Source organism: Echiichthys vipera (genome assembly GCF_963691815.1).
Source record: "Echiichthys vipera genome assembly, chromosome: 6".
Lineage (NCBI taxonomy): Eukaryota > Metazoa > Chordata > Actinopteri > Perciformes > Trachinidae > Echiichthys > Echiichthys vipera.
The window spans coordinates 14,009,530-14,081,618 of record NC_139831.1 but is presented as its reverse complement, the minus strand read 5'-3'; the positions used below and the strand labels follow the sequence as shown (position 1 = coordinate 14,081,618).

Below are 72,089 nucleotides of genomic sequence, written 5' to 3'. Positions count from 1 at the left end.
CAACTTGCATATCATATCGACCAAACATAAATAAAACACTCTGAAGGAGTTTTGAAGTAGTTTTTTTTTTCAGATCGGTGCGTGGACTCACATTGATACCAGCGTTTTAGGCAGTATTGAAAGCATTTCCGATACTGGTACTCTACCAGGAGAGACAATCGCAAAGCAAATTAAGTTGTTTGACTGTTCAACTAACCTGTCAACTTTACAAACAAATGATAAAATTGATTAAACTGACAAAGGACCAGATGAACCTTAGCGAAAAACAGAAATTATTTATTTTTTCTTAATTTTTTTCTTTTTTTCTTTTTGGATCTTTTTTGTCACATTTTCAATATTATGATTAAGCTAATGTATAAATGCACAGTATCTCAATTACTAGAAATATAAAGTGACCAAAAATGGCAACCAAATTTTCAGTTAAGGCCACCACAATCTTATTTTAAAGTTAGTTATTGAGCCCTGATAATCAATGAAAAGCAGCCCCCCCCCCCTTTTTGTTGGGCCTGCGAGGCCTACAAGTTTAACCAGCGTAAGGGACTTCACTGTGATTATCTTTCTAAAAACTCAAAATGATTAATTCTCTGGTGAGAGATTATAATCAAAGTAAACCGCAAATAATTTTGTCAAGTGAACCGTGTTGACACTTTGATCCACGCATATCTGATCCGTGCACCAAAACAGACATCTCCATCTAAGTGATCCCCCGTATTATCATTAATATCAAGCTGTCTCTCTTGTCTGTCCTCGCCTTTGATAGTAATCAAGCTATCTTTCATGCTGATGGAAGCCCATTAGCTGCAGACGGTATCACGTTGACATGTTGACTTACTTGGACACAGCTCATGATATAAATAACTGTCCTTGACCCATGTGCGTGCGCCTTGTCTTAGTTAGAGATGTTCACTAATAGGGAAGTGCTGTGAGGGCAAAGGGATAATAATACAGTGCTACAGGCATACAGTGATACTACCTGAATACATTTTTTCTTACAGCAGATCCTCATGTTTTTATCACATGGCATTTGCCTTGGAAATGTCCTTTTCTTAGATCTAGAATCCAGAATTTGAAACATTTGACACCAACTCACTATGCAATATAAGAGTGGTTAAGCTCTTATAACACGCATGGGAAATAAAAACAGGAGTTATTTTAAAAGCTGCTCTGATGAATATTTTTTCATTAATGGATTAAACGACTGTTATGTCAAAGGTACTGCTCATAGTGAAAAACCATCAGAGAAGTTCTGCCAAACTCTTTCATTTTATTGTTTTCATAACTTTACTGTTTTGGTTCACTCACATGGCTGTCATCAGTGTGGTTCCCAGACGCAGGCAGCTGTTTTCAGGGGATAAAAACAGTCTGCTGTTTGATGCTTGACAGGTAACAATGGGTTGGGGCATCATATAAATTTAGCAACTAGCTACTGAATACATTGACAGTAGGATTGCTCGGAGAGGAGACAATGTTGTTATCCTGAGACCCCACACAGCTTTACATCAATAACTGCCATCATCATTGCCGTCTCCACCCTCACCCATCTACCTTTGATGTGCCAAAATTGCGAAGCCTCTCATTTTGATCATAATGAACCTTGTCTTGAAGATTCTTCCTGCCTGCTGCCTTTCAGACTCTATTGACTCTGAATGAAATCAGGCCCGAATAAAGATTTCTCACAGCTGTGGACAGCTACTGTCATCTCTCCAGCTCCACACAAAGCACCACTATGATATAATATCACAGTGTGACACAGTGTAATGTACACTGAGTGTGGTTAAAAGGTCAGCAGGTCATATGTGGTTCAGATGCCTTTGAACTAGTTCTAAATCTTCTGTTCGCTCCACTCACAAACACACCCACAGGCTGGAGAACTGGCCTTTTTCATCAGTAAGCTGACATTTCCCCACAGCCAACATTAAAATGTCATCTATAGTATCACTGTTGTCTGTGTTAGATCATTGTTAGATATTTAATGGACAAAGAGAAGAGGAGAATGCATGGTGTTTCTGTATACTAATTAGGACTTTGATCAAACCACCGATGTGTGAATACTAATTTCAGGGGCAATTGTTACAATGTTCAGAGTGACTGAATATGTTCACCATCAGTGTGTGAGATAGTACAAGCCGTGACTCAGTTATTGCGTCAGCAAAAGCACAATGAATTTAACAATCAGGACGCAAGGCTAAACTAGAAACCACAGACATGAAGGAAATGTCACTTTGAGACCTTAAACTCTGTATGCTTGGGAACAAAGTGAATACATCTGGAGTCGTAAATATGTGTATTTCTTAAACAAATCATCCTTGTTTTTTTTCTCCTTTAAATTCCTGGTCACCTTGACCACATGTATGCTGTATCTGTCCTTTCCTACTTGCAGAAAACTAGTCTTGTCACAGCTGAACGTATCACTATTCAAAAAACCTAAAATGGGCTTCGGCCTTAGCACCGTTTTAGGTAAATCTCCCTCTGGTTCTTACTCTTTTGCTTTTCTCAGGCGGCCCCCCGAGTCCCCAGCTGCTGTTCTGTTTGCTCGTCTCATCAGACCTTGACACTCAGTACTCTGGAGCTCTTATTCTCTCTTGTTCCAACCAAACTGCAGATAGTTTTTGATTTAAAATTCTGTAGCCGGTGTTGTCTTTTTTGTCCACAGCAGCTGTGAGTGGAGGTGCTAGGCAGCGACAGAAAAAAATATGGAGGAGAACACAGCATGCAGTGAAACAAACAGTTACTTCCTTTTTTTTTAAACTGGACACATGCAAGCATCCACATCTGTGCACATTGTTGATGCATTGTGGGGAAAATAGTGATCGAAATGATCAAAATGTGATCCATCAACTGCTTTATACATGTGTTTAATTATCTTTGTTTTTTTACTGTAATCATGTCATATATTTTTCTACCTCAGTTATTAACTGTTGTCACTGCGCTAGCGTGACAACCATGCAAGATGCAATCATGAAACTCAAAATGAAGGCTAAGTTTGAAGAACGGTGTGGTCCGAGCAAGGGCGCCTGAAGTAAGGACCCCCCCCCCCCCCCCCCTTAATACTTAGGCGTGGAGCAAATTGGCTGAGTCAGTGGATAATGAGTGAGTGACTAAGCTTGTCAGTATGCCTGTCTTCATGTTTTGTAAGTGCATTCATGTGTGCACACATCTGATTTCTGTGCCACTTTCTTGTGTGCATGCCTTCAGGAAAAATGATAGCAATATAATGTACGCGCCAACGCAGCCTTCAATATCGCCATTTACACAAGGTATAATGTGAAGTATATATTTTTTTTCCACACAGATGGGCAAAACAAATTTTTTATGCAGCTTGCTGGATGGCGTGTGCATCAATCAATTCCCACAGGATGCAGAGTCTATTTTGAGACAGAGGTCAGGTTAAAGGCGAGTCCCCAAGGACACAGATTTCATGTAGGGATATGGAAAGATCACGCATACATGAAAGCTAAAGAGAGGGTGAAATATTTAGTGCTGGCTAAGCATGAGGAAATGATGCTTCCTGTACACATGTTGTGGAGAAAATACTATTTTTTTTTCACCATCAGTTTCAATCAATTTAGCAGGCCAACCATTGGGACCATATCAAATTAAAATTTTCAAAAAGAATAGAGAGACATTGTGCTGATTTTTTAGCTTGTAACAGATGGGAAATTCATAAAAACAACTGAAAAATTTGCTATGATGAATCTTTGTTTTGCAGACTCTAATTCCCATGAATGTAATCCCTGACCGGTCAAGGATCATTAGCTCTATTATTGCATTCAGAGCAACATGTGCTGTGAGTGCCGCAGAGGAAACAGCTTGGGATGAGGTCATTTTTTATGCATTGACCCTCAGGGCCATACTAAGATAAGTCAGGTTTGTTTAGTGCTGTTTTATTGCGTCTTGTCATGTGTGCATGTACAGTACCTGTTCATGTAGCAGTCTAGTAACCTAACAAGATATTATCTTCTCTCTTCCTCCTTCTTAGTGCCTCACATTCAAAATGCAATTGTAGACGTTCAAGGCCGTTAAAGGATTTGGAACCTGATGCCTCAAGGTCATGGTCCAGTCTTACTGTACATGTCGAGCTCATGCCCTGCACACAGGCACTACTTTGGGTTAAGCTCCCTGTGGCAATCCAAGGTGGATGGACTGTTACCTCCACTGTGAGGTGAGCTCCTTTATACTATTTCTGTCTAAATCCCCCCAAAAATCATCTCCCATTTCCTCTATCTTACTTTACTCAGTGTATCACATATCATGACACTTTCTTTTCTTAGGCTTTGTGTCTTTTACCATGTTTATATTTGAAGTACATTTTTCTACATTATTTAGTTTGACTATTTCTGAATATCAACAACTACAGAACAAAAACAGCAAGTGAAGTGGCAAATCTCAGGGTCCAGCACATCTTGCCCGCTTCACAATAAGCATGGGATAGAAGCTGGCAGTTGTCTGAGTGACACATATCGTGCAGGAAGAAGCCATGAGTCAAATCAGTGATATCAGGATAATCAACATTTAGAACATCACTCCAATGAATGGGTGTTATCAGTGGTTTTCAGCCTTGTAGATACTATATGGGTTAGAAAGGGCACATTACACCTACTAGTAAGTTCAGAAAGCTGGCACTATTACCATGGTAACGGTTAGTGTTAGGACCCCTTGATAACGCTCAGAAAGTGCCTTTGTGAATTTAGGCGAAACTAATGTTACTTGGTTAGGGTTTAGGAAAAAGATCATGGTTTAGGTAAAACAATGCTAGAGCTTGTGGCACTAGTTAAGTGTGAATTAGCCAACGTAATTTTAGTCATAGATAATTTTAGTTTTTTAAGTCAAAGTACTTTTGGTTTCACATGGACACATGAAAACCAGTCTCCTGTGTAAAGCTCCTGTGTTGACTCCAACCTTCATCCTTTCTTGGATCTTTGCTTTTATACAAAGTCATACCATCGACGCTCTTCATACTACGTCATCTTACAGTGCCGCGGCTGAACAGTTACTCTGAGCATCTAATATTGACATGGATAGGTGATCCAGCTCAACAATAGTACAGATACAGTAACTGCTTACTGAGCCGACTAGAAGGGAGAATAGGGCCAAACCACTTAGGGTTGGGACAAAATATCGATACAGCAATGTATTATGTTCCTTCCATGTGACACATTTTAGATAGATACAGTGTTTTGTTGGTGAAAAATGTGTATTTTTTGCATGAATGTTTTGTTGTTGCAAAAAAACCCTAAAAAACTTAACATTAATTACATCTTATTTAGCACTCCATCATAATTGACCAGACTCAATTTCTTAATGGATGATGTTGATAATGATGATAATTTTTCCATTTTAAAGATGTACTATAAGTACTGTATATCTTGTGTAAGATTTTCATCATTTAATTGTCTTTTAGGTCACTATCTATCAAAGAATGAGTTAAAATATGACCCACCAATGAAAGCACTTTTACTTGCCTTTGTGCCGAGTATTCCAACCATAGACTGTATAAAAAATGGATGTAGCATGCCCCGTCGGGGGTCTGTTCTCTCAATGTGATCCAATCATATTCGCCGACGGGAGTCGCCATCTTGTCAGACTTTGACTCCGCCTCATTTCCTCTTTACAAAATAGGGAATTGATGTGACAGTGAGGGGAGGGAGATATGTCCATCTGGCTGACGTTTACCTCGGAGGAGAAGTGGCTAGCTGTCACTCAAGAGGCCGCGGCCCTAATTATTCATAAACCTTAACCTCCAATAGTTCTCCTGGTGGAGAACTGACATTATTGGCACTTCAGTATTGGATCAACCAGAAAGTTTCTGTGCTGGGGGTTTGTTTCCAATTTGTGTGTCTGTGGCGACATTCCCTACTTAGATGTAAATAAGCCGCCATCTTATTGACGCATCTGAAGCGGTTGGTCTGTCGGCCCAGATTGGCACTATCACATCGGAACTTCCAACTTCTAAGTCAGGCTTGTAGTGAGGGCAGAAGTGTAAAAGGACGTGTGTGTGTGTGTGTGTGTGTGTGTGCGTGTGTGTGTGTGTGTGTGTGTGTGTGTGTGTGTGTGTGTGTGTGTGTGTGTGTGTGTGTGTGTGTGTGTGTGTGTGTGTGTGTGTGTATGGATTTAAGAGGGTAACATATAGGGGACAGACAGGAAATGGAGACGTAAATGTGTTTCAATAAAGTCAACAAAAGAGCAAAAAAATAAAAAATAAAATCAACACACATAGTGACCATGAACTTGACAAGATGGAGGGCTCTGAAAGAACAGGCTTGCCTGCAATTACTGCCAAAGAGGCAGCTAGAAATAAGGTATTGCAATTCTAATGGAGTGCAACTTTATCATATGCAATCAGCTGTGACCTGACAGAGACAAAACACAGGTGGCAACAACTGAACCCTGCAGAGAGAAAGACATTAGGCGAAAAGGACAGGCGTATCTTGAAAAGCCTAGTAGTTATAGTAATTTGGCATGCTGATTCAGTCTGCTCGCCAACATGGTCAACATTTGCAGCTACGCAGTGGCTGTGACACTCAGCTCATGGAGGTAATTAAGGTACTTTAAAACCCAAAGGACACTGCTGAGGTTAGTAAACAAGCTCTGCAGAAAAAGATTAGAAACAGAAAGTTAAGAGAAAAATAAAGAAGAAATGTCAAGAGCTGCTGAGTACAAAAAAGTCTCTTGAAACAAATGTGTTTGTCTGTGTGTTGTCACCAAAATGTTAAACCATGCAGATGTAAATACTAGTTAATCAATCTAATTGACAGGATTTCTTAAAGCCTCTGAACACCCACACAGGTGTTTTCAGTTAATCCAGTTGATTAGACCTCTTCTCAGGACTGTGTGGGTGTGTCTACTGTGATTGACTGACATCTTCCCGAGTAGCTTTGTGACAAACTACACCTTTATCATTCTTAGAGGTAGACGGACATTTATTACCTCATAAATTCCCATCAAGTTCTCATCAAAGCCTCGCCCACCTTCAACCCAAGAAGAGGTCTAATCAGCCAGAATAACTGAAAAAAACCTGTGAGGGTGTTCAGGGCCTTTGAATTGGAGAGAAAATATCTGTTCATTATCATAGCCTACTTGTGTACCTTCAAAACTTCATACCTGGTTAAGGAGAACACACTTACTTTGTGATGAAACTTTGTAATTAAATTACTTTCATCTTTAGGCACATGTTACGGATGGTGAGTAACGAAAAATATGGGACAGACTGTCCCAAAACTTTGTTCTTGGCCCACCTGTATGCAAAATATTAAATGATGCAACTGATAAATGAGTCTGGCAAACAGATACAATGCAACATTAGCCTGGAGCATAAGTGTTTACTGTGCTACAAAAGCCCCAAATAATGATTTATTGGAAAGCTCTGTAGACGTCTGCAAGCATGGCTGAAGATCCGGGACAACAACACTGATTCTTTTATTTGATTTACAAGAAAATATGTTTCCTTCATTTTCATGAGCATTTTTTGTAATGCAGTCAGGCTGTTATCATGCCTTGTGAATAATCTCATCTCATCTCATCTTCATCCGCTTATCCGGGGTCGGGTCGCGGGGGCATAATCTGCAAAACAAAAATATTTACTGATGTTATTTGTACTGTGTATGAGAGGATTTCTAAAGTATTCCCTCAACAACCCATATGTGTTTATATGCATTTGTGTATACGTTAGTATGTTGTTGATCTAGTTGCTTCTGACCAGCGCGTGTCAGCTAGAAAGAGCCTGGACCATGGAGTTTCCGCAGGCCAGAGGACGCATACAGCATCACCAATGAGCTAACACTGATGATCAATGCAGTTCAGGACATATTGGCATAATTTAGATACAGAAAAAGAGGATGATGGTCTCAAATGGCAGTGCTGCTCTGAATGTAAGTGCAGAGTGAGGAAATGTTGAGTAAGAGAGACAAAAAATGTTTCCAGGTCTTCAATACAGTTAGAAGCAGAAAAAGGACACATAACACAAACCTTTATAGCTCGGTTAACATTTAGGGTTTGAATATAGCTCTTCGTTGGCATCTCTACTGTTGCCATATAATGTTAAGCATTAGCAAAGATTGCAATATTGAAGTTGTACTCCAAAACATTTGAGATACCTTGTTTCTAGCATCCTCTTTTGCAGTAAGATGTAACTGCAGGCAAACCTATTCTTTCAGAGCCCTCCATCTTGTCACGTTTATGGTCACTAAGTGTGTTGACTATATTATGTTTTTCTCTTTTGACAAATTTATTGACACATTCAGCTCTCTACTTCAACTAATCGGTTAATCGAGAGAAAATGATCAACAGATTCATCGATAATAAATAATAATCGCTAGTTGCAGCTTTATTATAAAGAATTCACAGATTCCCTCGCTGGAGATTGAAAAGTAAGAGGTCATTTTCTCTCTGTTTGTTCATACATTTCTATTTTATGCGTCATGTTCTTATCTGTGGCTGCCTCTAACCCCATGCCTCCACATCAAGCTAATTGAGTTTACTCTGTCATGGATAGAAAAATGTGCTTAGATTTAAAGGTCACTTTATGTACTTCACTTATCTTTCTCATAATGAAGCTTTCAAGTTTGCTCAGATCTGCCATGTAAATGAAGGACATATCACACCTGCAGTATTTGTTCTTCTTCACTTTAATCAGTGATAAACTGATAAAATCAGAAATGTGATCCTCTGATGTTGCGTCTATCCACATTCAAATGTTCATATGCAGCATTCTTGAGATGCCAGGAAGGCACAGCAGAGTCGAATTCTTACCGGCATCATTCTCCTGTTAATTCACAGAAGCGTTTCACAGGGTTACAGAAATTAAGATGATTGAATGTATTTGGTGTTGGAGAGAAAAATGTTATGAAGGACTTTTGATGAAATGCTGTGTGATGTTTGTGGCGAGGTCATGATAAGGGCTTTTCATGGAGCCGTTTAATTAACGTTTATCTTTGAAAGAGGACAATCTGACTCACACAGACCTTGAGGCAATGTTGCAGCTCTGTGCACAACCTCAAGTTGGGATTTAGATAAAAAGGACAGTCACCTGGGCAGCAGCCATGAAGGCTTATGAAACAACGATTCTGTAGACCACAGAATGTCTTAATATCCATCCTGCTTACTGGAATGCTTGTAGAGCTGCTACCCTGAGCCAATGGGAGCTAAACAGGCTTTATGTTGCTTTATTTCTGTATCCCATTTCTTTGGGTTCATTTAAATGCCCTGGAAAGGCTTTGTAGGTGGTGTATCCACCGAAATATACAAACAGCATATTGTTCATGGTACAGGTACCCTCCTCTCAAGGGCACGCATACTCAACCTCACATACTCTTTGCACACAGATAGGGATGCACCGATCCAACTCAATATCAATACCTGGGCTTTGCATATCGGTCGATACCTAATACCGATCCGATACAATTGTTGAATTAATAAACTCTATACCTCACCATGTGGAAGAGACTAAAGGCATCAGGCTTGATTTAAACATTTCTTTCCTAACTAATTAAACAAATCAACACATAGATATAAATGTACTGAATTGTTATTTGTTTATTTATTCTTTTGATATTTAAAATAAACAATCGTGCACAGGCTTAGACTTCTTAAAATTAAATTTAACAGCTGAACCTTAGAATAAAGTAACTTAGATAACAAGCAATGATAAAACTTATTTGTAGATATTTAGTTCAATGTAGAATTCAAAATAAAAAATAGCAGCTGAACCTGATAACACAGTAACTTAAATAACAATGTGCAGAGTTTTGAAGGTGCAGCGCTGTTTGTCCACTCCGACTTGCCGTAGTTGCTGTGCTGGTAAGCTGTTTAGCCAAAGCTGTGGTTTTACCTTTTGCTATTATTTTTCTCAGCTGTACCTTAAGGAACAAATGTCTATAAGTAAGCAGCTATATTTTATTTGAATATGTAAAATTTTGAGTGGTGAAACTTACTTAAAACTGTTGTTGGTTCATGTGGAAAAACATGAACCGGGCTAGGTGCTAATCGCGGCAGCCTGTCATGTATTGTTTTTGTCATTTTTTGTAACTATTACTTAGAAAATTGTAGCACAGGCTATTACATTCTTGTAAACACATTAGAATTTGTGCATTTGTATCTTTATTTCTGTATTTTAGTTCACTGAACTAGGTAAAAATACCTCCATACAGCTGAGTCTTTGCCCGCTCCATGTTGTTGCTGGTGATGGCTGTGAGTCAACCGGCATGGTGCACATGTGCCGCTCATGACCATTTAATGGATTGGTCCAAGGATCTGGTTATTAATCCGATACCCAATTCCAGCTAATTTGTCAATATCGGGATCGATAGCCGAATATAATATCGGATCGGTGCATCCCTACACACAGACACACAAGAGCACTGTGCCGCTGTTCTGCTGAACTTTCTAAAACACTCGAAAAATCACCCAGCGAGCTCAAATCCTGCTTAAGCCGACTTATTGACCTTTGTGGCAACAGGAGTTTGATCCTAGTGGAGGCTTTTCCCCCGATCTGTTTTGTTTCCCCTCATTTCTACCTTCCTTATTTTGCTTTCTTTTCTGTCCGTCTCTCTCTCCTGCTCTCATGGATCCTTTTTTTCTGATTTTACAGAAAACAGCTGTGTCCACCAAACAGCCTCTGATGGGATTAGATGCTTGAACTGTCAGGGTTAGAAGGATGCCGCTGGATGTTAGCGATGTTGGAGGTGAAGGGGTGGTGGACAGGATATCACCTCAAGTGTACTGAGCCCTGAGCTGATGGGAGAAATAAAAATAATTACCCCCCCAAGTCTGAGTCTGCAGGTGTCAGCTTAAGCAGGAGGGAAAGCTCTGCCTCGTGCTGTTGGAGAGGAGAAGCAGGAGAGGCAGCTGCCCTCCAGGCCCTGGAAATGGGAAACAGCTTTTAAATGTCAGACCTCAATGCCTCTGCTTTGTGTTTTTAATCCAAAATGAATCATAAAAGGTTACGCAGAAATATCAGACTTCAGGACTGCTGAACCAGTGTTTTGGCCAACATAAGATTCCTTTAATGGTAGAACTGTAACCCCCCCTTTCGTTTTAACAGTTAGGTGCATGGGAATTCAATGTGACCCAAAACTGCCTCTTTAGTCCGAGCTTAATGAGGCATCATAGTCCAGTGGCTCAGCCATGAAACGGTCTTTTGCTTGTGGAATCAAGATATTTGTGGTTTCTGTTTCATATTGAATCTTGGTTCAATGAACCCTTTATGCACTGTTGCAAATCAAATGCCACACTTTTGTCTATTTCCATTTAAATTGTGGTAGCAGCAGAGCGAGCATTTTCACATTTTTTTTCACTATTTACTGTTTGTAATAATTGTAAAGGATCAAGGAGAAGTCGACACTGACAAGTGAATCAAGCAGCTGTTTGTTGTGACAAACGTTTTTTCAGCAGCTGATTGTATTTTATCATGAAACCCCATAATTCATGAGCCTGATGGTAGGAAATGTGATTAAAAAATTGCAGTCTAATAAATCACTAAAGATTTCATACACTCACTCTTAAAATCGATTTTCACATAAAAGGAAGAGATTGCCTGTGGTCTGCAGCTGGTCCAAAGGTAGGGAATCAATCAAGTTGTTCACTGCTTCATTTTGAGCACAACCACTTTTTTAAAGTTTCTTTGCTTTTACTTGATAAAATTTATGTAGTGCTTTAAACATTTGTAAGTTAAATTTGCAAATATGAGTGAAATTCATCATTTCTGACATGAAATTGAATATTTCATAATAGGTTGATCCCTCAAAAGGCTTAAACTGATAGGACAATGTTATCAGTATTAATGGCAGCATTCAAGAAGAACTTTTTTACATTTTACAATGTTTTGGCAGACATCCTACAGTATTTATAGCACTTAATCAATTTCCATCCTGGAATTTTGTTGATTTTTAAGCGATAATTCAGATTTTTTGAAGTGAGGTTGATGAGGTACTTCTCAATAGTCTGTTTATTACCTATAGATGGCGGTGGGAATGCCCCCATTTTGGAGAAGCAGACAGAAGTCCTGACATGGAAGTTAAGAAACGTACTGCTGCGGACCGGGGCAACAGCTTAATGCATTTTAGTCCCCTAAAAAAAAAATCAAGTTTAATTGTACGAAATATTTAAAATAGTTTTTCTGCTTGAACTGACCCAAAAAGTCAAAATAAAATAAAATTGCACTTTTTTTTCTGCTACAGTAGAATAGCCAGACAGCAGCCTTCTACACAACACACAAACCACAGACTTTAAACTATAACCCACAATAACACCACAATTCAACTCTCCTTAAACATGAACATGCATCTTGTCCTGCACTATAGCTTGTTGAACAAGACACCAAACTAGTGAGTTGCACCCATTAGGCCGATATACAAAAATGTCTGCAGCCACAAGCCTGCAACCAGCTAAACAGTAATGTACCAAACCGTGACATTTTTCCTAATCCTAACCAAGTACTTTTGATGTCTAAACATAACCGGTCACGTAACTGTAGTTTTGGTGCCTAAACCTAAGTGACACCAAAAGGACTTCCGGTCTGTCGCCATTTCATACGATATCATATGAATTTTTGTGCAGAACTTTTTGTGCAATATCATATGAACCTGTTGATGAGAATACGTTGCCCATCTCTCTAAATATCGGCATCGACCATTGAAAAGCCTGTATCGTCAACCACTACACCAAGTAAACATTCTCTGAGGAAAAGTGCTCCGCTAACGTTTGCGAGCTAGATAACCGCAGCACACTAGACAGAATGTAAATGCAGTTGCATTTTTTCCTTGGTGTCTTTGCGTTGTCAGACGTGGTTTTAAAGAGAAACTGAACCACACAAGTGTCACTCAGCCCATGGCTTTTACACTACAGAGCTAATTTTGTCTTGTTCCCCCTCTGGAGTTCAGCTTGTCGGCTGCTGTCAATCAAACAGTAAATTAACCCACACTGACTTTGTTTTAACTGCCAATCACATTCTAGCTGCAGCATCAGTAGAACTTTTTCCCATATGTCAGACTTTTTTCAGTTGAAAAAAGAAATGCTTTAGTAAATTGTCACCTCTCATCTTCTCCACCATCAGTCTCTCCCATAAAAGACTGTTGTTGACTCTGATTGTTTGCAAGGGCATCTGAAATCGATAGCGGTTAGAACAGCGTCTATTACTTATTACACTTCCACACCTCAACAGCAGCTCACCAGACCTGATGAGGAGCACAAACACACACACGCATAAATAAGCACCTCAAGGTCTCCTTCATGTTTGAGCGATCGCAGAAATTATGTGCTGATGACACCTAAACAGATTGTGTAATTACTTTTGCCCCGGTGGCCCTGGCCTGCAACAGAGATTTCCTAGTCCTAAAGCGGGTTATTACCAATCCTGAGTTTTAGTGTTTGGATGCAGCAGACATTTATGGTGTGGTGCAATGTAAATGCAGTTTTCAAGTTCAGATTCTAGGAGAACACAAGACAAGAGTGAAGAGGAAAAAAGATGGAGTTAAAGATTAGAGGTGACATTGGAGAGGGGAGTGTATCCTGAACTCACATTTGGACCCCGTCTGTGCTCGTTTGTTCTATTGTAAGCTGGCAGGCAAAGGTCTTATTTTTTACAGAATATAAACTGCAGAGTAGGGCTGGGTGATATGGACAAAATCGTCTATCCCAATAAAGCTCATTTCATATCTCAGTGACGATATACATCTTCATATAGCATGTTTTCTGGTAATTCAGTAGTCTACATAAAATATCCTCATGGTAGAGCCTGTGAATTAAATACTTGACCAATGAAAATGAGTATTTCCTCATTTTATTAAGGAACTTAAATGCAAAATGAACATAAGGATGGATCAGAATGTAAATCTTTGTCCCATTGATGTAAGTAATGCAGTCGGCCACTGTTTTATTGATTTTGCAATAGCACGATAAAGAAAAATATATAGGATAGATATTTTTATATCGCTTTGACGATGTATATCATCATAAAGCTCAGCCCTGCTGCAGAGCACCGATAAGGTGGTAAAGTCAGCCTATAAACAGACCATGAGGGAGGTGTTGGACACTATGGGGGCTGGTGGTTCATATTCATATCGACATGCTTAAATACACTTTTTCAATTTGCAGATTTATTGTTCCTTGCCGGCGCATGCCTTCAGGCACCTCAGGACAAAAATACTACATTTTGTTCTCACCTGCTAAACAGAAGAAGAGGGAAAGGAAAGTCGAGGACTGAAATGGTAAAGAAATGGGTCATGATTTGTATTTTACTGTGAGGAAATGAGGCTTTTTACACTATAGGCCAGGTTCCTTTTTAATTAGTGTTCAACTGAAGTTACAGAGAAGATTAATAAAGTCTCCTCTGACATGGGCAGTTAATCATTTCACTGCCACTGACTGGACTGTCAGGACTTCAGGTGAGCTCAGTCAGAGTTGTGACACTGTAGCCCCGGTGTCATATTTATAGTGTTTCATCATTCTTCAGTCTGTATTTTATATTTTTACATTCATTCATCAACGTCATGCTGGCCCTTACAGTTCTCATGATGACTCACTCGTACAAAATGAAATGCCTCCTCGTCAATAATCTGAAGTATATTTTCCAACAACAGGAATTTAATTTGTGTGAAATACCCCAGTTGAAGCAAAGATGAACCATGTTGCAGAGGTGTAAATAACAAATCAGTGCTGTGGTCTCCTCAGAGTAAGCAGGTGGTATTGGTGACACAATCTGAGTAGAGAAATGGGAGAGGGAGAGAGACTGCTTCAAGCGTACACGGTACACTGTGGGAAATTGATTTATCAAAAGCAATAAATAAACACTGCAATTACTCAACAAATGTAGGAAAGCAGCCCTCCTCTGCCAACACAGCCTCACACCCAACACGTCTCTGCACACCATTTGCATGCAGTTGCAACATCAAGGTGCATACTGCCACCTAATGGACATGTTTTTATGATCCACTTAGAAATATTCAAATATTATCAGACCTAATAGTCAGCCTTACAGAGATATTGCCCTGAGAACAGACAATCTGTCAGGGATATACTGTATATTATTATAATATATATTTTATGTTTTTATTTATATTGGTAGTAAAAACTGGTGGCGGTTACTTCATACTCCTTCCTCATGTACAAATGGGAACCTAACCTAAATTAAGGATTCCATTATGTTTTTCCATGGCCCATGAAACAGTAGTTGGGAACATGAACTTCTCCAACTCAAGAATGGGAAAGTGGTTTAGTGCTCCCACAGAATGTTTTTTTTTTTAAATGTCTTTATTACTCATACTAAATACTCATAACCTTCCCCTGAGCGCTCCCTGTGTCATCTATAATGTCTTGTTCAATTCATTGTCTATGGAGCAGCTCAACACTTTATTGATGACATCACAAATTTGAGGTTTAGCACTTGAGAAACTCGATGAAGACTTTTTGTGGTAAACTTTTTTTTTTATTCAAGGGACCTTGACTTTTGTTGTTGTTAGACTTAGACTTTGGGATGACTCCCGCAAGGAAATTGAGAAATTGAGGGATTAATGGGCATGGTCTATTTACTTTCCTCAACAATGTCCCAGGCATTGCCTCAACACTGTCTCTGGTTTAAGTTCCTCAGTGAAGCATTGGTCAGGTGAGGATTTCCACAACCGAGTTATTCTAGGCATCAAATCATGTCCACACAGCATGCCGCCCTCTGAGGAAAGTTACAGAGGCCTGCCAGTTTATTCAGCTGACACACAGTACTCCTGTCACTGTAATTCCCTCCAGACATTACACTCTGACGAGACGTCTCAAGTGCCCAAAGAGCATTCATGCTGCCCTTTTACAAACACACTGACAAAATCTGTAAGGACTCATATGCAGATAGTTTATTATTTAAGTTTGTCCCCATTCAATATGCACATGTATACATGTACACAGAAAGAGTTATTGATTGGTTATACTAGTGGTAAAGTGATCCATTCCTGGCATGACTCTGGTGCCAGAAATGGGAGACAAAATCCTCAGTCTTTGTTCTGTGCAAAAAGGCCATTTTCGAGTTTAGTCAAAGCTACAAGCTGTCAGCTGTCTGAGAGAGCCAATTAAGTAAGAATCTTTCAAAGTTATCTACAAAATTCTCTTTGTCTATTCGCTAGACAGGTTTGCCTTGCTTTCACAGGCAGACACTTTAGTAACCCCTGTGGAACATTTCACTTTTAAGTAACTTAAAAGGTGTGTCTGTCTGTAGAGTCTGTAGTTTATTGAGGACGTAGTGGGTGGTGTCAAACTCCCAGTCTGCAGCAGCTGATGGTGGGATAAACAAACAATAACAAAGACTAGACTGCGTACATAAGCTACTTTTGCAGACATTATGGATGGGGATGAACCGTCTGAAAGCCAGCGATGGTTGTTTGCTGTAGAAATTTGAGACTTTCAAATTCAAAAAACTTTATTTGTCCCCGGGGGGCAATTCAGGGCACACAGAGCAGCAAATAACGACAGTGCAACTATACAAAAACATTTTAACCTATCATAAGTGATCATATAATACCTTTGTATTATATGATCACTGTTTTGTAAATGTAAGTGTGCTGAACTCTCCCCCTACATATTAGGACTTAGCTTGGGAACCATATGGGGCCACTTTATCCTACGATAAAACACACGGTTTAAAGATGAGTCCAATAACACTGCACTTCTAACCTGTTTGCCCAGAGCCGAGAGTTTTTGCCATGTTCTGCCTGCTGGTCTAAATTTCATGTTGATGAGAAATCAACTGTTGTGGTGCTGTGACATGTTGGTGGAGGGATGGAGCCAGAGTCTACTTGGTCTCAATGATCTACATAGAGAAAGGGTCCAAAAATAACTAATTCACAATGCATCCCCAGTAGTAAAATCAATAAATAAATACCCTTTACATCTTGATCGCTCTCTGCTGATGTTTTTATTCCACCTTTAACCTTCTCTCATGGGAGTAAGAAAACCTGGAATAACTGAGATGCGGATTGTGAGATTTATAATGAATCTTTCATGTGCAAAGATGTTTTTTCCCTCCAGTGACAACTCATCTGCACTCTAGTTCAAGTGAAGTGCAATTACTTTATTTTCTCCCTGGGACCAAGCGCACACATAATCTGTCTTGGTTTATTTCCCATATCACATTGACATAAATGCATTTTTTTTTTTTATCCTCCACCTACTATATCACAGCAACATCACTTACACATTATAGACTCTCCCTGTCTTCCTGTGTGAGGAGAACCTCTATGTATAATGGTCAAAGACACTCTTCTGTCTCAGGGGAAGTTGCTAATTTTGGAGCGTAGCACACGAAACAAAACAAACAGTCTCCCACATGAAAAGCCTCATGAATATTTATAGGTAGGGATCACAGTGGACTATTATTATCATTACACCTCTCTTCATGCAAGAAATGTAAAGCCTGCAGACGTGCCAAGTTTCAAAATGAAAGATGTCTCCTTATTCTTGATGCATCATTTCATTTCTTTTAGGTAAATAAGCATGAAAGGTTGTATGAAAATGAGTCTGTTCTTTCTCCATAAATAAGGATTGTGAAGATGTCTGCCATTTTGCAGCTTATTTCATCATCATTTTTGCCACTTTTTAAATGAGAATTTTGAAGAAATGCACTGAAAGCAGAGAAAAATGTGTTGGCACCATTTTTCTCTTTTCATTTTCTAAGTTTGTTGAGCAGAGCCGTACCATGCAGTGGAAACATAAACACTAAGTTGAGCATACAGAGACAATTTCTTGGGTATTATGTAAGCTGCAATGAAGCTTTGTCTCCACTAAGATGAACATTATGAGCGTCCTGCTTTGCTGCTTGCCAACCTTCAGATGTTTTCAAATCTGTCTTGGCTGCCTGTTCTGCTCTCTTTTTTGATGTTCTCTAAAAGAGACAAGGGGCTGCATTCATGAGGCTTCCTCTAGTACAGAGAGTTGCTCCTACTGACAGAATTCAAAGAAACTAAGATTTCCCCTTATAGTTAAGACAAGATCCAAGTAAGCACAAGTTGTTGACAAAGCATATTAGCTCTTAAGAGAGCTCCTCAGGTAAAAACTGAGGGAGGACATCAGGAAGCTTGAGAGTTTCTTAAGCAAAGGAGAAAAAAAAATGCAAAGAGGCAGGAGAAATGTTCTCCTTACCCTGAATTTTGTTGATGAAAAGCTACAGATAAGATCGTTGATGTTTTTGTCAACAGAAAGTAAATGAACATGAGCAAATAAAAGAATTGCTGTAGTCAACATGAATATACTTTTCAAAAATGTTGTAGGCTACTTTTAAAGTACTGCTTACGATTTATTCAAGATTTTCAATACATAAAATAGTACTCATAATTACACCATGTCTTAATAGACTACATTCTAAAATGAGACCTTGATTTCCCATTGCTTCTTTTTTGTTTAGTTAAATCTACCAATCACATTTTTTTTTTTAAATAATGCGTCTCACCTAGCGACAGGGTCAGCTATACATCCTCACTAAAGTCAAAGTTTGTCCCTTCCTTTCTCAGAGTTGCTCTAAAAATGCTCCTAAATCAATCCTAAGCTAGCAGACCTTGCTAATAAAGTGGAGGCTAAATTTGGAGCTCTCGGAAAATACTCATTGAAGCTTTATGAATATGGCCTCGGGAGAAGATCATAGTTGTACAGTCCACACACTTACTCCCTCAACCCACAACCACTCAAATTAGTTTTTTGTGGGTCTCTCCTGCCATCTGGTGGACAAATGTCTTCTCTACATGGATGTTCTCTAGAGTGTCAAATCCGTTTTCTTTCTTACAGTATGTGGGCTTTACTGCAAAAAATGCTGTATTTACACCTTGGAGGCTTTTTATTTTCAGAAATCCACCTCAGGGCTTGAAAAGTGAATAAATTCATGTCCGGCGTGGACAAAGTGAGAGCAGACAACTGGCTGAAAGATCACCTGAGCAGAACTTTCGAAGGCAGAACCAAACCGATACAAGTTCTCGTTGCAGTCGATGTACAATGTCCTCCTGAGCCCTTCCAGACTGTTCAGCTGGGACCTGACTGAATCACCTGCTTACAAACTCTGCCAGAAAAGGAGATCCTTGGAGCACATCCTCAGCTGCAAATTCCAAAAGAGAGGGGGAGTACCGCTGCTGCCACAACCAAGTTCTGTGGCAAGTGGCAGACGCCATCTTCACAGGCATCAGCCACAGCAGGCAGATATATCCAACAAAGCGAACAATCGCATTTGTTCAAGCTGGGAAAGGCCTTAACCCCAGCCAAAGGCCCAGGGCGGTCAGCTTGAAGTGGCAAGGGACTGTCAGTTCCTGGTTGACCTGTAGTGAGTAAAAACCTGTATTCCTGTACAGTACCATAGAAACTGCAACACTCGCCAGACATGGGCCTGATGTCTTCGGCAACTGAGCAAGCTGTTTTGTCGGAGCTAACTGTCCCTTGGGAAGATCGGCTGCAGGAGGCACAAGAAAGGAAGAGAGCCAAATATGCAGATCTGGTAAGCCCACTGGGAGCAAACTAAAGTGGGCTGCAGGGGCTTCTCAGGTCTGTCTCTTCACCGGGTTTTATGACACCTAGGGATTTGTGGGCTCCAAAGAAAAGAGCCATCAGGAAAATCTTGGAAGCCACTGAAAAAGCTTTCAACTCTGGTTGAGGTCGGGTGATGCATGGTATAATACGCCACCTGGACAGAAGTCAGGGCTTGATCATTCCTGGTTGGGTCTCCTAGGTGACGGTATCTGACGATAAGACCCAAAACACCTGATGACCCAGGGTGTAACAGATACCTTCTGATGCTCACCCTGTATTAACAGCACAGTATGTTCCAATCAGTCAAATGTAATATGGCTGCTTCAGCATTTCCAGCCAGCAATCTTGTCACCATCCAAATGTGTGGACACTGACTGTATTCAATCAGTTCTTTATGACTAAAAGTTTGTTTCAAACACTTATTCATGCATTTCATACTCTAGATTGTCTTTGAGTGTCACTTTGAAGAAATAGGACATACAGAACATCTACAAGCACCAGAGAATACAAAGTGACACTACCTGCCAGTGTTGTAGGATGGAGTAAGCACAGGTCAGTCATACATGGAGATGAAGATTTTAAACATTGTACCATTTCTGAGAATGTCCCACATAAGGAAATATTTATGCTGAATGGGTTAAATTCAGAGAATACATTTCGTTTCAATGTATGCAAGTGATGAGAAATTACTTAAAGGAACCTAATCTTTAAGTTATCATTATCTATTTAGAATGAGGGATTAGTTCAACCGCAGTGTCCTCTGTGAATGTATTTTTTTACAAAATAAGTGACTGAAAAGACTTCCTGTTGATTCACATCCAGTTTGAGACCTGGGTGTCCTGGACAGTGTGCACATGGCCAAGTCCATACTGTTTCAGTGACTCTCACTCATTTTCATTTGATTCGGTTCCATGAAGCAAATTCAACATAGTTCAAACTAAGTAACTATGGCAACCTGTGCTGGGGAACAAGTTGAGTTTTCGTTATTGAACCTAATCAAATGTAAATTAGGCAGATTAACCAAAATAAGACAAACTCACTTTATGGAACAGGCCTCTAGACATCTACGCCAGCCAGCAGAGAAAATCGAAATCGAAAAAAAACAAAAAATCTATCTGAATGTAACTTTTGCTTCCAGGACATGGTGTTGACATATTCAAGTTTAAGAATTCTTGAAAATCTTTTGCAACAACCGTGTTATCACTGTGGGTATCCATTTACAGGCTCTTCACTGTGGTGGGATTACCTGCTATCACTGTGAATCATATTCAAGGGTCTGCACTCAGGCAAGTACAGCACAGTCTGAATTTCAAAAATGCACTTGCAAATTGTTTACTCCTCCAACTCTGTTGGTTCAAACAATTTGACAGCATTTGAAAGTGTGTCCTCCTCCTCAGGTGGCCCTCAGGCTTGCCAAACATGATTTTACATCTTGTCTAAGTGACTGAGCCGGTACATTAAGTATGGAAGCCCAGAGAGTCAAGTGAGATTAAAACAAAAACATTTTGTAACTTTGATCTAAATTGTTTTCTCTCCTGTGTTTATGACTCAAGGACAGGAAGAAAGTTTTTCTGTGAAATAAGTGGAGGGAACATTTTTTGGAGGACTACATTTTTTGTGAACCGCGTCATCTGACGGGACGCAAAGGTGGACCCTGTTGCCTACCAGTGCAATTCCAAAAACGAACTATTTAGAACATGAGTAGTGGTGCTCTCTTGTTATTACAAAAACACTCCTGACTACATAAATGTTCTTCTCCTGCCACATATGAAAAACATACCTTGGAAAGTTCATCCTTACAAATCTGTTTCCACCTGTTCTTAAGTCATTAACAGAGTCAGGATTAGAAAAAATCAAAAAACGTAGCTTCTTAAATACTTTCTTTTAACTTTTTATGAAAAAGTTCTCTGGGGTCTAAATCACCTTATTTTATGGATTTTGTTTTTCTCTTTTCTTCTATGGGGCCTTTTAATTTGTTGCAATTTCCTTGCTTTCCACCGTATCGCACAATATACCTCAGCAGAGTTGCTCGGTTGTCATGGAGCTGTAGATGTTTAAATGTTCTCTTCTCGCCCAACAGCTGCTGAATGGACCATGTGGTCAGATTTTTTTGTTGTTTCCAACTGTCTCAATTGAATGAGTTATAATGAAACATGACATCACAAACTGTATATTAATTGGGGGTTTTTGTGTAATTACTATGCCTTTCTCACACACTGGGCTCTGATTCACCTCCATACAGGGATAACACAGCCGAAGACCCACCACAAGTGAAATGGACAGTGAGTATAAATACACATATTCACTAAACTTACTGAAGTTAACATGAACCGCAATCAAAATGAATTAAATTTTAGTCACGTATGAGCTGCTGTACATCCATGACTTGATCTGTATTCCCATTAACACACCTTAAACACATATTTGAATTGATGTTGATTATGTTTAAGCATGTGAAGGGACTTTCTAAGCCAATATCTGAGAAAAAGCCCCTTCCACCTGCCGACCTTATCTAGTCTGCTTTGGTTACTGTGACCTTTGGATATGTTTTGTTGGAACTGTGTGAAAAGTCAAACACTAAATCGCACACGGGCTCGTGCACAAAATGACACACAAACACTAAAACGGCTTCAGTTCCAAAAGCTTTTACACTTGTTTTTGTTTTCTCTCTTGAAGAAAAGAGTTGTTCCTTCATTTAGTAAATGCAACAATTATGTGTCATTGTGGTATATTGTTTTAGTTGTAGAGTTAGTTAAAAACATTTTTCCATAGCACTCCACATAGTACCTTTTTTTTTTTTAACTGTCATAGCTCACTTTCTCATCTGTAGTTTTTGTCATTTAGCACCAAAGAGGAAAAAAAAGATACACTCTTGAAACATATCTTCTCTCAGAATTTCTTGTGGTTGGCTAACCAAAATCGAACCGCACCAAAGTTTGTTTGGAAACGGACCAAGACCCCTCTTTTGCAGGCAGTCTCTTCTGTTATCTGTTCTCTGCAAAACTTGGCAGAAATGCAACAGTGACACATCAAAGCCGAACTCTGGGCAGTGTCACCGGGTCAAGGAAGAGGCTCACAGAAGTGATTATGAGACACTCTGACACAGGAACAGGAGTTGCACTTCACATAAAAATACATCCCCAGCTAGAGGAAACCATCTACTCACACAGCACATAACTAGCTAACAACCTCCAGGGATGTGAGGTCTCTTCCACTGGGCTGTTTCTAGTGCACCAACAGTTCACCTCTGTCAAACTCCTGCTGCACATAAGAATCCTTAAGCAACTCTTGTTAGGCCCATTTTCTCATTCAGTCACACTATCAGGGGTCTATAAGTTATAAATAATTACATTATTACCTGTTTCTTGAATAGACTATTATAAACTGGTTATAAGACATTATTGAGAACAAATTCTGGGCTGACGGGTTGTAAGTATTTACTGACAGGACTTGATAGATTTGTGTAAACGTTAGCATCTGTGTTTTATTGACCTGTTAACTTTTCGTGATGGCTTATTTGAAAGTGATAAGCAACTGACTTCTTTTGCTAACTTTTATTAACAACTGAAATCAATTCTTACCTTTCTGGCATGTCGCTCAGCACTTAGTAAAAATTTGAACATGAACAACTTCGCCTTCGTCCAAAGTCCCACTCTCTTCCCCTCGCCTGACCTCTGATGCTTCCTTCTCCCCCAACGAGTGCAGTGAGAAAGTGAGCAGCGCAAGTGAAACGCTGGTTTGTTTACACTACCGGTGAAGTTAGCATCAACTAATCTTCCTTATTCAAATAACATAGTATTACAGAACTATAGTAACCGATAGTTGATAGCACCTTGATGCTGTGTTATCCCATGTAATGTTGCATTCTAGGATTAGGCAAACTAAAAGTAACTGTTGAGCAGAAACTCTGCGACCATCTCATCTCTTTTTAGTCGGGCAGGAAGCTCAGCAAATCATTTTATTCGGACCGAAGGAAATGATTGGTCAGACTTTTATCAGAAATATGAGAATTTAATATTTTTGAGTTTCGACACCTCACATTAGATTTATTTTACATTTTAGAGTGTCATACGCTTATAAGGAGCATTTTAAGATTACAAAAGAAAAGTGTAAAAATGCAAGAAAGGTAAGAACTGCTTTCATTTAAACTTTCTGCAGACTATATTGCCATGACAAGGTACTTTTCACAACCTGGCAACCCAAATGCTGTAGACTTAACAGCTTATAACTGATATATAAAGAATGTTAATTGTGTAGACTATTAGACTATTATTATCAATGTCTTCTTTCACTTAACAATTACCTTTAGTTCCCCACTGCATGAATATTGTGGCTTATTTGAGAACTAGCAGCTGGTTTATTTAACTGCGGGACAAAAAAAAGTTGAATTATCGTTTGGTTTCTTGCACATTCAGAATATTCATTACATAAAATGAGAAAGTCGCACCCTGGTCTCATCAGAAAACGTCAATAACGAGAAGTTCAAGGCTAGAGCTTAACATATGTTGTTAGGACGGTCGCTCAGCAACCCATGCTGTCCACCTTAACAGCACTGAGGTTTTTCAGCTACACCATGAGGCAATGTTGCGCAATCGGCGCATGCCACGGTAGCTTACGTTTTCCTGCTTGTCAGCATTAACTGAGGCGCCGGGGAGCGACAGACTAACGCACGGACACACATCACTGCACGAGTCAACATAAACCGACCATCGTGAGTGTGCATCACTGACAAACTAACAGTCGTCACACCGATGAGAAAAACCTAACTGATCTGGGGCTGATAACTCTCGTTCCTGTTCCACATAAACATCCCTCTGACAGTCGGCGGTCCCATAAATGATTATCTGCGTGCACTCCCCTCCCCTCTTGTTGGGCGCATCCTAATGGCCAGTTTCCCACCTGTCCACCATCTCTTCCACGCGCCCCTGTTATTTAAAGGGCACGAGCACACACTGAAAGCTGCACTCTGACAGAGAAGGGTACCATACACTAACCCTCTTTTAATTCATCTTTAATTCTCAGACTACACTGGAACTTTAAATATCTTTAAATTACAATAAGTTCAAATAAGCCAAAGAGCACCATGGAGGAAGGTATGAGCAAAAAGGAATTCTCATTTTTACTGGTGTGGAGATTGAAAGGCGTCCGTAAACCTGATGCAACTGATGTTGGTCATTGTTGGAGCTGCCACATGTTGTTTTTGTGCAAATTGTTCACTCAGCTGGTGGAAGTAATCCTACTGTCAACACTGTGCTGGAATGTGTCAGTAGTTGGGCTGAAAGTTTGGCTTGAATGTTTACCTGCAGTTATCCTCATGCTTAGTGTGTAAGCAGATAGTGGACTGTGAAGACATTAACTTTACACATGTTTTACTGGACGATTGGAGGTTAGTGCTCACTACGCTGCCTTGCTGGGAACTTTGGCAAATGTTTGGATTTATGGGGCGTACTGGATAAAAAGCAACAGACGTTCAGGGACGTTTAGAAGGAGTTTGTTTGTCCTTGTTTAATTGTTACTATATATTTGTTGTTGCTTCTTTTTTTAAATACAAAAGACATAGTACATTTATTAACCAGTACATTTTGTCTTTTGAATTGCATTAATACCTCTTTTTCCTAAGCAAATGAAACCGACCATGACATTGGAAAAGAAAATACTGCATGCCCTGCAGACAAAAAGCATGCAAAACATAAAAGTGCTGAATTCTGGGGAAATCATCACAGTGGCTACACAGTGTATTTTCTACATCAGTGTATTGTTTTAAGTTTGCTTGCTGTGACCAGACAAATAATTTATCTGCGTTTGAAGAATTTTAGCTCAAAAGTTATGCATTAACATCACTGTAAAATGTCACTTTTAAACTGAACAATGTGACAGGAGTTGACAAAAACTTGACTCAGAGTTAATTGAGTACTGCTTTTTGTTGTCTCAACTACATGATGGATCAATACAGGCAGGGGTCCATGAACTTTGCCACATATAGAAGTAGTAGTAGTAGTCTCGTTCCTCTCACCTTTTTTGTTTGACTAAACAGTAAAAAAGTTGCATACAGTTCCTGTTCTTGTTCATTATGTAATGATGCATATTTTATAAGCAGTTTTGTTTGTGTACAACTGCCCTTTTTGCTCATCTAAATGGATGCCCTTGTGCTTCCCAGCTCGTAGCAACATGACAGAGTTTTGGAAGGAGCACTCTCAGGCTGCCACAGTGGAGGAGATGATGTTGGACTCTCGTGCCAGGGAGCTGACGGAGCAAGAGCTGCCTGAGATCCTGTCCATGCTGCCCTGCCTGACTGGATCCAGAGTGCTGGAACTGGGAGCTGGCATCGGGTGAGAGTGCAGCTGCAAAAAAAAAAAAAACTTAAAATGTGGTTCTGCACTTAATGAAGATGGCTAGATTTATACTTGCATGTCTCTACAGTCGTTACACCAGCCACTTGCTGACCATGGCCGGCCATGTGACGGCTGTGGACTTCATGGAAAGCTTTGTGGAGAAGAACAGGCAAGACAATGGTCACCATAGCAACGCTAAATTCATCCAAGCTGACGTCACAAAGCTGGATATCCCCAAAGAAAGGTGCGTGTTAAGATATCTGTTGTTTAGAAACACTTTGGATTTTCAATTTTCAGCCGTGCAATGCTCTGAGGATGATAGCACCAGTCTGACTGAGAGATCTCAACAACTATTGGACGGATCATAAGTTGGTTTAGACATTTATTGACTGCAGACAAATTCGACTGACTTTGATGATCCCCTGACTTTCTGTACCCTAGTGTACCGTAGTGTTACATGAGTTCTACTTAAATGCCACGACAAATATTGCAGGCAATTTACATCCACAATTCATCAGTCAAACACCTTAGCTTTTAATTATATTTTAATGTATCCATCCATTATTCCCCTCAGCATTGACTTCATCTTCTCCAACTGGCTGCTGATGTACCTGAACGACGAGGAGGTAGAGTCCTTTATGGAGAAGATGTTGGGCTGGCTGCGGCCCGGTGGCTTTCTTTTCTTCAGAGAGTCGTGCAACCACCGGTCAGGTACAGAGTGTACAGTAAAACCTCCAGAATCTCTATTTCATCAATGATTTACACATTGATGAGAATTGAATCTGACCCAGGAAATTGAAATGGGAACATTTGCGTCAGCTGATTATGAATGTTTAGCAACAGTAGCCAATATCTTTTTACAGATACAGTAAGGATTTGTTTTAACTTTTTAAGGTGACTCCAAGAGGGACTTCAACCCCACCTGCTACCGCACTGAGGCACACTACAGCAACCTTGTGTCATCACTGCAAGTGGACAGGCAGGAGGGTGTCAAAAAGTTTGGTTTCGACATTGTGTTGAAAAAAAAAGTTCAGGCCTATGTTGAGGTAGGGTCATTTAAATCTTGATGTAAAACTTTGTAAAATAAAATAGTAAAATAGGACATGGCAGTGTGTAATGTCGAGTATACATAGTTAACCCTCTTATTTCTCCACTCTACTCCGTCTACGTCTCTATGCTTTCTGTCCTCCGTTAAAAGATGAAAAACAATCCTAATCAGATCTGCTGGCTTCTGGAGAAGGTTCCCCGCTCGACAAGCAATCAGAACGGATTCAACACCTTCCAGCAGTTCCTGGACAACCAGCAGTACACCAACCGAGGCATCCTACGCTACGAGAAGATGTTCGGTGCAGGTTACGTCAGCACAGGCGGGTCCAGCACAACTAAGGTAGGGATCAAGTCGGGAAAACCAGCAGCAATTTTTCCAGTACTTCGGTTTATCACAAATGAACCATCTCAACTAATGATACTACCACCAGTCTCCACTGGATTTTGTGTTTGTTAATCATCAAATGTTTGCATTCTAGCTTACTAAACTTAGATGGTGAACGTGACTATGACTATACCTGCTTAATATCAGCATGTTAGCATGTTGACTTTAGCATTTAGCTCACAACACTGCTGTTCCCGAATACATCCCCACTGGGTAGATAGTGTGGCTGTAGAGTCTTGGTTTTGCTATCAGACAAATGCTACAAATGACCTTCAACAGCAACAGAACCGGCTTTTACCGTAGAAGCTTTATCAGCCGATATTCCTCTCCCCTCCTGCTTCCTCTCCTCCTCTTTTAATGTGAGATATGACGCAGATGTGTGAGTTGATGATGAGCAAAATTATAGAAATAAACTCTATTGCACAAAAACTACTCTCCTCATTATATTCATCGTAATAGTGATGGGAATTATGGCTCTTTGTTGGGAGCCGGATCTCATGGTTCGGATCCTTTCCAAGGGTCGCTCAAAAGAGAATATCAATCAGGCATTGTGCATGCACGTCTGCATGTTGCGCATGTTGGATAAAAGTGTCAGTAAAAAGTGTCTTTTGTGTGTTTTAAGTGTAACAGCTCTCTGTGCATTCTTCATCCCACTGTTGCTTTAGTCACTGTCAAGGCCACAGGAGAAGGAGGATGAGGAAGTGTTGCAAAGCGACAGCGTGACCATGAACCGGGTGCTGCACATCTTAGGCAGGCAGTGATATTTGGAAAAAGCGATTAAAAGGCACTCAAGTACGACTCGGTTCCCATCTTTTATACCAAAGAACCTGATCGTTCGTGAACTTAACATCTCTTCGTCCCAATCATCCTTATTTCTCCGACAATGGAGATACTGAACACTTAAAGTATATAATGAATTCTTTTTTTGTGCTCACAGGAGTTTGTGGACCTGCTGAACCTGAAGCCCGGACAGAAAGTTCTAGATGTTGGCTGTGGCATCGGTGGAGGAGACTTCTACATGGCAAAGGTAAACCGAAGAATCTGGCATAGTTAGGGTAATGACCGTAATAATGACGATAAAAGGATTGAAAGGGCTGTAGTGACTGCAGTGATTGTTACTTCTTAGACCTTTGGAGTGGAGGTTCTTGGTCTGGACCTGTCAGACAACATGGTGGATATCGCCATGGAGAGGGCGAACGCTGAGAAACTGCCATCAGTACGTAAATGTTGCCTTGTCCTATAATCTTAAATACTTAAATACCACAGATTGATTAAAGGGGAACTACGCCCATTTTCCAACATTCATACATGTTATTCCTGTAGTCTAAGACGGTCCAAAAAATATTAGTTAAGATACACAACATGCTAAAACCCAAACGTGTGATCCCATCAAGTTTAAAGTCTGAACTGCTCCATAGACAACGTACTTCTCTGGTTTCTTGCTAATGTTCGCACACATTGATTGAACTTTCCTTGGCCATGGAAATACCATTTTGCAATTCTTAATTTAGATGGTGTTCCCCTTTTTAATGTCTTCTTTCTTTAATAAGTAATGGCATGCACTCTACTTCAGGTCCAGTTTGAGGTGGCTGATGCCACGAAGAGGTCGTTCCCGGAAGGTTCCTTTGATGTGATCTACAGCAGAGACACAATCTTGCATATAGATGACAAACTGGCCCTCTTCAAACGCTTCCATGTGAGCATTTTCTCATTCTTTTACTGGTAGAATTAAGTAATTTAATCGATTTTAAAACCTTTTTGAATTTGTAGCTTGGAGATTAAATCTGGCAAATCTTCACTAACTGCCTTTCCCAAAGTGCCTTTTTTATGTGACTTTTCTGCCTTATGTTTTCATTCTCCGTGTTCTTTGTGTCCAGTCATGGTTAAAGCCAGGTGGCAAGTTGCTTATTAGTGATTACTGCTGTGGGGAGAAGCCCTGGACACCGGTGTTCGAGGCCTACGTCAAACAGAGAGGCTACGTCCTCTATACACCCTCACAGTATGGCAAGGTAAATGTGCATTAGAGCTTTATTATGCAACTGTTTGTGAAAGGACTACACTGCCCTATAGGGAGTTCAACTCTATGGTCTCTTTACCAATATGTGACGAGACTATTAGCACACAAATTATTACAGTAGTAGTAGTACACTGCAGTGTCTGTTCATACACGGTACCATCCAATATATGCAGTAAATGATAAATCCGCCGATTTTAACTGATGACAGATATATCAGTGTTTGCGGATGTTGACTAATAAGTTCCAAGAAATATAAGTACACAAATGCCAAATGATTTTCTTTATCCATATTATGATTTACAATGTGTTGGAGAAACTGGAGTGTAGTGGACTATTTCAATTTTTCTGATTATTAAATAGTGAGAAGCTTGTTTTGTCTCTGTTTGTTAGTCTTTTCCAATTTATTCTGTAATGTTTTGGTTAGGATGTCAGTTATATTGTCTCTATGTAGAATAGCTGCTGCAATGCTTTTGCTAATGTGGATTCTAATAAACAAAACTAAAGATAGTTTGTCCTATCTCATAGTAAAAGATAATAAAGATAATAAAAATATAAAATACCCTAAAAAGTCAAATAAAAAAAGGAGCCAAAACTCACACTATAACAAGTATGATCCTTAAACCTAGCTATTATAGGTTGCATATGTTTTAATGAGTCCCAAATCTGTTTTAAGCCCCCATTGAAGATGTATGTCTGCGCACAGGTATGTTAAAGGTTTGCTGCTTTGCAGTGACTGAAGGTGAAGTGAAGAAACAACCAGATTCACATATTGGGTAACTCCTGAAAAGTCCACCATGTGTTTCTAATTTACTACTACTGTCCATCAGCTGGTGGTGCTGTCGCTACTTTTTTTTTTACATAATCTGTCGAATGCACCTTATATTATTATATTATTATATTATTACTTTGCACTACAATTAGATCGCTTATTTATCCATTTTTATGCATCTTTTTATATTGCCTTTTTGATGCGTCTATGTGTCTTTCTCTCTATCTTTATATCTATCTATCTCACGATCTCTCTCTTCTCCTGTAGTTCATTCAGGAAGCTGGTTTCTGCAGTGTGCGGTCGGAAGACCGGACGGCCCAGTTCATTCAGGTGATAAAGACAGAGCTGCAGAGAGCAGAGGCCATCAAGGATGAATTCATTCAGGTTAGTAGCACAACCTTTCAACCTAATGACACCAACTAAACCTAAATTCCTCATCCAAATTCTTTGGACAAAATGCTTATCATACCTGCATTTGTCCTCTGCAGGAATTCTCTGAGGAAGACTATTTTGCAATAGTAAATGGATGGAGAGAAAAACTGGAACGTTCCACCAGTGGAGCCCAACGATGGGGACTCTTTTATGCAACAAGGGATTGAGGATTTTATGCATTAGAGTTGAGATGATAATAAAAAAAGGAATTTTTATTTCCTTATTTCTTTATTGTCTATGCGTTTGTCCATGAATTGTAAGAACCTGTTATGGAAAGCTAAAGCTTAAAGCTAAAGTTGCAATAATCATCCGTGTGTGTATTTTACAATACTGACATGTTATTGACATGATCTAACAATCTTTCATCCATCCCTCTTCAACTGCTTGTCCCTAACGGGGTCGCAGGAGGGCTGGAGCTGATCCCAGCTGACATTGGGCCTGAGGCGGGGTACACCCTGGACAGGACGTCTATGACAGGGCACATAGAGACAGAAAATCATTCACACTCACATTCACACCTACGGGCAACACGTATTTGGACTGTGGGAGGAAGCCAGAGAACTGGGAGAGGTCCCACACAGACACGGGAAGAACATTCAAATTATATTTGTTCTTGCCCATTTAAGCATGAGAATGAGAATTTTGTCACAGCTTATTTATGTAGACATGGAGCAAAGAAAATGTTTTAATATTGAATAAATCATTATTTTATTACCCAGATGAAATAAATAAATAAAATAGACTTTTGATGTTGTTCACACTTCACATTATTCACACATTAACACATGCTCATGGACACAACCACAAGTACACAAAAACAGAACAAAAACACTGTTCATCACATAACCCACATTACTGATTCTTGGAAATTTGGATACAACATGTCCCACTAAGAAAAGTGTGAATTCTGTTGGAAATGAAAAACATTTTCATGAATAAAATTAATCTAGGTTATAGTCAGGGGTTCCTTTGCACAAGTCTAAGGTTATTTTATTGGTTTATATTTTATTTGTGTATTAATTTAATGATAACTTGCCCATTGCCTACAACATCAGTTGTCCTCGGATAGAATAATCATTTCACCTTGATTATGAAAGCAAAAAGTAATAATTGAATTTAATAATATCTTTACCACATGAAAGTGTACATTGTAATATGTATTAAAACTACAAACAATATTTACAATTATTTCTGGTTGCTCAAAATGTGTCCCACATATTCTTCACCACCGTCAGATGTTATTAAAAGTAGCCATAATCAGGTAGCTACAAGGTCAATTACCTTCCTGAGGACCCCACAAGCTCTTGTAAGTTTCCTATTTTCTCCTAAACTTGTCCATATTTTTGGACACTGCTACTGTCGCAACCATAACATGTCAACAGTGTCTCTTTGTATGAAAAAGATAAGATTTTGACATAAATGTACACTTTTAAAGAAGAGGTCCGAAGTAGCTAGCAACAGAGGGGAAACAAGATAGCTAATGTGAGGAACTCTTGCATATCATATGAACGATCAGGTCTTTGTCACCACCGTCAGGTTGTCTGGTGGTGGTGACAAAAACCTCCAAATGGTCCTCAACGGTGGCAAGAATATAATTGTTGATCAAAATAACTACAAATATGACCTGTAATGTTTCATTAACCACTTTTATATCTTTATCTATGTAGTTCCCCCTAAATTTCTTTCTAGAATAAGCGGAATAATGGACTTCACGCCATTAGACTATCTGCATGTCATAGCCGCATTACAACCTTGAACGTACGTTAACTTTGGATAGTCTAATGGTGTTGCCCATTATCCCTTACCTATGCCATGTTCATTTGGCTTACATTATTTGGGATGCACATACAGTAGTGCACCTACTACCTACCTACATAGCATCATATAGCCACATGAAAATGGCATGACAGCATTTAACCAAATCTAACATTCACTGTAATTCCCCCCAATTTCATAGTCACTACACTTAACTTTGATGTATTTTAGGAAGTTATAGCTAGGCATCAGCTATCTGTGGAGGAGAGAAGGAGAAAAAAAGGTGATTTGAAAGGAAGCGGAGAGAGAAAATACACAGCGATGCAGAGTTAAAGGAGGAATACCTCAGAACAGAAAGGCAAAGATGGAAGAAGAGGGTGAAGATAAAAAATATCAATGACTTGAATGAAAGGGACAAGAGAAGTCAGAGAAAGTCTTGGTAACATAAACAAGTATCAAGTGAACGTAAGAGAAAAGGCTCAGATCAACCAGAAACTCGCCCAGACACTCCAGTGGATCAGGACATACACGAGCCAGCTTGGAGTAGGGAACCTATAACAGGAGAAAGGGAAAGAAGTAAAACAAGAGCAAGATACTCTAGAGAGACAGTTTATAGTCCATTATTTTATGAGTTGGGGGACCATGCATGACCGGTAAATATGAGGTCAGCTGAATTCTCTCTTATTGCTACAGGTAATGATTTCTTTTTTACTTATGATGATTATTAAGGGGTACTTTTATTAATGATAGCCTATTGCTAATTGAACCTATGTTTCTTATTTAATGTTTATTTATCTGTTCTTCACGTCCAATATACAGTTTACAGAAGATTATAATGTATAATTTTATGAGTAGGGGGCACTAGATGACAGCTTAGTTTGTATTATCCAGAAGTGCGTTCAGCAAGTAAAGTGTTTCCCTCGCTTAGCCTCTTGGCCACCGCTATTGGTCCATCTATAGTTGCCTAACACCCAACATTAAACACTGCCCCTTACAAGTCCCATGACATCCTTGACCAGAGAGTTAAAGTTTTAAGTGGTTTTGTTAGTTCGCAGTAATTTCCCTGCCGCTATATACAACTTAGTCTACCAGCAGAGTCAAAAGGTTCACAACTTGTCTGACTCGTACTACCAATGAGCACAGGTGCTCCTCCACCGCTCACGTTGTTTAACAGCAGCACAGTGTAAGAGGCTGACATACAGTCGACACCTTTGTGTTCAGACAGGCAGCTTAACATGACATGCCCGGTTTTACCTCAATCACCTGTCACATGTGTTACACATAAGCTTGGGAATTTCCAGCCTGCCTGTAACTTTTGAAATAATATGTAACCCTTTTTTTTTTTTTCTTCTCACAAATGGAAAAATCTAATTCAAAAGCAATACCATAAACACCTGTTCAATTCAATGAGCGGGACTTTAGCAGCTTAAGAGTCTTCCTTGGTCTGGCAGAGTATGACCACTTGCTAATACTAGCTATGATTCTACTGTGATGCTTTGTTTTAACATGTATCACCATCATCCTGTGCCACAAATGTTACACAGGTTATTAATATTGTCATGTTTAACCCTCTGGCAACTTTGGCACCCTTTTTAGGCTTTGCATGACATGTTTTTTGCTGTACTTATGGCACTTATTATGCTGAGATGATATTCGACAAAAGGTGTTCATTTTTCAATGAATTTTGGAATTTCATCATTAATGAATGATTAACTAAATTAACTAAATTTTGCATAGTCTATATAACTTACTCCCGTTGGGTCGCTAGAAACCCTTTTTGGGCTCATTGACTACCATTAAAACCACTTATTTTCATTATACTGCCATTTCAATACAGAAATATGAAATTGTTAGTTTCTCTTTATACCAGTTATTCAAAGGGTAAAAAGACAAGAAAAAAAACAGATGGCGAAAAATATGCATTTATGAAAACCAATAAATCACTGTGTGTTTGTATCTCATAGCAATAGTATAAAAAAACAGGCATGTCATTAGTTTGCGAACGCATCCTGCTGTTAGGCCTTCAAATGATTCGATTTTAGTGGATTTCATCGGATTCCCTCATTTCTCATTTGATTTTATTTGCAAAGACATAACAAGGTATTACCATTGGGTTACATTATATGGTGCAAAATTCTATTTTCAGGGTTATAGAGATTTCCAGGTCATTGAAGTCAGTTTGTTCATTTGAACATCTTTGCATTGCTATGGATGTGTAAGGATTTTGTGTGAGGGGGTTGCAAGACAGAAATTATCTGTAAAAATCAATGGTTCTCACTGTATTTTCTTTGATTCAAGTGATTAAAGTGAAAATATAAAATCCCCTTATATCAATAGGACCTTTGCCACCATGTTTGCATCATAATTCAAGTTTGGGAACCAACAGAGCGACTCCCTGCAGAGCAGAACATAAAAAGGCAGCCAGGGGCCTCAGTTTGTTTATGCAGGGGCTAGAAAAATGACTTTTTGTAATAAATCAGTATTTAGAGGGTCAAAAATATAAAGAAAATTAATTCAAATTAATGAACAACAAAAAATATATTTAAATATGTCTATATATAAAAAGGGCTTCTAAGGGCAGAACAGAATTTGTTTAAAACAGTGTCCTGAGTGTTAAAGTGCACTATAACATTACCACCAAGCTATGAAATGGTCTTTCTGATAGGTAAGGCATTAGGAAAACAGTGAATACTGGCCTATAGCTCCAAAAATGTGAATTACAGTACAATGTGCAAAATGTATTTTGTGTCTAAACTCGTTGTGCTAGATTGGATTCCAGTCTAATGGGTACATCCAAGGTCACAGCAGTTAGCCGCAGGAAAGGAAGCTAGAGGGTGTGGAGAAAATAAAACATTAAAACTAAACAGGAAGCAGTTAAAGGAGTCTTCCTTGTTTTTCTGACGGCTTATTTCAGTCTAAAACTGCAGAGTTGGCTTTTGTAGCTGGTTGTTTAAAACCAGTCAGCATGATAGACAAGAAGTTATGTTGAAGTATAATGAGCTCAACTGTCGGACAGACAGGCATAACCAGCAGCTCCCGCCTCAGGGCAACCTATTGCCAAATGTGTCATTTTAATGCGTAAGTATCAACCTCTGGTGGCAGCTATTCTACAGCTCAGCAGAGAATGTGTTGTTGGTTCAGTGCAGCGATGTGCACATTGTTCCATCACTGATATAATACTGTATATGCATCTGAAGTGTATTATTCTGTATGAGTACTTTTGCACTTGGCACATACAGTATACTATATTTATGTATGATATACTGTATTTTGGATGCTGGTGCTTGTGTATGATCTGTCTTATGTTTTTGTAGTACTTGTTGGTTTTATACTTATTATATAATTCTTCATTACATATCTGTAGGGCAACATTGTTAAAAATCAGTTTCCCCTGATTAAATGAGTCAGACAGCTGTCTGTTGAAAGCTTATGTCAGGGATAGCATGAGAGATGTGAGATGCACATATCATTGTGATATTTTGCAATGTTTTTACAACAGATGGTGCTTTCAAGATTCAAGATTCAAGATTCAAGATTCAAGAAGCTTTATTTATCCCGAGGGAAATTATTGTGCAACAGTTTCAATGCAAAGGTGGAAAAGGATCAGAGTAACAATAAGCATAAACATAAATCAAATACAAATAAAGCTAACATAAAATAAATCAAACAATAACTAATGTGACAGAGTGCAACGGACATTGTGGTTAAGCGTAGGTATATACAATATACAACAATACGCACCGTGCAGTTTAGCAGCATATTGAAATAAGATAAGTACAAACTAAATAAGTGATTAGTGATAAGGAGCGATAAGTGATAACAGTGTTAAAAGTGTAGCAACATTTCTTACTGAATTAAGTTACAGTACAACTAAATAAAGTGATTGTAGTGATGATATAAAGTGATATAAAGTGACAAGTGACATTGTTCCTTACCTGACCGGGGGGAGATGTTATGTATTTCCCCACAACTACTCTCCTTTGGTGTCCTAAGAAAGAAAGAAAAATACATTTATTAGTGCTGCAAGGGGGAATACATAGTCACCTCTGTAGTGACCAGGAGGTGAACTGGCACCTCTCCAGCTAACATTTCATGCTCTGTACTCCAGTAGGCTTGAACCGGCGACCCCTCATTGCCCAAATCCAAGTCACTGTCTGTCAGTATAAACGAGTTGCATGGTAATAAGTATGCTGTTAAGTACTCTAAGATGGTCGGTCACAGAGAGAGACACTGACAACACAAGTAGCCTAAAATAATTTATACACCGATTTTTAAAATGAGTTAACAAAGAGCTTTGACAGAGAAAAGCGCAGAGGTCAGTGTGACAACAGGGAGCTGAGCAGAAAGGCCAAACAAAACCAAGACAACATTTGAACTTGAACAAAACAAAACTACATTAAAATATGCAAATAAAAAAGATACGATCAAAGTGTGCATGAGAACTATATCAATCACAGGTGAATTGGGGGAAAGTGCCATAATATTAATACACTTTTTTATACAGCACCACAGCATAAAATGCAGCTCTTTACAAGAGAAAGAAATCAATAACACAGATATTCCAAAACGGGAGACACAAAAAGTGGAAACGATGCTGTAATAAAATCCAAAAGGGACAATTTCTTCTATCAAAAGAGACAATATTCTCTACAAAACAAGTGGATATTGTTAAAAAAAAATCAATAACTGAAAGATATAAAAACCCATAAGGCAAGTATGAGAATGATCTTGTATTCTCTCTCTCTCTCTCTCTCTCTCTCTCTCTCTCTCTCTCTCTCTCTCTCTCTCTCTCTCTCTCTCTCTCTCTCTCTGTCAGAGGACGCTACGCCCACTGCTTGTGACCGCGCGCACGGTGCAGGCAAAAAAAATAAGAATACAGTCGCAATAATGGCGATGTTAAGCGAGCATGGGATTCGCCTGAGTTCCGTACGTATTTCACATTTTGATATTAACCTATGCTCATTTCTTGCAAAATAACTGTTATTTCCCGTAGGTGCAGAACAATTGAAACTGAGTCTTTATTTGTTTGTTTTGTTTATTTACTGTAGATGAGTCCTTCCTTCCTGAACAGCAACTCCACCAGTCACACCTGGCCCTTCAGCGCGGTGGCAGAGTTAATAGGTAGGGCACCCAAGTTGTCTTGTCTCGTGCACCTGCAGCTCTGGTGCGCTTTATACATGATGCAAGTTTTCACGGTTTCGTGTCATGCACTCTTCCGACGTCGCACTTAAAGTGTGTGTTCAACAGATATTTGTGCGTGTGCGCTAAAGTTGGCCGAATGGACTTCCTTTTTAATACCCCCAACGTTTTATGAGGCTTCTGTTACGCGTCTGTCCGCGTCACGAGTGAGTTTATTCTAATTTAGGTTTCGTTATCTCCCCTTGCAATTTGAATAATCCTAACATCATAATGACTTGTAAACAGTGGTCGTGTTTTACAGTAATTGTATAAGGAATCACGTCTGTTGGTATAAACAGAAAATTATCAGATATAAACTCTGGACTTCAGCATAAGAACGCAGCATGGTTTGTCCCTCCATGTGATCCTCAGCGTCTGTTTCTGTCAACACCGTCGTTCCTCCACTCTGTGCGCTCTCATTGGCTCAGACGTGGCTTCTGACTTCTAACAGGAAGAGCGGTGGGGCTGTGTGTGTGTGTGTGTGTGTGTGTGTATCATGGGTGTGTGTGCTGTATGCAGATGTGGTATATGACACCTCTGCTCTCTCTGCTGATGCAAAGAGTTTATTTATTTTATGAAGCGAACGTCTGCAGTTCGTTTTGATTAACATGTGAGATGAACGAGGAAAGTAAAGGGTCACAACGTGGTGGTATAAAACTACATTACAATATATGTATTTACATCTACAGCCGGGATAATCAACCACTTAACATGGCCACTTTAATGCAACACTGCAATGCCCACTGTGACACTTAATCCACTTATACATATTTATTTATTTATTCATAATGAACCTTTAATAGCTTTTAATACTGAACAGTCCTTATTTATTCATTGCATACTTTTCATGCTGACACCAGAAACAACATAATGCTACTTTTCTTCTTTTTTACTGTTGTTAGTTGAATGTATGCATGCAACGGACACACTGGCTAAATAAATATTGTTTTTATGAATGAGAGTACAAAGAAATGACAAGAAAGAACCTTGAAGTCTTGAGGCTCTGCCTGTGGGGAAACTTTTGCAAACTAACAGGAGGCCAGGGGCCAGTTAGCTTAGCCCAGATCTCTGTTTGGGGTCCCGGGGATCCTTCCCGGGCACTTTATCCTTTAATAAACCTCGGTTTTGATTTAAAAAAAATGTATGCAGTCTGGAACATTATTAACATTTAAAATACAAAAGAAAATCTTGAGTGTGAATCAATTTATTTTCACTGTGAATTAGAAAATGGTCAGAGGGTCACCTTGCACCCTGTCAAGGGCCACATTTGTCCCACTGGCCGTAAGTTGAGTATTACCAATCGACATACAGTGTAATACATGAAAACAGCGATAGATTCACTTTATAAACCATGCATGCATCAACACGGTAGTTTCCGTGCTGCAGTTGTGGTTTCCAATATTTCATCCCAAACAGCTTGAGGCAACAGGAACACGCCCTGTATGTTGATGGAGTACTCTTCCTCTAATATCCTATAAAACCTGTTATACAGTAACAATAAGTATCAAGTTTACAGTCACCCGCTCTTCTGAGACCAGTACCCACTGCCTCACCTAAAAAGGCATGGGAAAAAGGATTTGGGGGTAGACATTACTGATGACCAGTGGAGGGACATTCTGAAACTGGTCCACTCATCCTGGATTTGTGCCAGGCACGGCGTATTACTGTGGAAGGTGCTTCATAGAGCCCATTTCACTAACGCGAAACTGGCTAAGATATACCCTAGTCACAGTGAAGCGTGTAACCGCTGTAAGCAGTCCTCAGCCGACCACGCACACATGTTCTGGACGTGCCCTAAGCTTGCTGAATTTTGGTCTGATATATTTCTAACCCCCAAACAGGCACTTAACACAAATTTGGAACCAAATCCTCTGACTGCTCTTTTTGGGCTCCCCCCGTCTAAAATCTGCCCATAACTACACAACATGTCGTTGCCTTTAGCACCCTGCTCACCAGACGTAACATTCTCCTTAAATGGAAACTTTGAACTACCATCTAATTGTCCCTGTGCAGTGAGGGATTATTGTCAACATTTCTGTCGCGCTTAGTTTCAGTAACCCCCAAACGTCTCAAGTGGCCCAGAGTTAGTTTATCCTGTTCTCAGATCTCGATAGTTATCATGTACACGGCTGATTTTCAAATAAAACCACAAAAAGCAGAAATATAATATTTATTGTACAGTAAGTGTCATATATCTTACAAAAGCAGTCATCGCAGTTTTCAAAAAGCAGATTTATGCTTGAATGCCAACCGTCTTACTTCCTCTTGAGAGTTATTGAATTGAATTGAATTTTATCTATAGTGCAAGATCATAAGATATCTCAAGACAATTTACATAAAGAGTAGGTAAAGACCACACCACTCTGACTTATTTATGATTTACGGAGACCCAACAAGTCCTCCATGAGCAGCAACAAGTTGCACTATCTTTAATAAAAATAGGAATAATTTTCATAGTTATTATAATTATTATATACAGTAATAATCCAGCAGTCTTGTGCACACAGTGGCAACAAAAACCTTCCCTTTTAACAGTCTGGAACGTCGAACAGACCCAGCTCTATGGAAGACGGCCATCTGTCGTGTTGAGGAAGTACTGTGGGGTACAATATCTCCTTCCCTCCACCCCACAATCGTACTTTCTCTTGTTAATTTCTTTCTTTCTCTCATGTTCTAGACAATGCTTCAGATCCCGGTGTATCCGCTAAACAGATCTGGATAGATGTAGATGAAGAAGCCGGTCACCAGTGTCTAACTTTCATTGATAATGGCAGCGGGATGACCCCTCACAAACTGCACAAGATGCTCAGGTAAGACAGACACATGCACGTCCTCATGAGGTATAAATGAAGAGCAGTTTAATGCAGCATGTTGCATCAGAAACATTTTTTTGCATGTGGTAATTAAATGCACTGATAGTGTTCCTCTCTTCTATTGGCTATGTAAACCACAAGGAGAGACTCACCAGCGTTTTAGATCACACAATAAGCAGAACTACACGCACACATACATGTACATGGAGCTGAAAGTTTAATCATCTATAGCTATATAGATTAAATAAATGCTAAACATGTTTTGTTTCAACTCCTCAAGTAAGGAGTATTTTCACAAAAATAACTATTACAAAACATGCACCCTTCTTTCCTCACTCTCCCCTTCACCCTTTGTCCAGCTTTGGTTTTACAGATAAGGGTTCAGGTAAGTCCAGTCAATACGCCATCGGAGTCTACGGGAATGGTTTCAAGTCTGGCTCCATGCGTCTGGGCCGCGATGCACTCATCTTCACCAAGAATGGCGGTTGCCAGACTGTGGGAATGTTGTCTCAAACCTACTTGGAAAATATCAAGGCCCAGGCTGTCATTGTCCCCATTGTGCCCTTCAACCAACAAACTAATATCCTTTATGAAACAATAAGGCATTGGAAATAATATAAGATGTTTTTTTTATTCACGCTGATTGGTAGAGAATCTGTTTGTCACCTTCCAAGCTACTTTATGTACTGACCTTAACCCAGCGTTACAGTCTCTGGTGGTGACTGAGGACTCGGTGGCCAGCCTGGCAGCCATCCTCCAGCACTCCATCATCTCCTCCCAGGAGCAGCTGCATTCACACTTTGACTCCATTCGCTCCAAAAAAGGCACCAAGATATTAATCTGGAACATCCGCAGGTTGGAATAATACATTTGCTCATGGTGGATTTAGGTTGATTTCCGTCATGTTAGTAATTCAAAAGTTGCTTAAAATAGTTTGAGATTTTGTGAAATACACTTTTATATCTGTCAATTAAATATGAGTTTCAGCCAGGATACGTTTAGCTTAGCATAAAGACTGAATGAAGGAGGAAATGGCTAAGTTAAAAAGGTAACCCGAACCTTCAAAGTGTAACTAAGGGAAAATGGACCCAATGGTCTTTTTCGGCATGAATATACATTAAATAAGCCATCGTCACCTATTAACAGAGAAATCCCGGACACTTGCTAACAGCCAGACATGGTGAACACCGTGTAGCTCAGGGCGGAGCGCTGAACAATCCAAAATGGCTTTTTTTAACCACTATTGCTCAAAATAGCACCAAAACTCTGCAGTAGCAGAACTCAGAGTTTATTAAAAATAACTGTTGTACAATGCTACAAACCTTAGCGGCCGGCTACGTCCATGTTGCGAGGCAGTCCATACAAGTCGATTACCGAATGCACTGGAGTTCAGTTCAATACTTTCCTCCTTGAACTGAACTCCTGGATTTCTCTATTAATCCGTGATCGACGAGAAAAACTGTCTCGATGGCTTATTTGATCTATATTTATGGCAAAAGAGACTGTGGGGTCCATTTTTGAAGGAGTTACACTTGAGTTACACCAGAGTATTTCCAAATCCTTTTTTCACATTCCACCAAATTCACACAACAATGTCTGTCTAACTTTTGCTCTCTAATTATCGTACTAAGAAGACAGACATATTGAGTCTTTTGATACTGTATTTTTTATTTAAATGTACAGATTTTTTACCTTTTTAGGCTATAAAGTTATGTCGTAATTTTGCTACCAAGGGCCTTACAGGGTTAAAGCACATTTATTAACATGTTTCAACTCTATAGGTGGGTTTTAAAGGTGTCTGTACCTTTTTGTAGAGGCAGGCTAGCTGTTCCCCTTGCATCCAGTGTTTATGCTAAGCTAACAGTCTCCTGTAGCTTCATATCTACCATACAGACATGAGAGGGGAATCCATCCTCTTATGTAACTTGTTGGCGCCCCAGACAATAAGCGTGTGTTCGGGGTCTCTCTAATGTACCACAAGTGAGATTGATGAGTATGCAAACAGAACAAGAACACACATATGATATTTGTTTAAGCGTTCTTTTACACAAATCTATGCAAAACATGTTCAGTAACGCTGAAACATAAAGCCGCATATCATCATCTTATAAAGAGAAGAGGAAAGTCCAGTTTTACACATGGCTTTCTTAAGCTAAGTTCTCTAGAATGAGGGAAACGGTTCCCATTAAGAAGTTTCTCACACATTCTTCTGTTTCACTTTCTCTTTACGTTGGAGCCAGAAAAGTGTCTCCACCATGATCATTATCATTATGATGCACTTACTGTACCAATATTTGCCAGAGTGTCATTACCTGTTTTCCCCTTGATGTTATCCTGAAGGGCCAAAGATTGCAAGCCAGAGATCGACTACGAGACCGATGCGACTGACTTCCGTTTGCCTGATATTCAGATCGAGGAGCTGAAGAAGAGTCTGAGGAGCAGTGGATCCCTGACAGCTGAAAACAGCATCCCAGAAATGCACTACAGTCTCAGGGTTAGTCGTGGAAAAAAAGGGTTTTTCTCCTCCCTAAAGGAAAACTTTCAATTTTTCTGAAAAATACACGGTTTTCATTGCACAGCGCATCAATTCTGCATGATTTTAGTGTTGGTGGTTAAGATGAGGGTTAGAATAAAATTCAAGGTAAAAGGTGTTGTGGTTGTGGTTAGAGTTTGAGTAAACAAGCGTGTGTATGTGTGTGTGCGTGTGTATGTGTGTGTGTGTGTGTGTGTTCAGGTTTGACAGGGAGTACTTCTTCTCTAACGGATGTGCATCTGTGGCTTTTAAGTAACACTACTCTAGTTTCATTTTAAAGCCATGTTCAAATTGTTGCTGAAGCCCATCTCAGTTTTGACAATCTTCAAGTTGTTATAAGAGTTTTAAAAGCTCAAATAATGTACATCCGGGCTAACATCAAAATGTTTATTAAAGAGTGTGAACAGATGGTGTCGGACCAAAAAAATCAATTAACAGTAGGTGTTTGAAATTTAAAACATCTCTCTCTCTCTCTGTTCCTGTGTTCGTCTCAGGCCTACCTCAGTATCTTGTATCTGAAGCCGAGGACTCAGATCATACTGAGGGGGAAGAAGATTCTGGCTACACTGGTGTCGAAGACGCTGAAAAACATTGAGCATGACGTGTACAAACCCAACTTCAGTGTATCCCTACGATGCTGATTTGCGAGGATGGCGGTAGAAAGTCATGTCGTCATCTGTATTTGTGCCTATATTCAGATGCAAACAGGAAGAGGGAGGTTAGCTGCTTTTTGGAGATGAGTCAGGCAGTAAAATATGCAGAACTATGCTGTATTTTATATCTACAGTGTCTTGTTTAAAGGCAGAATTGAGTATGATTTCAGCATTCAAAGTTGGCACCACCTCCTCCCCGCCTTAATGACACTAGAAGCCCACGTCCCCTGGCTCCTGCTCGCCAGCAGGTGAAAGCCAACCCCCCTAGATTCACTCATGTTGGTCTTTGTCAGCTTGGCATTTTGCCTTGTTATATATGCGTTTTTTTAGTGCCCTTGGATGCGTGCTTGCGCATACACGGGGGCGTCCCGAACCGAGAAAATCCAGGGCCTTTTTTTCTTTAGGAAAATACGACTCATTGTGCCTTGAAACATGCTAACACATTTCTGTAATTCGGAGAGCTTGATTTAAAAATGTATTGTAAAGGCCGAGAACCAAACCTTGATACTTTTTTGGTACCAACTGAAATGTGTCTAAAGCACAGAGTATTTAAAAATGTAAATTACCGAAAGCTAGTTGTAAATACTGTATCTTGTTGATACTTTTTAATTAGTTACCTCCTGATTCAAACCAAGTTTTGGACTATTTTGTTTAGGCAACAGTATAAAGCAACTTTTCTACTGTGAAAACAATGGAATTGCAGAAATAATATGTTTATATTTTTCCAAAAATCATACAGAAACTCAGGCATTGTTTTGGCACTAGTGTTTGATTTTCCAGCGTTTTCTGTTGTTAAAAACTGCTTTTTTGTCGTGTCAATTACAGATTTTTTTTAATAATATTTATCATTTATCTGCATCAATATTCCTGTAATTAGTATAACAGTCTGTAAAATATGAACTTTGCCATTAGCATTTGTTCGCCACTGATATCTTGAGCAAAATATTTATAATTTTTGATATTATTCTGAATCCTGCAAATGTCCAGGACTGTTAACCTTGACTCGTGTCTGTCAGAAAGAGAAGGTGAAGGTGACCTTTGGGATGAACCCGAAAACCAAAGACCACTATGGCATCATGATGTACCACCGGAACCGACTCATTAAAGCCTACGAGAAAGTGGGCTGTCAGCTGAAGGTAGAGAAATAGAATTTTACTTTGTCATCATGCACAACGTTTAGTAATAATTGATATCTGCCTCCGCTTAAACCTCACTTCCCAATTCTCTACAGGCTTCAGGTCAAAGGGCAGGAGTAGGAGTCATCGGTGTCATTGAGTGTAACTTCCTCAAACCTGCTCACAACAAGCAAGACTTTGAATACACCAAAGAGTACAGGTACACACAAAACAAACAAAGTAAACACACACAAGAAGGTTCATGCAAATATGAGCTGTGCAGTTTAAGTTGATGCACCTATGGGACTTGGCTGGGAACCGGAGGGTGGCTGGTTCGAGTCCCTGTGTGGACCATGAATGGTGTGTGGACTGATGGCTGGAGAGGTGCCAGTTCATCTCCTGGGAACTGCCGAGGTGCTGTTGAGCAAGGCACGGAACCCCCAACTGCTCGGGGCGCCGATCCATTGGCAGCCCCCTCGCTCGGACATCTCTCGATTATTTGCATGTATATATCCTGTTTGTGCATGTGTGTGTATTTCAGGCCTGTGTGTGTGTAACCTGAATAATAACAGTGAAAAAAATGAATTTTCCCTTGCGGGATTAATAAAGTAACAATTAGTGCATTCTTCATGCGGCAGATAAGGTCAGAAAAAAACTACTACATGCTGTGTTTACAAATTATGAGGAAACTGCACCGATCGCTCACGCAGCTCTTCCTCGGAGTGCTTTCATTTTCCGCAAATGTGAGCGTTTTATAGCAGAAAAGCTGGTGATCACATTATCTTTCCAGTCATTTTAACCACACACCTTGTTTTCTTTTAGAGAAACAGACCTCTCAAGAAATGTTTGCCAAATACGCTCTTGATATGGGGGGGGAAAACAGTTTAAGACTAAAAATTCACTGTGTTTTCCTGTTTCTTCTCCCAAGACTCACCCTCGGTGCTTTGGGCCTAAAGCTGAACGACTACTGGAAAGAGGTGACCAAGAAGAAGGCCAAAGAGCGAGAGTTTCAGGCGCTAGAAAGGGCTGAAAATGAAGACCAGCATGACGCTGACAAGTGAGTGTTGACTGTCTGAAGAAGTCTTCGTAACTTAAGATAGAATGCATTATTTATAAGTGTGAAAATACAAGTGTGTTGTGCTACTGAAAGAGGATTTTAGTTCATGTTGATCATCTGGCGCTAAATCTACCTGAAACTGTTCAAATCACTGGGAAAGTAAAAAAAAAAAAAAGAAACTAGTCCACTTTCTACAGGCCAAGATAATGATGGTAACAACAATACAGGAAGACACACTCTCTTTTAAAAACTTGGCAATTCATCTTAAAGTGAAAATAGGTCTTTTTTTTTCTCAAAGCTTGAAATCAGAGAGTTGAGACGCTGCTTCTTGAACTGAATAGAAGTAGCAAAGAAGAGTGAAAATGCTGAGGCTGGGAACTTCAGGAGCCTGTATAAACAATACAATCTAATGCCAGCTACACGTTTGTCTGTATTTACAGGGGTCCCATGTGGTTACAGTGTGAAGAGTGCCTGAAGTGGCGAGCTGTCCCTGCAAGTCGTTACAAAGTGGTTCCTGAAAGCTGGAAATGCAGCGATAACCCCAATCCATGGTACAGGTGTGTATTTCTAATTGTTGCTTTCCTTGAATTGGACTTAACACTTCAGATGTAATGGTGACGATACACAGGATCTGCTGACCTTTGTGAAGCCAGTCTTATTCATTTTCTGTGAAGAGCAGTCGATCTGGCTGCATGATGCATACGGTGTGTTGACCAATCATTCGCTACATCTGAATTTTCATAATCATGACTGGTCCTTATGCAAAAGTGGTCCATGCAACACACCAGGCTTATTAAAATCAGATCAAACTGTCAAACTAGGCAGCACTGATCAAATATGAATCAAACTTCTGTTATAGCATTGCCAATTTCTCCCCTCAGATGTTTTCAGAATCATATTTTATACTGTTTGGCATCAAATCAGGGTTCTGAATTAACTTTTGTGATCACCAGCCAATGTAGCTGGTGACTTTCTAAAGTTCCAGTGAAAATAAGAGAAATAATGAGTGCCACTGAATGCATTTGATCATTTTATCAACATTGATGGCATGAAAAACACATACAGTAGTTTAGTACAATACATACAAAAAAATATACACAAAGAGCAAATATTTCATTTCAAGGATCTGTCTCTTTATCTATAATACATAAAAGTTCTTTAGGCTCTCCTGATGACTTCGGGCGCTCTCATGGTCCTTTACTGCCTCGACTTTAAAATTACTAGTTCCCACCACAAAATTGTGCGTTCTGTGTTTTTTTCTTTTGCGTACATGCGACAGCACTGACGATACATGATGTTTGATGTTGTGATCAAACACAAGCCATTCACCTTCCGTCAGCCATTTGACATTAAATTTTCTTTTCTTCGTTTCTCTGTCGATATTCTCATCCCCTGCCTCTTTCCTCTCCCCGCCCCCAGAAGTCTGTCCCAAACATCGCTGTATTTAGTTCAATCTTAACTTTTGACTTTACTTTACTAATGTTAGCTAACTCCCTCCCCTTTCAGTCTATTTCCTGCTTCACCTCCGTTCTTCTTCCTTGGGTTTTCTGTGGGACGCTCCGTTCGTTACCATGGTTTCTCACGCTAGTTTCAACGCAGAATGCGCACAGCCGATAGGCGTGTGAAATGTCATCACGTAGCATTATGGCACAGCGTTCATGGGGAATGTAGGAAGTACCGCAACAGGGATAAATGGCCGAGAACAGAGGCTTTTATCATGTACGTAATGCCTCATATTGTACATCACCGGCCAAACTGGCTAGTAAGTTCCCTCCCACCATCGTTTTCAGTCTTTTCTCTACTGGTCTATAATAAAGGCTTAAAATAAATAAGTGATCACAATCTTATCCCTCTGATTTGTAAAATGCAAAACTTCATTACACCACATAAGACTTAAAACATCTACATGTGCATTAACATGGAGGTGTGTGTGTGTGTGTGTGTGTGTGTGTGTGTGTGTGTGTGTGTGTGTGTGTGTGTGTGTGTGTGTGTGTGTGTGTGTGTGTGTGTGTGTGTGTGTGTGTGTGTGTGTGTCTTTCAGAAGCTGCTCTTCACCAGAGGAAGCAGAAGACAGCCAGGAGCTGTTAACACCCAGCTACCAGAAAACCCACAAGAAACGGTGAATTCCCTTTTCATCTCTCTCAATCTCTCAAACTTCTGAGTGAGAATTTGTGTATGGACAGACGTTTTTACACTGCTCCTGTGCGTGCAGATGTGCACCCGGGCCGTGTTTGTGTTTTTCATCTGTCAGTCTCATGCTCTTGTTTGCGTCTACTTTGGCTGTACTTTCGGTCAGTTCAAAACATGCTGCCTTTTTATTCACAAAGGAATTTAGATATCAGTTGTTTTTGTTAGTCACTTTCTTAATTTGAAACCCACAACTTTTTTTTTTACATGCAAATAAATAGAGTACAGACTAACTTACAAGTGCAATTTCAGGTTAAAATAAAATATGTAATTAAAAGGCCTGTGAATGTTCTTATTCGTCCAGGTCATCGTTATCCTCAAAGCAATTTCAGTCAAAAGCAACTGGACTGGTGATTAAAAGGTTAATTAAAGGTTAAAAGGTTAATTTAACCTTGGCATGCCACAAGAACTGTATAAACAGTTTATTTATTAATGCTGTTTTCCTACTTACTAGTATTGTAATACTTCCCTACTTCCCCAGTAACAAACAATCCTAATAGTAAGCGGATTGGCTATGAGTGTGGCACACTAATTCTCCGATGGACTTTATTGATCCCAAATTGAGAAATTCTTATATTGCAGGTCATCCAGGCATTGCATGGGAACAGTAACTACATGTCAACATTAGAAGATGAGAATATACTGTATATCAGAAGAAATATTAACACTACCAATGAAATAAATTTAAATAGCTCATCTCAGAATACAAGAAAAAACCTTAGCATGCTGGATAATTACAAGACATATCTAACAGAATACACAAAATAAAGAGTATACTAGAATACAAAACAAATATAATTACCTACTGCTGCTAAAATATAAACATAGGATAACATACTAAAGAAAAGAATATATAAAATATAGTTTCACATTAAAATCCTTAAAAATACATCTTCTGCTTCTACCTCATTAAAAATTCCAGAATTCATAAATATAATTTCTTGTTTAACGCAAGACGCAAGCTTCTACATCACACTTGTATAAATTGCAAATTGCATTGGGATTGACTTCCAAATCAGTTGTGATGTCATAAATCATGCCTCTTAAAATTGGATTTTCAATGAGCACAGTAGATAAATGTGAACACAGCTTTCTCCTATAAAAACTCCCAGTGAATCCCCAATATCCTACTGTAGGAACTGGAAGAATAAAAAATTGACTGGAGTGGGACTTAAGATTTCAAGTGTGCAAGTGTTTAGGGGCACAAAGAGCAGGGAATCGGAAAGAGGGCAAATGTAATATCAGGAGTTCAACCTATCAATGTCTTGTTTTTTCCTGCAGAGAGCATCTCAAAAACAGAAAAGGAGAAACATCTTTGGAGGTTTGTGAAAAACAGAAACTTTAGCAACTTTACTTTTGATATAGATGGATATATTGTGTATAATGCAGGTGTGCTTGGTTGCTTGTGTTGCAGGTGTGCGGGTCACAGGACCAAACGGCTGAACATCAGACCCTCTCACGCAGTTCATCAGAGCCGAGCCAGCCCACCTTTGAGTCCACACACGCACCTGACCACATAAGAACAGCAGGTCGACGGCGCACAGAGGGAAGCGCACTAGAGCCAGATCAGACAGAAACAGATCACCCAGCAGATCATTATACAGACACACACATGAATGCTAATGCACAGGCAGAAAGTACGGTCACAGCTGCCATCACAACCGCTCAACAGAAGCCCGTCGGAAGAGGCATGGTCATTAAAAACAAGGCCGAAATCACACATATCGAAACTATGACCGATGAAAACAGGCTGGAAGATAAAGAGACGGACAAAAATAAAGACACAAACATGGAGTTGACGGAAAGCGGAGAGAACACATACACATTAAGGTGGGATATATTGCATGAGTACTGTGAATGTGAATAATCGTCCTTAAAAGTATGTTCAACAGTGTCTTTTACAATAGCATTTTTTTAAGTGGTTTCCTTCTTTTTAACCATTATTTGTTCATTCGTTTTAGTTCTCAGTGAAAATGGTAATGGGGCTGTAAGCTGGAGCAGTATAGAAAATGTACCAATGTTCAGCAGATAAAGGACTCCCAACCGTTTAAATTTACACATCCCATATTCTAAAAATGTAGATTTACTTGTCTCTTTTTTATCATAAAACAGGTATCAAAGGCCCGTATTTAGAAACCATGTCTTTAAACGAGCTATCAGGACTTCTGTACCGTGATGTCATGTTGATGACATGCTGTTAATTGTCAGGTCTGACAGTAAACACAGGCAAAATGCTGCGACAGGATGAAATCGATGGTGGGTGTTTTATTGTGAAATATATGGGTGACATATTGTTATAAAAAAATCTGCTTAGGGCATTTGTTTAACAAATAAGAAAAAAAGATTTGCATTATTTGTTTAGCCTCTCAATTATTTAAGTTGGAGCATGTTTTAATAAACCAGCACTGTCCTTTGTGTCATTATACATTTACAGCATAATAGATTAATATAAATTCATTACCATTGATTCCTATAGGCAGAGTTATTTTCCATGAAATGTGTTGTGGATTACCTGTCTCAATGATGTTTTAAGTGTCTGTAAGTTGATTTTCACACGGCAAACAAACAAACGGACTACCTTTTCTCCTCTGCAGCCTCAAAAGGAAACCAGGATTGGTGTTTTACTGGGAGAAAAAGAAGCCATGTCTTGACTCAGAATATATGGCAGAAGAGACGAATCCTGAGAAACAACCTAAGACACTTTCCTCAGAGAAGACCGAGCAGGACAGTAGCAGTCGAGAGAAACCAAGTGACGCGGAAAAGCGAATCCCCGCCAGCCTCACCTGGACCCAGCCGCCCCCCTCCACACAGACTTTGATGGTATCTCCTCTGAGTCGTACAGAAGGGCCGCGGAGCACGCCACTGCCTCCACAACAGAATGACCGGGCAGCTATGTTGCAGAAGCTGGCTGATTTGAAGAAAGAGATCCAGGAACTAACGAGGCTTCTAGGTCTGGAAACTCTGGACACGATGACAAATGGTGACAGCGGTGCTGAGATGCCAAAAAGAGGGACGGTGACTCCGCCCGCATCCACAGCGAGCAGAGAGGTCGGTTGCCAGACGGACGTAGCTGAGGTCAGCAGAGTTTATACCCAAAATTTCAGATTCATGAGGATGATAAATTACAATCACATATGAGCAAGGTGCTTGTATGTGATTGTAAACTCTTCTGAGTAACCTTCTGCTCTCCTTCCTCTACATCAGAGCTCCACTTCATCCAGCAGCCCAGCCAAGGCTCCAGAATGTCAGGGGCTCACGGTGCTGGATCAGAGAGATGTATGTGGGCCGAAGGAGCAGCCTGAGCAGAACGTACCGAAGGAGACAGAAAATCTGAGCTGGACGAGAGTCAGTGACAGCGAGGCCTGTGAAGACAGCAGGTGTGTATTCTACACAGACACCGCTAACTTTTTATAATGAGGTTGTTCACTGGTCAGAAATTCGTGGATAGCAGTGATAATTAATCCGATTGCACTGCTGTATCTAATGTTTACTATGTCTGTATGTACAAGTAAGTACACATGGACGGGAAGTTGAAAATGACAGTCAGTCCAGACTGTCATTCACAAGGTATAAAATGTAAGATTTACAAATTTAAGTGTCTTAAAACAACTGGACCTATGTTATATATTGTGTTGAGTTGTGGGCTTACATTATCCCAAATGTTTCCCACAACGTCACCTGTGTATGGCGTCATATCCTTTTATGTGCTTTTGTCGGTCGTAAATTGACTTTTTATCCAGTTTTACGATAAGCTTTCTAGATCTTGGTAGTCTAGTACTACATATTTTAACACGGATGAGAGATTTTAGCCATCAGACGTCTGGATCTTAAGCTATCCACCAAGAAAACGAGCTGAGCAAATGTTAGCAGGGGTCTGCTGGTGTTGGAGAAACCTGAAGATTCATTCAGCTCCCATTAAAAACCTCCTGAACGATAAACACTGAAGGAATCTTAACTGGGAGAAGCTGAATGTTATGAATATAAATGCTATGGTTTTGACATTTAAGTCATGTCCTCTTTCACCCCTATTTACACTTTTTTTTTTTAAATGAAAATTTCCCTGAGTTTCACTTAAAGCTCTTCTTAACTTTCTGGCAATTTTTCACTTTTATTTAGTAATCGTAAAAATGCTCCTGATAAGTGTATGGCACGCTAAAATGTAAAAGGAATCCAGCAGGTGTTTAAAACTCATCAATATTCCATTCGTATATATTTCTGATAAAGGTCTGACCAATTATTTTATTTGGTTCGGATAAAATATTTTCCCGAGCTTCCTGTCCTCCAACTTGCGGAGGTTCCACTTTGACAGGCAGTCCAGTGCATTTTGCCAATGTGGAGGTCCGAAACTTCTGACTTCCCGTGGCACTTGAATGCAGCATTTCTTTCAAAGCACAGGGAGGATTGAGCTTCAGAGGTCAGGCAAGGGGAAGAGGGTGGGACTTTGGAGGGAAGCACTGAGTGAATAAACAGGATTGTTTGATGGCTTAATAATGAAGCTGTTCTCCAATCAGATCTTTACAGGAGAAACTGCGCAAAATGCGTAACAACGTGGTGGCGCTTCTCACCGTCCTCTTGCCCCAACTGGACATGAGTGGCATCAGCTTTGACACCAGCGACGTGGACAACATCCTGCAACAGATCATAGAGGTCAACTCACTGAAAATGTCATCAGTGCTTTAATAAATCAACAGTAGATTTCTGTTGGCAAAGATTGATGTTTCTCATTTGTTCAAGCTTGGGTTCGTATTTAAGAGTTTTTGTGTGATTTAAATGTGATATACTAATATTTTTTATTATGCCTCTGTTTTTGCTTATACTACGTTAAGGACCAATGTGTAGGATTTAAGGTTGTCAGTAGTATCGATACTTACATTTTCGATACCACATGTTTAAAACAATACAAAATCCTCAAAATTACTGAAGCTATATAAAAAAAAGTAGCTCTACTTTTCTATTTTCAAACCAATTGGCTGCACAGAGGAAACAACAGGGAACAGAATCAACTGTGTGATGTTGAACCTGCAGTGGCCTTCGGGTAACATGAAAACCACAACTTGCCCTCTTTAGGGCCGATCTTTGGTTTGTCCGTTCAGGGCTACTGTAGAAACATGGAACGTGGAAGAGGCCCCATGTAGCTGAGATACGAAGGGCTCTTTCTTAGCTGACAGAAAACACGATTCTAAAATTTCAGGTGATTATACACTAATGAAAACATAGTTATGAATATTATGTTCCATTTTTCCAATATCCTCCTTAAATCCTACATAAATTAGGTCAGTATACGTCGTCGATGTGGAGTCATGCTTGTTTCTGGATTTGATCATACTGTACAGCTTTCTATAAAGACATTTTGTTTGCATTAAAATACTGAAACCAGTTCTTGTGCACTGCCTCTTCATCAGTCCGATCTGCAGAAGTCCTGCAGTAGTACCTCCTATTTGCCACGAGGTGGCAGTTACAGCAAGGCCAGTCATGAAAACCTGCTCCCTCAAATCCACATTTGGAGTTTCTCCCGCCATTTCCTTGGACCATCTTTGTTTTGGGACTACCATTTTATAGCAACTATTGCCAAGGGGCATTAGGAGTTGAATCCTAAATTAAATAAAGCTCACCAACATAATCTTCTGTGTGACTTTAAGTATTGTTTTATATTACAGTAATGTAGGCTATTTCAATATTATAACATCGCACCACACAACTAGCTTAAAAAATATCAGCTTGGATCCAAAATGACATTTGACCACTCACAAAACCTAAAAATAAGCCACACTTTTATAAAGGGTTCATTTTGTAACTATTAATGGTTAATTTATCATTATTTATAATCCATTAATAACAGTCTATATTTGAATGATGAAATATTATTGATAATGTGGTTATGAATGTTGTCCCTCTATAGTCACGTTTCTCTTTTTTGTTTTTGTTATAGATGTCAACAAGTTATTACTATTAAACGTGAACGGTTTAACATTTAAAAATGAGCCTTTTAAGTGGATTTTCAAACAGCAGACAAAGGGACTTTTCACAACCTGGAAACAATTATTAACTGTTCATATATGAAGAATTAATTAGAAGTGGTGTACAGTAAGTCACATGTTTATATCTGTATTATGTATGGCGTCACTTTAGATGGTGTGTTTTTTTTTTTTAGTGTGTTTATGAGTACATTGTGCAGCAGCAGCGTGATGTGTTCAGGACAAATTTCTCCCCCGGGACAATAAAGCCTTGACGGATTTTATCATAGAGCACACGCACACACACACACACACACACACTCACTCTCTCTCTTTCTCTCTCTCTCTCTCTCTCTCTCTCTCTCTCTCTCTCTGACCACCACCCCCTCTCCACTCCCCCGTCTCTTTAAAGCTTTCAGCCCGCAGGAGCAGCAGCAGAGCCGGGGCACAGTCTGACCCGGGACACTATGAAGCTGACCGCGATGAGAGCCGCGACCCTCCTGCTGCTGCTGCTGCTGCTGCTGCTCTGCTCCTCCGGCGGGGGAGCGGAGCAGTCTGCTGCTGCCGTGAGACAGTATTACATAGCAGCTGTAGAAATCGGTTGGGATTATGTTTACCTGGACGATGTTGACCCACCGTCCGACCAAAGGTGAATATTTCTTTGTTTAGCCTTAATTAAGCAGCAGGATACTAAGCAGTCTGATATGTACAGTCAGCTTTGCTTTACTTTACCAAGAGACTACAAGCATGGTTGTGATTTGCAATTATTAGGAACTGGTTAAAATCAGTTTAGTGTAAATTAAGGTGGTTAATAATTAGACTTAGACGGGACCTTAATGCGCTGGTGAATTTTGGGATAATTGACTTCCATAAGTGGAAAGAAAACATCCAAAATACACATTTGGTATTTATTTGACTTTGTCTGTTTGTACCTGTAAATGTCTCCTGAATTTTAAAGTAAGCATTTGATAATGCATCGTATGCATATTCAGTCATAACACAGTAACATTGTAATACAAAAAAAATGTCATGGGGATTTCTATTAGTTTCATTTTCAACCTATTCATCTAGTGTCTGTTTGTAAGTGTTTCCTTGCAGATTTCTTTTGTATTTGATTGGTTTTGTTAATTTTTTAGGGGGAGAGCCAAAGATATTCCTCAAAAATATGTCAAGGCAGTTTACAGGGAGTATACAGATTCCAAATACACTGTCCCCAAGCCAAGGCCGCCATGGACAGGTAAATCTACTCCAGTTATTCTTGAATTTCTCTAAATTTAGTAGTCTACAGTCAAGACTTTTGAACACAAAGAACAGCACTTCAACACATTCAGAGACGTATATCTTCAGATTGATTTGAAATCAGGGTCATTTGACCTCTTTAAGAACGTTGTGTCCTCTGGTTGCAGGTATTCAAGGCCCGGTGATCGTTGCACGGGCCGGAGACAGGGTGGTGATCCACTTCAAAAACTTGGCCTCTCAGTCCTACAGCATCAGCCCTGTGGGGATCACCTACTGGAAACAGTCCGAAGGTACAGAGCTGAATGGAAGGAGCTGCTGTCATCCTTTGTCATCCTTCCCACATTAGTCAGCAGCATACATTGACTCATAATCTCATTTTAATGTGAAGTCCATGCAGATGAGTCAAGTGAAAAACGCTTAGTGGTCCAATCTCTCTTTTAAGTTACGGCTTTATGCAGAAATCCAAATCCGAGCCTCTTACTCACATCCTTTTTTTGTTGTTGTTGTTGTTGCTTAAGTCCGGGACAAAGAAAAAGAAAAGGCAAGGGTGTAATTGTCAAATTACTAGAATACTAATCAGAAGCGTATCAGAAAAAGACAGAATCATATCAGAAAAACTGACAGTGTGGTAATCATGAATGGTTTCTCATTAAAGTTGCCTCCTCATTCTTGAGAAATTCCAGCGAGCGTCGGTTATCATTATCTTGTGTGTGCAGATTTTGTGCAGCATGTCAGAGCCAAACGGTCAGTCTTACAGCATGATATCTTATTTTAGGTGCCTTTTGAATCACAATACCCGACGGCAACGGAAATATCCCTGATCTGAGAATCTTTTGATGTTTAATTCCCTTCTCAGAAGGTGTTGGCATGTGTCCTAATGCTGCTGTAGATCTAAAGCTGTCAGTTCTTGTAAATGCCTCATGTCTTCCTGTCACAGGGTGGATTATTCCTTTAATGGAGTTCATTGTAATCTGAAAAGCTGCACCTGTCGGGCGTTGTGAAGCAAAATCTAATCGATGTGTGATTAGATAATAAAAGCAATGATGTTAATTGATTATAAAGCAAGCCGTGGTGCTACGTACTGTGAAAGTATCAAAAGGTTCAATCCACAGGGGAATGTTTTTCAAAACATAAAGGCATGTAAACATCTTGAAATAGAAATCCAGAATACAAGTATGAACCTTAAAATGAGCATGTGAAGTGACTTTTAGTCTTTTTCCTTAAGGGAGGTACTTGTGACACCACTTTTCCTGCTTTCAACCCCTCTACTGCTGAATGAGTACAGAGGAGTCATGCTGCATCTTTTCTTTCCAGGAGCCGGGTATGATGACTCCACAGCGGGCCAGGAGAAGGATGATGATGCTGTCTCTCCTGGAGGATACTATGAGTACGTGTGGGACATCAGCCCTAAAGACGGCCCCACTGCCAGTGACCCGGAATGCCTCACCTACTCCTACTCATCCCAGGTGGACACGGTCCGAGATGTAAACTCAGGACTCATCGGTGCCTTGCTCATCTGCAAAACAAGTCAGTGTGTGTGAGAGGGAAAGGGAACAAAGACGGCATCTAATTTCACCCACAGACATAAGTTATGTCCCATTACGTCTTTATTTCGTTTGGTCACAAACCAAAGTATCGGACAAATACAAAATTCAACAGCATCCATTCAACCCAGGTTAAGAAAAAATACAGTGTAGTAGATCTAATTTCATTTCTTCATAATTAAAGTGTGCTATTTCTGAAATAGTTAGTACACTAATGGTGCACTAAAGGTTTACAACAATTAACTTCACTTTACTATTTTGTGACACAATAAAGATTCACCTAAAATAATAAAGTTTAACTTTGTGACTAATGTACAACTTTAATTTAAAATAGACTTTATTCCAACATTGTTTCAACTTCAATCTACAATCTATGTTACATATATTTCACTTAGTTTATTGTTTACTGTTTATTGTTTTCTTCTGTATCTATTTAGCTAAGAGTTTATTGGTTACCCTGTATTTTTTTAAACCTCCCTTGTGTTTTTGTAAGCTGTTGGAAACTGAATTTCCTCGTGGGAGTTCATCCCAAAGGGATCAATAAAGAGAAGTCTAGGTCTGAGTCTAACTTGTGTATTTTAGTATTTTAAGTGTATTTTAGTTTGATTTTAAGTGCAATTGAAAGTTTTAAATTCTAATAAATGATATTTTAAAATGTATTATCCCTACATTTTGGTTGAATTCTAAATATTTTTATTTACTTATAGTTGTAAAAAAATTGTATTCAAATATACTCAGAATAAAATGTTTTACAAAGTACAGCATTAAAAAAAGCTTTATTTAAGTGCATCTCAATATAGTCACTTATTTGCGTTTTAGACTATCTTTAGTAGCACTAATGATATTCCATTAGCATAGAAAGCACATTGTTAGTACATCACAAATGTCACATTTTATTTCATTAATTATTTGCACATTGAAGTAAACTAAGGACAGTATATCATCATTACTTGTACTCCAGTCTAATTTTGAGATTTTCACTCTACTAAAATGTCAACCATCATAGAAGTCACTGAAATTCAGTCACCAAATTTCTTCAAAAATCCATCCATAACAACCGATCCACAGATTGACTTTGCCACCCTTAAAGTGAAATGCCCTGGATAGAGACAGTCATACTGAACGGGGGTTCATCTCACGCTATAAAAAAGGAACTTAATAGGAAAAAGAATATTACATAATAAGACAAAGATACAGATGTGCTTGATACATTGCAAGAATATTTTCACATCTTGCCTCACATGTATTATGTGTGTGTCTTTTCCAGGTGCCTTCACAGACGACGGCCAGAGGAGAAACCCCGCGTTTGTCCTGCTGTTTGCAGTGTTTGATGAGACCAAGAGCTGGTACGGAGAGGTAGGTGAGATGATGAGCAGGGAGAAGTTCAAGAGGAGCACTGGCAGAAAGGAATACCACACCATCAACGGATATGTCAACTCTACGTTACCTGGTAAGGAGGCAGACTGGTGCAGAGGGGGAAGTTTGTTCCATAAAATGGTGTTGTAATGTTAAGTGTTGCTCACACTGTGCATCAGTGGGTGTGCTGTATGTGGTCTGACAGGAATCTGGGCCTCATTTTCTCTCTCTCTTTCTCTCTCTCTATTTATGTGCAGGCTTGACAATGTGTCAGGGCCGTAATCATGTGTTCTGGCATCTAATTGGGATGGGAACAGCTCCAGAAATCCACTCCATTCAGTTTCAGGATCATACTCTGCAGGTAATCCGTGTGTTCACAGAAAAAGTCATAGCAAAAAGATTTAAATCGTAAAGGAGGTATTTATTAAACTCCTAAATGAATTCTTTCACAGGGTAATTAATGCAAATGAATTAAATTAATATAGAATAAACAAATGCTACTTTAAGGTGATTTTTATTGACATTGAATTCAGTTTCAGAGGAATTACAGTAGTAGAGAGGTATATACAGTCTGTACACTGTTTGATCCACTGAACCAGGAGGTGATTAGCTTAGCTTAGCATAAAGACTTGAAGTAGAAGGAAACAGCTACCCTTGCTACGCCTAAAGTTACAAAATGCACCTTCCAGCATCTCTAAAGCTCACAAATTAACACATGTATTGATATTGTGCAGGTGATGACCCATCGTAAAGTCACTATGGAGGTGACCCCTATGACATTCATCACTGCAGAAATGAGACCTGCTACTATAGGCCACTTCCTTATGAGCTGTCAGATACATGCTCACCGCCACGGTAAAAAAGGACTCGATAAGTCTTTAATTAAATAAACTTCACCTCCTCTATTTAAACTTGTGTTGCTATTGTGCACTCCTGCTCTCTCCAGATGGTATGAATGCTTTTTTCACGGTGGAGAAATGTCCGGAGCCCGTTGCTCCTCCTGGACCTGACCTGCGTCACGTCAAACACGAGGATTACGGGGACAGCGGTGAAGACTACAACGACGAAGACGAGGATTTGTTCAACACCATAAGCTATCAGCCTATGAAACCAAAATTCCAAGCAAGAGCCAGCCGGGGACAGCCATCTAGAATCTGGGAGCATTACATCGCCATTGAAGAGGTCAACTGGGACTACGCCTCTCATCTCAAACCCACAGACAGGTAGGAAAGACAGAGGAGGGGAAGGGAGGAGAATAACAGGAAGTACACTGAATCGTTTCTTTTCTCTTTGACACATCAGTGAGTTGCAGTCTGGATATTTGCCGGCAGCTCCCCATCACCTGGGCTACAAGTATAAAAAGGCGGCGTATGTGGAATACACAGATGGATCTTTCACTCAGAGGAAGAACGCTGCCAACACACTGCTGGGTCCACTTCTGAAAGGAAAAATCAACGATCAAATCTACGTGAGTGAGGACAGAAAATATGTGACCTCACCTTTTGTGCACAATTTAATTTGAGCACCAAAAAAACGAAATGCTCAAGTATATAAAAAGAATGGGTCCTTGAAATCCTTAAAAGATTGCTGATTTAAGGTGAAGTTATCAAGCCTCTGAACGTTTTTGAAAAAAGACATGGGTCATTGAAAGCGCTTGAATTTATATATTTTGTGAAAGAATAGAAATTGAAGGTTTTTTTCAAAAATATTTTGTCTTATCAAAGTTAGTAAATGGGCTATGTTCTGCCATCTGCATAGGTGTCTCCAACAGTTTCCATGTTGGATCCTTGAACTTGAAAGAATTGGTCCTGGAAAGTCCTTGAATTTGTTGTTTAAGAAGGTGTGGGAACCCTTGATGTAGCGCTCTTTTTATGGATTTCTACTGATCTCCCATTGGTTTGAATTGTGTCTCCAGATCACACTCAGAAACCTGGCCAGTCGCCCTTTCAACATCTACCCCAATGGCCTAACCAAGATCTTTCCACTGCAGAGTTCGGCAAATGGTAAGCATAAGCAAGGACATAAGCTAACAGACTAAACTATTTAATAGTTAAAGCATTACCAGCAGTGCAAGCTTGCAAATATACTCAAAGCCTGTAATTGTGGCAACACAAACTGAATGTAAGATGTTTTTGTTTATTATGTTCGTTTCTTGGTGTTTAGTGGTCGTGTTCTCACTTCATTTCATTTTGCTGCAATTCCCCAAAGTCCCTGCATCAAAGTTGAATTAATTGATCTTAACACATCAAATTAAAAAGATGCAGAGAAGGATTTACACTCCATGGGAGTGCCCCCCAATGGGACGTTCAGCTACATCTGGAGTCTAACAACAGAGGATGGACCCTTGGAGGGAGACCCCCAGTGTCTGACCCAGCTGTATCAGAGCACCGTCTCCCCAGAGAGGGACTTGGCCTCTGGGCTGGTGGGCACCCTGCTCATTTGCAAGCACAACACCATGGACGACAATGGACGCCTGGTGAGAAGAGCGGTTCTATAATAATAAATATGCTCCACATCACACTTGTAGACACACTTTTGGAAAATTTGAATAAAAAAATTAAAATGCAAAAAGATGCAAGCTGCCATGTTGTTTCTCACTTGCACTAATGTAATATAATATTAAAATTGTCTCTTTTGCTGAATCTATTGTTGCATACAGTTGGGCCCAGATAAAGAGTGGAGCCTGATATTTGCTGTGTTTGATGAGAACAGAAGTTGGTACTTCAACGAAAACATGCAGAAATCCAGTCAAAAATCCTTAAACACCACGGAGCCTGATTTCTACAACTCTAATGTTATTTACAGTAAGTTCAACTGAGAGTTACGGTATATTTGTACGATTATGTCTTTGAAAACCTTGTTAGTGAAATAATCATCACGTCTGAGCACGCAGTAAAAAATGAACAGAATCAATGATGTGAGATAAAACTAGATGTGCTCTGAGCTTAACGGGGGATTTTTTAAAGCAGAAATAAGTTGTGAGCACGATAACCTGGTGAACTTCGCAGCAACAGTTACTTATTTATGCTTCCAGCAGTTACAGAGTAACATTATCATTCATTTGTGTTTCTGGCCCCCTGATGAATGTAAGTCTTTAGAGTCTCTTTTAGCTCTGTTTTTGATCCCCACCAACTCCTGATGGAGATATCTGGCTCTTTAGCTGCAAAATGCTCTACTATGTTCCCCAGCTCACGCTTAACTGTGTCTGTCGGCTGAGCAGGTAGCGCACGGGTACGTTTTCTGAGCTTTTTGCTGAATATAGAAGCCTGCTGCAGCCCAAAATGACGCTATGAGAGCAGTGAGAGTGAACACCAAAAGTTGCCTTCAGACAACTGAACATTTAACTCAGTCTCACCTTAAAGCTCCATAAAGCTAAGCGGCGCTTCTGATTCTGGTGTTGATTCTTTGAAGGTTCATTACTTTGAGAAACCTCTTTTATATTGTTTTAAAGTTGTCTTTTAATACATTATTCTAATTCTCTGTATTTATAAAATGTATCTCCTATGTCCACACAAACAGGCATTAATGTATTTCTTTTTTATTATTTGTATTATTGTATTGTTTGTATTATTCACTGAGCCATCAAATATATAGATTCAATTTAAAAACTGTGAATCTCCCTTTACCCTCAGGTATAAACGGCGTCATGTTTGGCGGGCGTCGTTTTGTGGTGTCTCAAAATGACGTTGCCTTCTGGCACGTGGCCAACGTGGGCACCCAGAGTGACTTCCTCTCTGTTTACTTCACGGGAAACCTCTTTCAGTACCAAGGACACTACAAGTCCGTCCTAACCCTCTTCCCCATGACTGGCATGACCGTTCCCATGGAAACTGAGCTGATAGGTAAGACTGGAGTCTAATTTGTTCGGTAACATTGGTGGGTGACACCAAATTTGAAGTAACTGACTAATTAACTAAATGTCAGTTCAGAAAAGAAGATTATTAAGTACAATTATAACTGTCACTTTGTCATTAATTTGAACATTTCTTGTTGGTCCAGTTTGCTCCAAATGTTAGCTAAACAGCACACTAAAATATGTTTCTGAAGACATCTGAGGCAAGAAGTAGGCAATGCAGTAACCTAATCACGATTTCTATTTGATCAGCGCTGCCTACCTCGACAGTACTTTGTGATCTAATTTGCATAAAGTCGAGTCGTCAACTAGCTGAGCCGTGTCCATCATGCAACGCATGCCGGATCTCCTTCTCTCCAGAGAAGATGAATAGGATCTGTAGACTTCAAATGGGAAATCAATAGATGCAGGTGTTTTGACGGGTCATACGCCACCAGTGTCTGTTGCTCTTAAGTCATATAAATTTTCTTCCCACAGGTGAGTGGGAGATCAGCGCCTATGACGGCCGCCTCAAGAACCGGGGCATGGGCGTCCATTACACCGTTCTTCATAGCGACGATGGATACCGAGTTGATCGTGATGGGGTTGAAGATGACATCTCTGACTATATTGATCAGATAGATCTACAGCCGAGGGGGAAAAGACCAGAAAATCGCACAATGTTAGTTAAAGTGTGTAAGAAACACCTTGCTGATAACAACACTCAATCAGTAAACACTTCAGAATGTCAGCTGAAGAAAGTGACAGTCGATGAAGAGGGAGGAATCCCGCAAGATATCTTGGAGGAGATAGAGAGAGATGAAGAATGGACTGAACATGTTTCTGGTAATGGTACTAAACCTGGAGGAGAGCGCACAGTTTCTCACAATGGGACTGAACCTGGAGGAGAGCAGACAGTTTCTCACAATGGGACTGAACCTGGAGGAGAGCGGACAGTTTCTCACAATGGGATTGAACCTGGAGGAGAGAGCACAGTTTCTCACAATGGGGCCGAACCTGGAGGAGAGCGCACAGTTTCTCACAATGGGACTGAACCTGGAGGAGAGCGCACAGTTTCTCACAATGGGACTGAACCTGGAGGAGAGCAGACAGTTTCACACAATGGGATTGAACCTGGAGGAGAGCGCACAGTTTCTCACAATGGGACTGAACCTGGAGGAGAGCGGACAATTTCTCACAATGGGACTGAACCTGGAGGAGAGCGCACAGTTTCTCACAATGGGACTGAACCTGGAGGAGAGCGGACAGGAGAGGGAGGTGGCAGGCAGAGAAGACAGGCAGAAGGCTGCTGCACAGATGTGGATGGAGCCACCGAAGATGGAGGAACTGGGATGGAGATCGAAGAAGAGGCTGTGGACAAGGCTGGAGCCGAGGAAGAAGCTGGGGAAAGGGGTGAAATGTCAAATGTGGGTAATGGGACAAAGAGAGAGCTTGAAGAGAGCAATGAGATCTTACTGAACAGCAGTCCACAGCTGAACGAGAAGATTTTAAACGCAGTGCTAAGCCATTCAGAAGAGATGGATCGAAACTTAATATCACAAAACCACATTCAGTCTGAACCTGAGCGACTTACAGCTGATCTGCTGGATCTGAAATACAACTACACTGCTGTTGATAACAACAACGACACAACAGGGATTGATCTGTCCCTCAAGTATGATGATTATGATGACTACAGCCAAGAGGTAGTCATTTCTGTACTTCATAGCTTATATATACAGTATATACGTACACTCACATTTGTTGGATACTATATGTCACTAATTGAAACCCGCCCCTTCACCCACGATGAATGCTAAATTTTATTTCAGGGGAACGGGACATCAGATATATTTGCCACGGATTACATGGACCTACGCTCGGGAGAGACCAGATATCACCACTACTACATTGCTGCAGAGGAAATCACCTGGGACTACGGCATCAGAAAACCACATCAGCTCCTCAAACCCAGGTAGGAATAGTATTTTATGCAGATGATCTTTAAGTTCAAGTTTATTTATTAACACAGTTTAAGAAGTTTTACCTAAGTAAATGATGTGAGTACTATTTTCCCCACAGCTTGTTTGTTTAATCTGTACTCAAAAAGAAACGTAAAGATGAAAATGAATTAGAGTTAAATAACTCTTTTCATGTCACTCTCTTCAAGAAGTGAATCTGTCTATTTTTCTTTAAGATTTTTTTCTCCTCGTTTCTCATGACTCGTTTATAACTTTTGGCATCGTAATATGCTCATGTTGGCATGATAAAGAGATGCAATAGTTATTCACATACTCATATATGTTAGCATGCTAACTGTAGGTATATTAAGATGTTAATGTTGGTGCGTTAGCATGCTAATGTCCGTGAAGGACCCTTTTGATTTCAGGGACAACACTAGATTCTCTCTGCTGCCACCCTCAGGCCAAACCGTGATGGAAAAGCAATTTATCTAATGTTATTTTCTATCCAAAAGTTTTGGTTTGTGGTGCGTAACAGGTCCTGCTTAGTCTTGTTTCTCAGAACTTGGTGATGCTTTCAATGAGTTGGTTCATGAAAAGCAATATCCACAATTCTGACAACTAAGTTTTGGGGAAAAGTCAACAACAAACAGTTAAAGAACGCAAAACGTTTCACAATTATGTGACAGAAAAAACATTATTTATTTCTAAAGCAGCAGTTTTGACACAATAACTGTCTTTAGAGAGATGCGTCGAGGGATGAGGAAGTTCCTACCAGAGTATAAGAAGGTGGTGTTTCGAGCCTACAGCGATAAAGACTTCCTACTTCCTGTAGGTAGAGGAGAGCCCCAGGAGCACCTGGGGATCATGGGCCCTTTCATCCGAGCTGAGATTAATGATCTCCTTACTGTGAGTGATACTGTCGCTGAGCAAAATAAGAGATAACTGTCTCTGATTTTGTAAAAATACATCCTTACTTTTTATTGCTGCTAACTGTACGCTGGTGGACCTTGGTAACCAATTTTGTTCTTTCATAACTTAACATCTTTGAATGACAATAAACTTTCCTTTCTGTCTTATTCAAGGTGGTCTTTAAGAACAAGGCATCCAGGCCTTACTCCTTTCACCTTCAGGGAGTCTATGATCGCAGCCAGGGGGCCGGCTTTGGCCAAACCCATGCCCTCTCTGCTCCACCCGGGGTCCCAGGAGAACCTGTGGCTCCTGGGGAGGCGCGGACCTATAACTGGAGAGTAACCAAGAAACAAGGACCAACCGACACTGAATTTGACTGCAAGACTGGGGCGTACTACTCCACTGTCGACAAGGTCTGGAAATGTCTTCATGTTTAGCCTATTCCAACTTTATCCTCCTTGCACAGCATGTACTGTATGTCTCTGATCATTTATATAAAAACCATATTCCAAGGCAAAGCAAGTTTATTTATACAGCACATTTCAGCAACATGGCAATTCAAAGTACTTTACATAAAACGTTATAAAGCAATTAAAAACATTGCAAACCAGTCATTATAAAGACATTAAACCAGTATAACATTCAAGAATAAAGTTACAGTGCAGTCTTATTTGATTTAATAAAAGGCAGTGTTCAGCATAATTTTGTATTCTTTAATTCTTTGGCAAATAGATTTTTTTTGCACGGAAATGGATTAGCTTTTCTTTTTCAATTCATGCTAAAAATCTTGAGCTATAGTTACATTATCGGGAGAAAATAAGTATTTCTGTGCTATGTTCCAGGAGAGGGACCTTCATTCGGGTTTGATCGGTCCACTGGTGATCTGTAAGCCTGGTACCCTCCAGACTCGTCAGAATACACAACGAGACGTCCAGGAGTTCGCCCTTCTCTTCCACACCTTTGATGAAACTAAAAGCTGGTATCTTCAGGAGAACCTGCGGCAGTACTGTGCTCCACCCTGTCAGGCCAACACTGAGGACCCCTGGTACCACACCAGCAATAAGTTTGCAGGTGGAGAAAATAAGGTTGACTGTCTGTAGTCCTAAACTTTATAAAAAAAAAAAAAAATCTCATAAATAATGGCAACTTTTTTCCATAGCAATAAATGGATATGTGGCCGAGACACTTCCTGGTCTGTTGATCGCCCAGCACCAGCTCGTCAGGTGGCACCTGCTGAATGTTGGAAGTGACGGAGAGTACCACGCTGTGCACTTCCATGGTTTGCCTTTCACTGTTCACACTGAAAAGCAACACCGTATGGGGGTCTACAACCTCTTCCCCGGTAAACACACATAAACACATTGTTTCATATTCATATACTTTATCAAGTATATTTAAATAGACATACATTACACCTCACTCTTGGAAACTCTCTCTCCTTCTCATGTATTACACCATAAAAACATGCAACACATAAACAGACGTTTACCTCTGTATTTGCACAAACATTTTGCCCATTTGAGGTTCAGGTACAGAGAGCCGATATTTTTCCAGTTATTTTTTTACAATTATTCACCAGTCTGATTCTGATTTTATTCCACAGAGACATTTCTATGTTTTTAAACAATACAATTAATATATATATGTGAACCAGAGGCTTCATTTAATATCAAGTTTCCTGGGCTATTCCTCGCAGCGTTTTTTACCTGCTGAAAACATTACACCATAGAAAACAAGCTAGCTCCTGTATTTTTCCTAAGTCTGTTTTAAATAATTAGCTTAGTGGCACTCTGAAATCCTTATTCTTGACTGTTATTTCCTGTGTTGCATTGCTCTTTGTCACCCAGGAGTGTTTGGCACGGTGGAGATGACACCCCCCAGAGTTGGCACCTGGCTGGTGGAGTGCACTATAGGAGAATACCAGCTGGCCGGCATGAGGGCTAAATTACTGGTTTATAATCCACGTAGGTACACACGCTGTCATCTTTGAAAAACATGTATATATTATTAATATTTATTATCTACTATGATTTATATTCTGATAGATAATTAGAGCAGTAATAGTGGATGTACTGTAGTTGATATTTTAGGCCGTGCGAGAAGCAATGTCAGGATGAATCCATTGACTTTGGTGTTCCCCTTTTCTTTAAGGGACAAACTTTTCCAAAAATCCAGTTCAGTTTTATTACTTACAGTTGTATGTAATGCCAACACTCTTGTCAGTGCACTTCTTCTTTCATCACATTGTATGAATTATGTCAGAGGCTTTCCCCACATTTTCTACATTATTTCTATAGTATTTCGTAATTGTGTAATTTATGCAGACTTCCCATATAAGTGGAATATCTGAGGTAAACTTGTAGAGTCACACATGTCATCATTTCCAGAAGTGTAAAAATAAACAGTGTATAGTTCTGTACTGTCCAGGTGTATTAAGTGCCCAGAAATGGATTTGGGGAATGAATTATGGTGGAATCTTCTCATACTGACATGCAGGATGTGTCACGCCTCTGGGGATGAAATCAGGAAGGATCGAGGATTCCCAGATCACAGCATCAGATCACATTGGTAAGACAGTGTTTTTCATTTGAAAAGGGCAAATCTACCAAGAAGCTCCTCGATATGTGTCAATATTTTAAAAGAGAGGAAGTGCTTACCACAAATACCCAGTGCACTGAAAATGAAAACACCCGAGTCTTGTGGCCACCAGGCAGCTTTATGAAATCTGAAAGCCTGAAAACAAACCATGTTGAGTTTTAACAATGTTTACACACATGTGTCCAGGTAACTGGGTGCCAAGGCTGGCGAGACTGGATCAGACTGGTTATATTAATGCCTGGATAGGCAGAAACCAGATGTCATGGCTACAGGTAAGATTTCTCCTTTCTCCTGTTGACCTCTGCGCAGCATTTACTGTGCTACACTATGTACTGTCCAGTGGGCCTAATGCAAGATCTGAATGAATATGATCTTTATAATGTGTCAAACAGAAACAGAGCACAGTGAAATGGAATTTGTGTTTTTAGGTTGACCTTCAGAGGCCCACCCTGCTGCACGGCGTGCAGACACAGGGAGTCAGGTCAAGGCTGAGGGACAACTACATTGCAATCTTCAACGTCTCCTACAGTCTGGACCAGGAGACGTGGACCACTTATAGAGGAAACAGAACCAAGCGCAAAGTACGTCCTCTACTGTGGTACACACGTGCTGTATATCTGTTACAGTTCGAGTTACAGCAGTAGAAAGATTGCTCAAGGACAGAGAGCGTCCAAGAGAAAAGAAACTAGAGCACAGACAAGACAGCACTGTCATCACATCCGTCACGTATATCACGTAGATCTGTTACATGTGATGGGTCCACAATGTTGTCTTGTCTTGACAATCACAATGGGAACTCTCACTTGTGGATTCACCGTCCAAGGGATTTGAAATCAGCTCGACCAATTATCCAACAAGGACTGCTCACCTGTTGTTGTTGGTTTGTGTGTGTGTGTGTGTGTGTGTGTCTGTGTGTGTCTCTGTGTGTCTGTGTGTGTTTTTGCTCTGTTTGACTCTGATGAAGACAGTATTGTGAAAATGATAGTCTGTTTGCACAATTAAGGGCTGCAATTTAATGTGTGCTCCAGTCCACACTTTTCCCTTGGAAGGATACGTAATGTGTATTTATGTGAAATTACTATAATTTACTATTACTACTATTTTGAAATGTTTATAAAAGCAGCTTCAGATGAACCTTCTCCTCCTGAAGACTCGTAGATTACACAGAAAGTAAAACCGAACTTATCTGTTTGTGTGGCTCTGTTTTAGGTATTTTATGGCAACATGGACAGCTCCAAGGTGAAAACCAACACCTTCTCTCCACCGTTTGTGGCTCGCTACATCAAGATTCAACCTGTAAACTTTGTGCAAACACCTGCTCTCCGTCTGGAGCTGCTGGGCTGCGATCTCAACAGTGAGTTGCACCGACAGCAGTAGAATTTATTCCCGTAGTTACTTCTTCCTGTTCTTGTTCATCTTGTTCTAATTGTTTTTGCTCTTGCTGTGTGTGTGTGTGTGTGTGTGTGTGTGTGTGTGTGTGTGTGTGTGTGTGTGTGTGTGTGTGTGTGTGTGTGTGTGTGTGTGTGTGTGTGTGTGTGTGTGTGTGTGTGTGTGTGTGTGTGTGTGTGTGTGTGTGTTTGTTTGTGCGTGTGCGCGTGTGTGACACCAGGCTGCTCTCTCCCTCTTGGGCTCCAGAAGAGGCTGATTCCTGACACCAGCTTTAGTGCGTCCTCATTTTATTCATCCCTTCTGCGTAGCTGGAGCCCCAGCCTCGCCCGCCTCCACCAGGAAGGCAGCGCAAACGCCTGGAGGCCAAAGGTCAGTTCAAATACTCTACATACTATGTAGCTTATACCCAAGTTAAGGGTAACTTGAAAGAATTAATTACCATTTATGCTTTAGGCTTCATGCGTTAGAAGAGACATGTTTGACACCACCCTCATATTTATCCGATAAACCAGGAGTAGGTTAGTTAAACTTAGTATGAAGACTGGCAGCAGAGGGGAGGGTTGCGTCTATTATAGGTAGGGTCAAAAGTGTGCTCTATTGTAACTACACATACAGTGATATCAGTGCTGTGTGTTTACTTGGATTTTAAAGATCCTATTTTATGTTCACTTTCAGGCTCATACCTGTATTTTGGGTTCCCTCCAGAACATGTTTTCATGCTTAATTTTCCAAAAACACATTATTTTTCTCATACTGTCTATCTGAATCTTCCTGTATTTCACCCTCTGTCTGAAACGCTCCATTTTAACGCCTGTCAATGATTCCGGGTCTCCCTCTGCGCTCTAGGCATCTCTGCACCGTCATTGCAGCCTGGGAATGACTGTAACATCACTTTCTATCGAATATATAATTAAGTTGTGACATCACAACGGTACTGAAGTCCCGACGGCTCGGTTAGAGGCACAGTTTCTGAATACGGACTGTATGGATTTGGTGGATAACACCTTGACCCGCTTTTATAATTTAAATAAACACAAGGAAATATCTCTTTTTGTTTACAATATTGGACCTTTAAGCTCAAAACTATAAACACTGAACTAAGAGTTGTTGTTTTTGTAAATCGATCAATAGTTGGAAAAAAACTTCCCTTTTGTCTTCTTGAGAAACAACAAAGTGATAGAAACCACTGATGTGCATCAAAGGCTAATCAACCTTTCACTCTCCTCTCTATCCCTTTTGTTATTTTGCTCTGTAGTTCTTCCTCCTCCCCTCCTTTGCTTATCACTGTCACATTTTGCAGCACTGAACTGTAGAGGAGTGATCTGTTACACTGTTGAGTTGTTATTAAAGGTCAGATGCCAAACAGTAGCACTTGTGATCCAAGAACAGAGGTCAGTCACTGTGGTCCAACTCCTGGAATAGCGCCCCGAAAGAACTGCAGGGCCAAGAGTAGCTTTAACAGGAGCTGCAGCCAGCTTGAAGTCTTCCATCGTTCTCAACATCTGAAGTCTAAACAGGAAAACTTGCAAATGTGTTTGAGAAAACACACTCAAATGGGATGAACTTGATTTACTTTTCCTTGTTTACTTGCTCTCAACACTCACTTTTAACGTTGAGTCGTTTTCGTTTGTTGGGGCTTTTCCTTAAACACTGCTAAAAAACAAATGTTTTCATGAATGTTAAGGGAATCAAAATGAAAAAAACTCCCCACATTAACAGCTGGTTGATGTTTTGGCTCTTTCTGTGTGCAGCCACATCATGTCAGTGGAAAAAAAGATGCACTGCCAGAAACACTTTCCTCGTTATGAGTTTCCTAATCGTCCAAGAGCAATGTGGGAGAGGAAGTGTTGTGGTGTTCCCTTTGGCCATCCCTACATCTGCTTTTGTTTTTCCTTTGCTTTGTCTTCGACTTCATTCAGAAGCTGAGGCTGTATTACAGAAACTCCTAGCGTTAGACTCGTATATTAACTTAAGACTAAGATAACTTCTTATGACTGACTCGAACGGCACTGTAGCCACACTTTCTACCTTTATAAAGTATAGTTGTGACACCACAACTGTACGGAAGTCCAGACAGTTCACTTAAAGTTTCTGAAGTGTGTGTATTTTTCTGTGGATTGATTATTTTGATACTTTCACAGTATCTATTTAGCACTTGGACCTGTTTTATAATTTAAAAAAGAAATGGAAATCTCACTTTTTACAATATGAGATCTTCACTATTTTCCTTTCTGAGATCTAAACATGTTTCCTCTGCCCTTTTCACGCCAGAACAACAACCCCCATGAGTGGCTGCAGGTTGATTTGGGGAATCTAAGGCGCATCACGGGGGTCGTAATCCAAGGAGCACGGTCACTGTTGACGCAAATGATGGTGACGGAGTTCTCAGTGACCTTCAGTCATGATGGACACTCCTGGAGCAGTGTTTTGGAGCCGAGCTCTCAAAGAGAACAGGTACACATAAACAGGCCGGTCTCAGGGATGCAGCAAACATGATCCTGGTTCCTTTCTGACTATGCAATGACTAACATGTTCTTCAATTAATCACTAATGTAGATTGCCTACTCCATCTCATAGTTTCCCTTACTGTTACACATGTGAATGAGTCACTTTGCATGAAGGAGCTGATGACCAAAGGAATTCTAATAAATCCTATTCCTTTCTACAGATCTTCACAGGAAACAATGATTCAGACAATGAAGCTCTTACCCTATTTGACCCTCCTCTGTTTGGCCAGTACCTCCGCATCCACCCGCGGGGTTGGATCAACCACATCGCCCTGCGTCTGGAGGTCCTGGGCTGCGACACACAGCGGGGGCTCTGACGCAGCAATATTTTCGTGGCATAATGTATCCTGGTTTGACTTTGGAGTAAGCAATGAAAACAGCTATTTTTTATGCTGAGCACTTCTTAAGTTATATATTACATGTCTGTTTGTACAAGAGAAGCTATGTTATTCTGTGGCCACCACTTTGTTTACATTTGCACCCTTTTCACGATTTGAACGTTTCATTCAGAAACAAGCACATCTGCTGTTGGTAGAAAAATATATATTTGGGGTTTAAACAGAGCCACACAGTATTTGCTTTGCTTTAACTACAGAACATACCTTTTGAATGTAAGCGTGTGTAAATATTTCAGATGGATGTATAATGTTTGAATGGTTTATGTATATTGTTGGAAAAGTTTGTATTGATGTATTTTTTGGCTTTATTAGAGTTTATATAAACATTAAATCTCAAAGGGTTTCACTGGCTTTTTATTTCATGTTAGGTCTTATGTAGACAGGACACACACTTCTGTTGCAGCACATTTACATAAACAGTCGTGTGTGCTTTCAAAACTCAAGTTCAGGTGTGTGTTTGAACATTTGAACAGCTTCAAACAAACATATCACTTCCAAGCTCTCGATGCACCTCTTCCTGTCAGGTTCTTCATTTCCATGTCAGGAAACGATGTAATGCTTTCTCCTCTTCGGTTCTGTTTTCTCCCCTCGTTCCAACACATTATCTCGGTTCTTTCCTCGTCCCATCCGTCTTTAATCTGTCCAAA

General features: G+C 39.9%; 3 protein-coding genes across 4 annotated transcripts; all 3 read left to right on the top strand.

Moving 5' to 3' along the window:
* Nucleotides 1-25,647: 25,647 nt before the first annotated feature.
* pmt (phosphoethanolamine methyltransferase) lies at nucleotides 25,648-30,628 on the top strand (the record flags this gene model as incomplete). Its single annotated transcript, XM_083915235.1, has 11 exons — nucleotides 25,648-25,808; nucleotides 25,900-26,055; nucleotides 26,386-26,522; nucleotides 26,706-26,857; nucleotides 27,010-27,198; nucleotides 28,181-28,270; nucleotides 28,370-28,459; nucleotides 28,817-28,939; nucleotides 29,121-29,252; nucleotides 30,297-30,413; nucleotides 30,518-30,628. 11 exons carry the CDS (start codon nucleotides 25,648-25,650, stop codon nucleotides 30,626-30,628), a joined length of 1,458 nt encoding a protein of 485 aa, XP_083771361.1.
* A 6,454-nt stretch (nucleotides 30,629-37,082) lies between these two features.
* LOC310948610 (MORC family CW-type zinc finger protein 3) lies at nucleotides 37,083-53,077 on the top strand. The gene is made up of 17 exons (XM_083915802.1): nucleotides 37,083-37,142; nucleotides 37,265-37,337; nucleotides 40,072-40,204; nucleotides 40,567-40,788; nucleotides 40,916-41,062; nucleotides 42,548-42,701; nucleotides 43,235-43,363; nucleotides 44,410-44,529; nucleotides 44,625-44,728; nucleotides 45,437-45,565; nucleotides 46,006-46,122; nucleotides 47,607-47,684; nucleotides 49,034-49,073; nucleotides 49,167-49,582; nucleotides 50,347-50,827; nucleotides 50,957-51,129; nucleotides 52,264-53,077. The coding sequence occupies exons 1-17, from the start codon at nucleotides 37,104-37,106 to the stop codon at nucleotides 52,430-52,432; spliced, it is 2,724 nt and encodes a 907-aa protein (XP_083771928.1). The 5' UTR covers nucleotides 37,083-37,103; the 3' UTR covers nucleotides 52,433-53,077.
* A 1,111-nt stretch (nucleotides 53,078-54,188) lies between these two features.
* On the top strand, nucleotides 54,189-71,696 carry f8 (coagulation factor VIII, procoagulant component; the record flags this gene model as incomplete). 2 transcript variants are annotated; one of them, XM_083915016.1, is made up of 28 exons in its annotated part: nucleotides 54,189-54,355; nucleotides 54,843-54,943; nucleotides 55,113-55,235; nucleotides 56,260-56,472; nucleotides 57,757-57,939; nucleotides 58,103-58,206; nucleotides 58,580-58,700; nucleotides 58,792-59,068; nucleotides 59,148-59,313; nucleotides 59,761-59,848; nucleotides 60,104-60,321; nucleotides 60,505-60,649; nucleotides 61,478-61,687; nucleotides 62,176-63,383; nucleotides 63,510-63,652; nucleotides 64,382-64,547; nucleotides 64,724-64,963; nucleotides 65,393-65,621; nucleotides 65,710-65,892; nucleotides 66,398-66,514; nucleotides 67,047-67,118; nucleotides 67,335-67,420; nucleotides 67,577-67,729; nucleotides 68,358-68,502; nucleotides 68,758-68,906; nucleotides 70,809-70,991; nucleotides 71,206-71,394; nucleotides 71,453-71,696. In XM_083915016.1, the coding sequence occupies 27 exons, from the start codon at nucleotides 54,189-54,191 to the stop codon at nucleotides 71,359-71,361; spliced, it is 5,346 nt and encodes a 1,781-aa protein (XP_083771142.1). In that variant the 3' UTR covers nucleotides 71,362-71,394; nucleotides 71,453-71,696. The 2 variants fall into 2 exon arrangements, with proteins under 2 accessions (XP_083771142.1, XP_083771141.1); XM_083915015.1 differs by having other exon boundaries at nucleotides 71,206-71,696.
* Nucleotides 71,697-72,089: the final 393 nt, after the last annotated feature.

Bases quoted from the DNA above. Each gene is read 5' to 3' on its own strand.
- LOC310948610 (XM_083915802.1), top strand. From the start codon at position 37,104: ATGGCGATGTTAAGCGAGCATGGGATTCGCCTGAGTTCC. The intron at 44,530-44,624 runs GTAGAGAAATAG...AATTCTCTACAG, and splicing joins AAGTGGGCTGTCAGCTGAAG to GCTTCAGGTCAAAGGGCAGG. The intron at 50,828-50,956 runs GTCAGCAGAGTT...CCTCTACATCAG, and splicing joins GCCAGACGGACGTAGCTGAG to AGCTCCACTTCATCCAGCAG.